Consider the following 72,089-nt stretch of genomic DNA (forward strand, 5'->3'; position numbering starts at 1 on the left):
TTGTTTTGGCTAAATATCGCTCTAACGTAAATTCACTATTTACGTCGCGTTGTGTCGTGCCGGTTCTTTCGCGAAACTTCGATAGGTCATAACTTCTTCGTTATAACTCGGATTTCGGCGTTCTTTATATGTACGGAATCCTTGTAACATATACTATAACTTAGTTAAGATTAATCATTCTAAATAATCTTCCATGAAAAAGTCATTTTTGATGCTTATCGTCTCTAAAATAACTAGCCCGCATCTACGGGGGTTACATTACTAGATTAGGTGTTTAAGCCCATAACTATAATTGGTATGTACTTGATTTGATAGTAGCATGGTCCTTTTACGTTGCCTTCACTCATGCAACTTGACAGGATGACTAATGGAGAGAGAGAGAGAGAGAGTAGAATTTATTATGTGAAATAATAAATTGGTACTCAAAATTGGTTTTATTAATATATTATAATATTAATATATTATTTGGAGATCATATTATTAATTAGTAATTAATCAGAAACTAATTTGGTATTAATTTTGGGATTAAAGGAACTGATTAATAATGGATGGGTTGTTTTGCAAATCATTGATTGTTGCAGAACTGGGCTATTGGACTCCTTAATTAGGAGTGAATGAAATCCTATAGGGAGGCTCTATAGATTTCATCCAAGGCCTCATAAGGAGGAGTCAATAGGCTGCTTAAGCCTTAAGCAGGAATTAGGGTTTCCTCCAGAAACCTTAGCAGCCCACAGCTATATAAAGACCTCCATATGATGGAATTTTCGGCCTATGCATAAGATCCATAACCCTAGCCGAAATTTCCTTGTCTCTCCTCTCATCCTCTTGCATTGGGTGTTTGTGACTTCATTAAAGGTGCAACACTTAGGGCACTAAGCTTTCAAGAGTCAAGGATCTTCAAGGAACTCTTGTTATTACTATATAACAAGTGAGGTACTCTTCTAACCCTATTTTTTTTGTGAATTTCGAAAATGTATGCTAGTTTCTAGGGTTATTGCTTTGGTGTTCTATTTGCTTGTTCAATTAGTGAAAAACTTAGATTCAAAGAAATTAGGGTTGCATGATCACATAGGAATGTAGATATAACCCAACAGTTATCCCATTCTACAACCGATCTCCCACTACCGAAAGCTTGATGTTCGGTAGGCGATTTAGACTTGGGTTTAAACTCCCCCGCTATCTTTGTTGAAAAAATTCTTCACTCCTTTCCCGATGTACAAACATATCGGTGGCTTCTGAAGGTTTCAGGCGACATCTAGCGGTGAGCAGTACAGGCGGATGGTGGTGGCATTCAGGGTGTTACCGAGGGGAGTAAGAGAGAGAGAGAGAGAGAGAAAGAGAGAGAAAGAAAGAAAGAGAGATGTGTGTGTGTGTGTCTGTGCGTAGCAGAGATTGAACGAGAATGGGCTAGGGGTCTGAACAGGAAGGCAAAACGAGTATGGTGGGATTTTTTTTTTTTTGAATAAAAATAGATAATAAAAAATGGAAAACAAATTATAAGGGCATAATGATCTTTTTAAGTAGATAGGGAGCAAATACAATAGAAATATCCAATTTTAGACCAATTGTACACCAACATTTCGTTTTGGACCAAAAACACATAAATTTGTCAACCACAATGACCATTTTTGCAATTTTGTCTAACCATAATGATATTTTGCTCTAGCAAGTTCTTATAACTAGTGGGTGGAGCCCGTGGTGAACCACGGGTCAACATTATGGCTGCTCTTGTACGTTTATTGAACATGTTATTATTAAAATGCGTCTTGTTTTATTCACAAATGGTGATGATGAGAAAATGATGACAAAACGAAACACAAAACAGAAGCATAAATCGGTAGACGGAAAAGGAACAAAAGGAATGATAAAATGGTCAAAGGGGCTGAAAGTGAGAAATATTAAAACACGTGTAGCCAATCTGTAATGAAAATTAAGTAGCAACACGAAAAAAGGGACAAAAGGAAGGCGAAAATGGTCAAAAGGAGTTAAAGTGACAAATATTAAAAGAAATATGACCAATTTCTAATTACAACCGACGTAAAACCAAAATTGTCAAAGTATACACAAAAAATCGTCAAAGTATACACAAAAGGACCAAAATCATCAAAGTATACAAAATATTATGGTAAATTCTTGAAAGATAAAAATTACACTATTCCTATTGACCATTGACCATGTCTATTAATATAATATATAAATGAAAACGTTGGCCACCTTATTTTAACTGGAAGCTAGCAAACCAAATTTAGGATCACGTCGGGTGATAGGTGGATTTATTGTCTTAGTTAATTAGTTTAATAGAATAGTATTAATTAATATACAATATATGTATTTATTTATTAAAGTATTTAAATATGAAATTCTTACAATATTTAATAATATATATATATATATATATATATATATATATATATATATATATATATATATATATATATTAATTTATAAATAATTTTAAAATATATATAAAAAATATTAATAATATTATTATAGAATATTTAAAATATTATATACTATATAATATTATATTATAATATTTAATTAGAACAGAGATTTTTTGTAAAATTGAATTTTTGTGTTTCTTTTCTTTGCTTCAAAATGTATAGCAAACCAAATTTAGGATCAGGTAGGGTGATAGGTGGATTTATTGTCTTAGTTAATTAGTTTAATAGAATAGTATTAATTAATGTACAATATATGTATTTATTTATTAAAGTATTTAAATACGAAATTCTTACAATATTTAATAATATGTATTTTTTAATTTATAAATAATTTTAAAATATATAAAAAATATTAATAATATTATCATAGAATATTAAAAATATTTTATACTATATAATATTATATTATAATATTTAATTAGAACGGAGATTTTGTTTTAAAAAAAAGTTTAAATTGAACCTAATAAAAATTGTTGCAAAATTATTTTTGTAAAATTGAATTTTTGTGTTTCTTTTCTTTGCTTCAAAATGTATGGCAAATAATATGTCGGCATTTCTTCCGAAATATAAAACTATAATAAACATTATTATATTGCAATTTTGGATATTATAGGTTTATCTTAATTATATTATAAAACATATTTAATTTTTGTTAAATTAAAAATATACATGTTTGATAACTTAATGTTCAAATTTGTTATGCACAAATCACTCATCATTTTATGAGCAAAAACTAATTATAATAAAAAATAATCAACGAATATATTTAAAGAATGAAACATCAATTAATTATTTTTAACGTTAAAATGCCCAATGGTTGGGCATAGCATTTTTCTAATATTTTATCCAAAAAAATTATAATCATTGAAACATTCAAATAACATTTTCTAAATAGAAAAGTCATTCATCATTAAAAGAGTAATAATTATCGTCACTTTACACAGATATATATCTAATAATAATTTAAAAATAACATTTTCTAAATAGAAAAGTCATTCATCATTAAAAGAGTAATAATTATCGTCACTTTACACAGATATATATCTAATAATAATTTAAATCAATTGAAATTAACCAACTAAAAAATATCTAATTTGCTCACTTGCTCTAATTTGCTCACTTGCTCATTTCCCACTACCTCATAGTACAATGACAACCTTTTACTTTTCTAGTTTTCCACCTTGAATAACTGATGATTAAAATATTATTATAGCAATCCGAAAAAGTATTATTGACTGAAATGATGTATCCTTTGTGTTCACATGCTCAAAAGTTAAATCTCAAACGCAATGCAGCCCTAACATCCGCCACGTTTCTTAATATTTCGTGATCATTAGAAAGTAAAACTTTATATCGTATTGGTTATGTTGAATAATTCAGAAAATTTTATATTTGTTTGCATTATTTTAGGCTTAATTAATTAATACTAAATTAGTTTTTTATGAAACATTAAAAACTAATATCAAATCCCATTATATATATATATATATATATATATATATATATATATATATATATATATATATATATATATATATATAGCTCGATGTATAATTAAGGGTTAATCGTTCGATGGTAACTCGACCATCGACTGATATTATGGGATTAATCGGTCTTGACAGGGATTAATCGGAGACTATAGATTATTAACAAAAATATTAAATTAATCAAATATTAATATATCTTTAGAAAAAACAAGTATTTCAAAATTTGAAAATAAGAAAATTTGTAATTTGAAAATATGAAAATACGAAAGTATGAACATTTTGGTATAATATTTGAAAGGGAAATCTCCGGAAAAGTCCCAATATTTTACCATAATTTACGAAAAAATCTCAAACTAAAATTTATTTATCAAAAAGTCATAATTACCGGTAAAAATGGCGATTTGACCATATTTTCCCGGTTTACCGGTTTTACTTTAATGTTTCCGGGTAAATAATGAAACCGGTTTACCGGGAAAATTGATTTATGAAAAAGTCCAAATATTTTAATTTGGGACTTTTTTGTAAATTATGTAAAATATTGGGATTTTTCCGGAGATTTCCCTATTTGAAATTTTGAAAATTTAAAAATTCTGGAGTAAAAAAAATTGATTTTTTGAATTTTTTTACCTTTTTTGACTTTTTTTTACTTTTTTCGACTTTTGTTGACCGATTAATCTCGCCAAGACTGATTAATCCCACCAAACCCGGTTAATCCTAAATTTCCGATTAATACCCTAATCATCGACAGTTGGAGAACACCAAACGATTAATCTCGATTTCTGCAACTATGATATATATATATATATATATATATATATATATATATATATATATTTTCAAATGTTTCTCATATCTATTGTGTGCTAGAATGCATCAATAATAATTTACTAAAAATTAAATTATTATTTAATCAAATAAAAATAAATATATGCTTTCCGTAATTATATGTATATTAAATGATATCTGTAATTATAATTATTTTTTTATGAAAACTAATTAAATTCGCATTTAATGTCAGCAATAATATTCTTTCAGAATAAATTTGTATCCAGAGGAAACTACTACTTTTTGATTAATTGCTATATGAAACAAGAGTTACTAGTAAATATGCAATTACTGGGAATTGAATTTAAAATTGAATAAAAGCAAATACTAGGAATTATATTATATATACAACTAGTTGTAAAATCCATTTATTACATGTGTTAATTTAAATAAAAAAGTTAAATATAATGATCTAAATATTTGAAAACTTTATATTTATAAAAAATAAGAAAAATAATAATTATTATAATGAAAATGTTTTTTATCTATTAAATTTAAACATATAATTTAAATAAATAAACGAAAGAAACTAATAACCTTTAATTTTGGGGATTTTGAAATTAAAATTTAAGTTTATTAATGAAATTTATATTTATTTATTACTACATTTATTATAATTATTACATTAAAATATTATATTGAATTTAATAAACTAAAAAAACTCATAAAATGACATATGAAAAAAATTAATTCAAAATGATTATAAAATATCATTTGACAAATTGAATGAGAGTGAGACAAGTGGCAAAAAAAAACCTTAATTTTTAGAGTAGATTAAATCACATAAACCTTATGAATAGTATATTTTTATTCTTTAAAGTTTTGTCGCAGATTTTTATCACCTTGCCGTTTTTTGGTCTATCCTTAACTTTTTCAAAGTTTTGCCTCAAAAGTTTTAAAATTTTGTCATTTATCAACTTTTTACCATATTAGTTTGAGGAGTTGGTGTTTTTGGTCCCTCAGCTTTGATATTCTCTAATACTAGCTACAAAAGTTTAAAGAGTTTGTCACTTTTGGTCCTTGTTATTTACCAAAATGTTACACCTCAAGTTTTTGCCATATTAGTTTGTGGAGTTGGCGCTTTTGGTCCCCCACTTTCGATATTCTACTATACGACCCTACTTTTCTAAAAACATTATACACACACAAAATAAAAACAACAAACGAGAAAAGGAACCAAAGAAACACTAAAATATATAACCATGCAAAAAAAATCGAATCGCCGCGAAGAGGGGAGGACCTTCTAATTAAATCTAAAATTGAATAAAACTTGGTAAATATATGCTTATGAAATCACTTAGTAGTAAGAATGAGTACTCTTTGAAAGGAGTGAGGTGGATTGGTACTGTCGAACTGATGTAGTATATATGACCCCTTAGCCACCATTTCCACTTTTTTGACCCGCACGTCCTTTGAAAATCCCACTAATTCCGACCCTCAACATTTCCTTCTATATATATATTCTATAAAATAAGTAATTTTTTGTCTGTCTATATAATCAACTTATCGCTGCATGATATCAACTCCATCCAATATATAACTTTTAGCCACTACACTTAAAGATTCAATCCGAGAATAACCACATTATATTTCATGGATTCTTCGTTCTTCAGTTACACCTCAGACCAGTTCCTTCCCTTCAACGAAAACGATTCATAAGAGTTGATTCTCTATGGAATGCTGAACGAGTCCTCTTACAGTGACGACTTGTCAAACCAGACAGCGTCTTGTCCAGTTGACAAGATTAGCTACAGAAGGGTACGCCCACGGCGTTGGGGAAAGTATGCAGCAGAAATAAGGGATTCGACAAGGAATTGGGCAAGGGTTTGGTTGGGAACGTTTGATACTGCTGAGGAAGCTGCTTTGGCTTATGATCAAGCTGCATTTGTTGCCAGGGGTTCAATGGCAGTTCTTAACTTTCCGATAGAGACGGTTTATGAGTCCCTTCGAGCAATGGATTACAGATTTGAGGAAGGGAGTTAGCCTGTTTTAGCATTGAAAAGGAGTCATGCCATGAAGAGAAAAGTTGTGATCAGATAGAATAAGAGGAAAGAGACGAAGTTGGAAGATGATAGTAGGAATATGGTGGTATTAGAGGACTTGGGTGCTGATTACTTGGAGGAGATTTTGAGATTGTCGGAGAGCTCTAGTTCTTGGTGAAAATGATCGAATATAAGATACAGTTGAATAACTGAAGTTCACTTGTGCGTTTTTGGTTATAATGTTTTGTCCTTCACTTTTTTGTAAAGTTAAAAGTTAAAATAATGGATGAGTCAATTGTTACATGGGTTCTTTTGTTTTATTTACAACATGTACACTGTTATAGTTGGATAACAACGGTCTTCCAACTACCTTTTCTTTTTATCTTATTCTAATGCAATATTAATTATTTAATCATCTCCTTATCTCACAATACATAAAAGAGATATTCACTTAAATATCATATTTTTAAAAAACGTTCAAAAAATAGTAAAAACGGTAATTATAATTTTCGGTAGCATGGTCATTTTATAGAGAATTGTCTTTAAAAACTTTGTTTTTTTCAATATTTCAATGAAGAAAAAAAAAAAGATATGATAAAAAAGCAAAATACTTGGAAAGAAATGTCACTAGTCAAACGAGGACCGGACACACGGCGAATAAAGAGGGCCTTGTACATTTGGCCCATCCCTGCGTGTATGAGGATTGAGGGGTATTTAGCTGATTCAAGTTTCTACCTTTTAAAAAATTTAGCCCATACTTTTTGCTCATTCACAAAAATTCCCAAAACCTCATAAATAGTTACTAAAATATCAAATCACTTTGCAACATTTTAAGAATAAATTCAATTGAATATCAGCCATTTTTTTTATCAATTTTATAGCCAAGATTTTCGTCGTCGCAGTTCCATGGTCTTATGTGAACCTACTAGTTTCGTTTGCCCGTTAATATGACATTGTTTTGAATAGTTGATGTGACTTTAATAATAAATTGTGTTAAAAAAGTAACCAAATATATACAGGGCCATAGTTGCACACCCAATGAAATCATTAACCCAAAAAGTTACTTCAACGGTCAATACGTTATGTTAACTAGTGGAAGGCCTCGTGGCTACGCCACTTTTGATATAAGACATTATTGTTGGATGTTACTTGAAGTAGGTTATATTTGTGCGAACTTTATATAGAGCATGTAATATGTTAGTTCTTTATTAGAAACTTTGAATTTGAGGTTAAATGATGGACGTTTCACACCGTATGAACTACGGTTCATTTCATGACATTTACAAACGTTATTACTACCATCATTTATAATATTGATTTTGCAAGGAAACATATTTACATAAGCAAAAGTTGATCTACAAAGTTGGTGAGGAAAGTACAAATAAGAAGAAATGGACTTGTTGGTGAGGAAAGTACAAATAAGTAGAAATGGACGGATGAAGTCAAATTTTAGAAATGGACGGAAAATATAAATGAAGGAGAAAAAAAAACGTTAGTGAGGAAAGTACAAATAAGAAGACTCTATGGGCAAAATCATGAAAATCAAACTTTTATAATATTGTTTTTGCAAGGAAAAATATTTACATAAGCAAAAGTTGGTCGTAAGTAATGACGGATAAAGCCAAACTTTTGAAATGGACGGAAAATATAAACGAAGGAAATAGAATCGAAAAAAAAAAAAAAAAAAAAAAAAAAAAACGTTAGCGAGGAAAGTACAAATAAGAAGACTCTAGGGGCAAAATCATGAAAAACAAAAATTCATCCTGGCCACCAACTTTTATATATAGGAGTATTAACAATTTTTACTAATAAAAACAATATAAAACCATAAAAAACCCAAGGTATTCAGACTTCCCATTGGGGGTTTACTATGAGTCTCTCCTTACATTTTTTCTTTTATTATATTCATTTAAAAATTTCATATATTTTTTTCTTTCATCACATTTATTTGAAACTCCCATGACTTTTCAATTTTTTTCTAATAATAATTATTATAAGTTGGTTAATAAGGTTAAATAAATATCAAACCTAAAATATAATCATATATAAACTTAATTTCAATATTAAAATAATATATTTACTTCTACTTATAGAGTTATGTTTTTTTTATCTTTTAAAATATCGTACTTAATTTATTAGTTATAATATAGTATTGGATGTAAACCATTATCATTTTAAAGATATAATTTTGGAACAATTTGTATAAAATACTTAAATTATTAATTTAAATATAACATTACAGGGTCAACTTAAATATAAATTTTAGTTTAACTTAAACAACCCAAAAAATATTTTGTAAATAGTTAAATGTGATAAATTGTAGTGTCTTTCTAATAATGATTATAAGTTGGTTAATAAAGTTAAATAAATACCAAATCTAAAGTGTAATCAATAATAAACTAAATTTCAATTTTAAAATAATATATTTACTTCTACTTATAAAGTTATGTCTTTAACTTTTAATGAAAAAACATCATAAATGGTCCCTGTGGTTTCCCAAAATCTGAAGTTTAGTCCCCATGGTTTAAAAACCTCATAGATGGTCCCTGTGTTTTCAAAACTTTTGATGATTGGTCCTTATTGCTAACTCCGTTAAGTTTTGTCCGTTAACTGAAGGGCATTTTCGTCATTTCACATCACAGGGACCATTTATGATCTTTTCAGTTATTTTTTTTTAAAGAAAAAACTAAATATAATTATTTAACGTATAATCTCTCTCTCTCTCTCTCTCTCTCTCTCTCTCTCTCTCTCTCGGGATGAAGAATCAAAGGGAAAAAACCCCAGATCTGTACTATTTCTCCTTCGGTCAGAGACTCACCTACCGGTGGTGAAGCACCACCATCGCCACTACAATTTTCAGACCACCAATCACCGCCATTGTTGCTGTCTCTCTCACAATTCTACCTGATATAAGCCTCAATAGCATCTGAAGATGTCGTACCCTTGCAAGATCACCATAATTTGACCTAAATTTGTAAGCCCAAATCAAAATCTAAAACTGTAACCTAGATTCAAGCTTTGCCTATAATATTTAACCTAAATCGAAAGTATTATCTCCATTGTCGCATTCCTCTAAAAGCTCTGCATTTGCGAGCTTCAATACAAGCTCACCCATCTAAAACTCATGAAATTGGTTCCGCCTCCATCAATTTCATCAAGAACCAACAACAAATTCTAAGGCTTAATTTATTTCACCAAGTTGGGATCTTCCTCCATCAATAAGAGGTATCTGAAATGAGGAGGCAATCGTCGGTGTTCAAATATTAGCCAAAGCTTAGTGTTTATCGCAACTCATAAAGAGCTAGAAGAGGAATTCATAAATGAAATTGATGAAGCTGGTGATGGTAGAGAGAAACAACTACGTAGAGAGAAATCGATGGAGTAGAGGGAAATCGAGGGGAGAAGGAGTACAGACAAGAGAGAGGCGACATAGGTAGAGGAAATGAAGATCCATGGGTTTTTTAGTGGGTTATGGCCGTGTTTCAGATCAGTGGTGGCTCCGATGATATTGGGTTGAGGTCTAAATTTAGGGCGATGGCTCCGACAGTGGGATCGATTGCACGTATGGTTATGGGAGGCGGTTCATGGCGAAAGTCAGGTCAATAACAAGACATGGATCTTGTTTGACACCGATCTTCTCTTTTTCTTGTTATACATAAGCTTTAGAGTAAAGAAATGGTGGTCCAGATGGTTTAGCTTTTTTCAAATGAGAGAGAGAGAGAGAGAGAGAGAGATTATATATTAAATAATTATATTTAGTTTTTTCTTTTTTTAAAAAAACATGAGAAAACATCATAAATGGTCCCTGTGGTTGTGAAATGACGAAAATACCCTTCAGTTAACGGACAAACTTAACAGAGTTAGCAAAAAGGACCAAACATCAAAAGTTTTGAAAACACAGGGACCATCTATGAGGTTTTTAAACCATGGGGACTAGTTCCATTTATGATGTTTTTTCACTTTTAATATATTATACTTAATTTATTTGATTTAAAATGTTGTTGTATATAAACTATTATCAGTTTAAAGCTACAACTTTTTAATAGTTTGGACAAAATAAATAATTTATTAATTTAAATATAACATTACAATGTCAACTTAAATATAAATTTCAGTTCCACTTAAAAACCAAAGAATATTTTGTAGATAGTTAAAAGTGATAAATTGTAGTGATAAATACAAAAACTAAATTGTAATCTCAATTTAACTAAAGTATTTTCTAAAGGTATTTTTATAATCGTTAAAAGTTTTCAAATAAGTACCTTAAAATAACTTACAATAACAATAGTTAAAAATAACTCTATATAAATGATTATATTGTTACCTTTAAAATAAAATAAAAACAATGTTTGATCTTCTAAAAATTATAATGATAGAAATTAAAACATTAAGCAAATAAATTTTAAAAAACTAATTAACAATAACAACAACTATACATAGCATTAAACCATATATTATATTTAATTTTATTCATGTGTAACTCGCGGGTAGAACTCTTTCAAACGATTGACTAAACTACAATATTAAAATCTCATATTATATTTCTATTTATAAACTTATGACCTTAACTTTTTAACATATTACAGTTAACTTATTATGTTGTCGTATGTGAGCAATTATCATTTTAAAGTCACAACATTTTTATAATTTATGAGTCGATGCAAAATAATTAAATTATTAATTTCAATATAATATTAAAAAATTAACTAAAATCAAAATTTTAGTTAAACTTGAAAAAAATCGAGAGACTGTTTTATAAATAATTAAAGATTATAAATTATAGTGTTAAACCAAAATTGTAATCCTAAATTAACAAAAAAAAACCATGAACCCGTTTTTATAATCATTAACAATATTCAAATAAATAACTTAAAAATTATTTATAATAAGAATAGTTAAAAGTAATATTATATAAAAAACTATAATGTTTTCTTTAAAAACAAAAACAATCTTTTTTGTTTTAAATAACTACAATCATAGAAACTAGGGCTATAAATGAACTAAACGTTCAACGAACTGTTTGTGAACCGTTCAGTGGGAAGTTCGTTTATTTAATAAATGAACGAATATGAACACAAATTTTTGTTCGTTTAGTTATGTAACAACGTAATTGTTCAACCAAATTTTTCATTTTTAACACAATAAAACTTGTATCATAATTCTCAAAACACTTATTTATCAAATGTCAACAAAAGGAAACACAATCCCAGAATCATAAAAACAATCTTCTGCCGGTGTGTACAATCATGCCGGTGTCTAGTCTTGATCCTCGGAACTACCTGAAACACATAACACATAACACGGTAAGCATAAAAGCTTAGTAAGTTCCCCAAAATACCATACACAGCACAATAGCCACTTAATATTATAACTCAGTTAGACTTAGACCCTCTGGTCGATGTGTCTCAGTGGGACCCTCTGGTCCTATAACTCATATGGACCCTCCGATCCCTCAACTCAGCATCACAATATAATACTCATAAAGCATAACACAAGTAAATAGCAGGATATCTCATTACACAGTTCATGCACATAAGACCCTCTGGTCACACATAAGGTTTACCACACAAGGTAAGTATAGTGAGAAGACACACCTCGTAAGCTAATGAATGAAAATCTCGTAATCGGGATCGTGATCTCTACTCCCAAGTCTAGCTCATGCCTAACACATAATAATTATCCCTAATTAATATTAGCCCTCAAGAAGTTGGACTAATCCCTTCCTAATCTCACAGAAGGGGAAAAGACCATTTTACCCCTCCAATGGTCCAAATGTCCAAATGTTGACCAAACCCTAAAAGTCAACGAAAGTCAACTCCAGTCAACGGCCCAACTTTGACCAGACTCGGCGAGTGCACTCGGGTAACTCGGCAAGCCCATGCGTGTCCTTTGAATCCTTCTAAGGCCTCACTCGACTAGTCGAGTTGACCTTTCACTCAACGGGTTACCTCTGATCACAAAACGCGAAGCAACCCGATCCGACTCGTCGAGTCCTTCTATGGACTCGACGAGTTTCCTCCATGGAAATGCTCAAACGACCTTCTAAGGTCAAATCTGTTTCTCTAACTTATAGATCTGACCTTCTAACACCCAAAAGTCACGTAAAGGTCTAAACTTGGCGTTCATGCATGGTGTATTTTGCATAATATACCATAAAAACCCCATAAATGTCTCTTAGCTTCAAACCCAAAGGTTTACTCAACTAAAGCTTCATATTCTCGGCTCTCTGGACCTAGAAGGGTCTAGATCTATAACACAAACGAGCAATAGGGGTTTGAGGCATTCAAAACCCCAAAGAAGAAGTGATTCAAGCCCTAACCCCAAAATAGAATCTACACAATAAGGAAGGAAAGGGGTTCGATTTTGTACCTCAGAATGAAGCTCCTTGCTTGAATGACTCATAACAATAACCTTCCTTGATCCCTCTTGCTGGAACTCTCCTCCTTCCTTGATAAATCACACCAAAAAGTTCAAGATAGCTCTTCCTCTCACTCAACACACTCAAGCTCGCTAGGGTTCTCTCTTTTGGGAAGGTAGCCGCTAATGAAGGCCATAAATGCCTTTAAATAAGGCTCAGTCCCAAAGATTTAGGGTTTCTGCCAATAGCGCGGACTCGTCGAGTCCATTCATTAATCCGAGTCATCAGTCACGATCATACTCGACGAGTTTAGGCGTCAACTCGTCAAGTCCCTCTTCTTAACTCAAAAGAAATACTTAAATTATGATACCTAGAAATTTGGATGTTACAAGTTAAACGAACGAACATGAACAATGGTCTTGTTCGTGAACGTTCATTTATGTTGTTTGTTTATGTTTGTTTATGTTCGTCCATATAAGTTTCTTTTATGTTCATATATGTTTAATTGTATTTAATTACATTACTATATCATATGTTCATTTATGTTTATTTATCTTTGTTCATTTATATTCGTTTAGCATGTTCATGAACATAAATGAACGAACATGAACAATGCAATTTGTTAAACGAACGAATATGAACAAAAAACTCGTTCGTTTATCCGTTTGTGTTCGTTCATTTGTTCGGCTAACTTAAACGAACGAATATGAACAAGCCATGTTTGTGTTCGTTCGGTTCGTTTACAGCTCTAATAGAAACTAACAATATTCATCAAATAAATTTTAAAAACGTTAAATTTCAGAAAACAAATTAAAATAATTAAGAGTTTCGAAATACATTATTTTAAATAACTTACAACAACAATAGTTAAAAGTAAAATTATATACAAAAATTATATTGTAGTCTTTAAAAACTAATACAATGTTTGAAATTTTAAATAATTACGATGATTGAAATTAAAATCTTAAGCAAATAAAATTTTTAAAATTAATTAATCATAACAACAAATATAAATATCATTAAATCATATATTATATTTAATTTTTATTATAAGTAACCAGCAGGTAGACGTCATTAAGACACTTAGAATTATATAATTTTAAAAGATATCTATATTATCATATAATAGCAATAAACAATGTTTATACCAACTTATTATAAAATTTATTATATAAAAGCTAATAACAATGTCGTTGATATATTTAAAAAACATATGTTTGTAAAAATTTGAAATACATTGTTGTATTCTGCACAACGCACGGGTATTCACCTAGTATACTTATAAAGGAAATGTATTTCCTTTCACCACATTCCTTTGAAACTCCCATGCATTTTTTCTTTCACCACATTCATTTGAAACTCCCACGATTTTTCAATTTCTTTCTAACAATGATTATAAGTTGGTTAATAAGATTAAATAAATATCATACCTAAAGTGTAATCATATATAAACGAAATTTCAATATTAAAATAATAGTTTTATTTCTACTTATAAAGTTATGTTTTTTAACTTTTAACATATTATTCTTAATTTATGAGTTTTAATATATTGTTGGATGTAACCATTATCATTTCAAAGCTACAACTTTTGAACAATTTGTATAAAATACTTAAATTATAAATTTAAATATTACATTACACGATCAACTTAAATATAAATTTTAGTTTGATTTAAACAAACCAAATAATACTTTGTAAATAATTAAAAGTGATAAATTGTAGTGTCTTTCTAATAATGATTGTAACGCCCATAGATCCGGGCTAGTCAATTTAGAGATAATAGGGGTCGAAAACGACTTTTCGACAAAAGATTTTTTAGAATAAATAATCTTAACCAAGTTGTATAATATGTCTCAAGGGTTCCATACATATAAAGAACGCTGAAATCTGAGTTATAACGAAGAAGTTATGGCCCGTCGAAGTTTTTCGGCAAAACCGGCACGACACCGGGAGACGTAAAAAGTGGATTTATGATAGAAGACTTTTTAGCCTTAGTGATCTAAACCAAAGGTTTAGAGTATGTTAAACCGAGAAAATCCATAAAAAGAACGTCCAAATCTGACTTCCTATGAGGAAGTTATGATTTTTCGAAGTTTCGGCCTAGCAGTGTACAACCCGAAACTCGAATTTTAGTTTTAGAAGTTTTTGGCTTACATGACTTAAATGAGAGTTGAAGATCTCATTAATAGGAACTCAGCGGTAAAAAGACAGACGAAAACGGAGTCCGTATGAAAGAGTTACGAATTCTCCGCGGTCATTTAGCAGTCTAATCTCCTCATACAGTTAAATTTAAGATTGGTCGAGAATTAGCCGACGGAGTCTACATGAAAGTTGTAGATCTTGTTTTTACGTACGCGTGGAAAAAAAGAACGTCAAAAACGGATCTCGTATGCGAGAGTTATGATTTTTCTAAGTCGGGAGGTTGCTGTGCGAAATCGGGTGACGTGGCGCAATCCTGGCCGTTGCTTCCTCCCCAAGGCTAGCCACCAGATGGTGACACCTGGCCTGGAACTCGATGAGTTTGAGGCCAACTTGATGAGTTTTTGGCTTTTCCAGCCTATAAAAAGGGAGCTGGGGCACCCTCATTTCTCACACCTTTCCCCACTTCTTTCTCTCTCTAACCCCCAAACCCCCCTAAAAGCCTAGGTAAACCCCCTAGCACCCGAAGAAGCCCCGAGGCATCCGGAGTCCCGAGAAAAGGGGTCTTTCGGTTCGGAAACGTTGCTCCGAGTAAAGCCCGGTTTTCTTTAAAATCCGCTGTAAGTGAGCTACGCTTACGCAATTTTTAATAATAGCTTTCAAATAATTATAGTAATGTTATTAGGTCCTTAAAATAATTAATTCGGATATTATTATGAGTTATATTGAGTGTTATTTAACGCTTATATAATACTAATAATAGTCAGACTATTAATTTATCGCGGTTATCGTTAGACTAAACCCTAGTGGTATTGATACTAGGTTTTATCGAAGGAAAATTGTTTTGAGAGTATCGAAGCGTTGTTCGAGTGCTGAGTCACCACCTTGCAAGTGAGTGCATAGTTACTTTCATCTTACACATAGATATGAAGTATTTTATATAAATTACGTGCTATGTGTGCATATTATTTGAGTACTTGCTGTCTATGCTAGATGAACGACTTTATACATGTTTTAAATGATTTAAATTGTATATATATTTTATATCTACGATAATGTTGGGGTAAAACAAGGGTAGATGTAATAGATGGAATATGAGTTGGATGATGAGTTAAGAGGGGTTATAGACCACAAGGTGAGGGTGAGAGGTGGACAATGTGAGAAGCCTTTTCCAAATGATGGCCCCGTCATTCAGCAGAGTATGGATGAAAACCACGGACTATTCTAGACAGTCCAGTGGAACACTAGCAGGCTCGCAACCTGTAGGTGTTGTGAACGATGTGTTCACCCAGTGTACTCTAAACCTTGGCGTCCATGCAGACTTGGTGCCTAAACCTTGGTGATCATGCATACTTGATGCCTAAACCCTGGCGACTATGCAGACTTAGTGCCCGTTGTGTAAACCGTGGCAACGATGGACTTTGTGTCGATTCCTTAGGATGATCCTTAGGAACGAATGATCGAGAAATAGCTGATTATTAGGGTAGATCCTTAAGAATAAAGAAGATAATGGGGATGGGTAATTGGGTTGGTTGCTTGATTGTTTAAACATAATAATTATATTATTGTGGGTTGAAAACCATATGTACTCACCAGGTTTCCCAACCTGACCCACTCAATTTATCTATATCACAGGTGTTGATAAGAAGTCACATTACACTTAGAGATTAAAGAGATGTAGATCACTAGTGTAAATAAATGTAAGTTCCGTTTATGCTTATGTTTCTGTATTGACGATGACATCCCAAACGGTTTAAAATGAATAAAATACGTTTCTTCGAAAATGTTTTGATAACATATTTATCGTGTTTTTCTGGGAACAAATTCCACAACACTTTTATTTAAATTGTTACTCTGATTTTCAAACAAAACCGGTCTTTTCTGGCCGTGAAAATGGGGATGTCACAATGATTATAAGTTGGTTAATAAGGTTAAATAAATATCAAACCTAAAGTGTAATCATAAATAAACTAAATTTCAATATTAGAATAATATATTTACTTATACTTATAAAGTTATATCTTTAACTTTTAACATACTATACTTAATTTATTATATTTAATATGTTGTTATATGTAAACAATTATCAGTTTAAAGCTACAACTTTTGAACAGTTTAGACAAAATACTTAAATTGTTAATTTAAATATAACATTACACAGTCAACTTAAATATAAATTTCAGTTCCACCTAAAAGACCCAATGAATATTTTGTGAATAGTTAAAAGTGATAAATTATAGTGCTAAATACAAAAAATATATTATAATCTCAATTTAACTAAAATATTTCCTAAATATATTTTTATAATCGTTAAAAGTTTTCAAATAAATAGCTTAAAATAGCTTACAAGAACAATAGTTAAAAATAACTTTATATAAATGATTATAGTGTTACCTTTAAAATAAAAAAACAATGTTTGATGTTTTAAATAATTATAATGATATAAATTAAAACGTTAAGCAAATAAATTTTAAAAATTAATTAACAATAACAACTACAAATAAAATCAAACCATATATTATATTTAATTTTATTCATGCATAACTCGAGGGTAGAAGTCAATCAAACGGTTGAGATTATGCAGTTATAATAGATGTATATATTATTTTAGAATTCAAAATAATCAATATATTATATTAATTTAGCATACGAATTATTATATCAAATTTAATATCAGCTTTATTGTTATATTTAAAAAAACATATATTTGAAAAGATTTCAATTTGATATGTGTTTCTGTGCAACACGCAACCATTCGCCTAGTTAAAAAAAATAAGAATCAAACAATCAATGGTCAACTAGCTCGTAATCACGCCCTTAGCTCGCCTCAGATTGTATTGGAAATTATGCCCACCTGTCCAACTTGGTTAGAAGAAACCAATTAGTTTTTATATCAAAAACTAATTTTTGTTTATTAGTAAACTTTATCTTTAATAAAAAGTAAAATAAAATATATCAAAATACTTAATTTATTTTTCTCTTCAAAATAAGACTAATATTAATATAGTTTTATAAATATAAAATAAGTTGGGTTGGATTCAAAATAAGACTAATATTGATATAGTTTTATAAATATAAAATAAGTTGGGTTGGATTGCTAACAAGTGTAAATAATTTGATTGGAATGGGTTGTATATGTGGAAAAAAAATATATTAATTTTTTTATAGAAAAATTGGGTTGGATAGGATTGCTAATTGGGATAATCTCAATATTCTCTTCCAATGATAAAAAAAAAAATTAAAAACATTATGTTATATTTGTTCTTTAAAACCATGACAGGTTTCATTTTTTTAAATTTGTTTTTGGTGACCATTTGATGGCAATTTGCTTTCATCAAATGTCCATTAAAACAAATATAGTAACCTCATAAGAGTTGATTTCAAAATTTATTTAAAGAATCAAAATATAAAGTGATTATGAGGTATTAATATAGGCAAGATCAGAGTATAAAACCATTTTAATAAACAAAAAACATAACTATAATGGTTATAATGAACAAATATATAATATGACCGTCTTTTAAGAATTAAAAGCTATTTTTTTTTTAGAAAAAACATCATAAATGGTCCCTATGGTTACCCAAAATCTGAAGTTTAGTACCTGTGGTTTAAAAACCTTATAGATGGTCCCTGTGTTTTCAAAACTTTTGACGATCGGTCCTTATTGTCACACCTCGAAACCGATGGCGGAAACGTTCCGGGGCGGAGGACGTCATGTATAGCATCACAACCAATGAATAACAGCAATCATAGCAACACAACCATTACAGTGAATATTTGAATAAAACGTTTACATCTGTTTGAAACTCAGTTTGAAATACATCCAATACTTTTGCAAAATAAAAACTTAAAAACTCTAAATGCTTCGATTCCTCGAAAATCCAACAAGTACCTGTCTACTGATTTCCTGAGAATAAAAGCAGTTTGAAAAATATCAGCATAAAGTTGGTGAGTTCATAAGCAGTAATTTGTAATGAAAACTTATTGATAAGCGAGCCGAAATGATTATGTAGTTTCAAGAAAATCCGATATTTTCTTTTATGAAAAACGTAGTGTGATCGATTTCGTATACAACCATGAATGTTCGTTTCCGAAAATCGTATAGATATGCAAAATACTACTTCATGTGACTAGCTAAAGCTAATCATGAAGTATACGTATTTAAATGTAAAACCGTAGCATAAATGATTCGGTTTTTGAAAACCCTGGCTTGGCCAGTATGCATAGTGTGTTTAGTTCTATTTGGTATAAATAAAACTACTGAAGCAAACTAGGTTGGTAAACTATCGGTGATTTATACATAATGTGAGTCGTATAACCATGCTTGATTTGACTAGAGACCTTTCCAACGTTCTTCAGGCGTTGACGTTAAATGACATTTGTACATCTTAGGCGTGCCCGCCAAACTGTAGCTAACAGTCCAGATGTGGGATTGTCAGTCCCGAACACATCTATTCACAAACCTCACGCTCTCCCTCCAGGATGCTCTGGTTATACAGTGGTAGGATTTATCCCTGTACACCTAAGGGTACAGTAATGAAGTAGCGCCTCACAGTATCATACAATCTAGTTTACAAGTAAAGCAATAACGTTCTACCGTAATGGAAATCCGAGTGTATACCACGTATAATGATAAATTACAGTTATGAAAAATCATGATAAAACAATGATATAAACTGTAAATAGTTTCTGTTCCAGTGCATATGTTTAGTAAAGAAAGTTTTCATGCTTGATAAGTTCTTAGAGAAATTCTTGTAACGCCCGTAGATCTTGGCTAGTCAATTTAGAGACGATAGGCGTCAAAAATGGATTTTTTATGAAAGATTATTTAGAATGAATAATCTCAACTAAGTTATAGTATATGTTACAGGGTTTCCGTGCATATAAAGAACGTTGAAATCCGAGTTATAACGAAGAAGTTATGACCTGTCGAAGTTTTGCAACAGAACCGGCATGACGCAGTGCGACGTAAATAGTGAATTTACGTTAGAGCGATATTTAGCCATAGTGATCTAAATGAAAGTCGTAGAGTTCGTTAAACCGTGAGCGTGCATAAAAAGATCGTCCAAATCTGACTTCGTGTGAGGAAGTTATGATTTTTCTAAGTTTCAGCTAAGCAGTATGCAGCCCGAATACTCGATTTGAGATCGAGCGGTTTTTAGCCGAAACAATCTAAACGAGAATCGAAGATCTCGTCAATTGTAGTGAAACGATAAAAAGATAGGCGAAAACAGACGTCGAATGAAGAAGTTATGAATTTATAACGAAGTTTTTCTGTCACGGCCTACTAAATATAAATAATAAAAATAAAAGTCAAAATTAGCCAACGGACTAAATGAAAGTTGTAGAGTATGGTCTGACCTACGCGTGGATATAAAAAACGTCAAAAACGGAGCTCGTATGCGAAAGTTACGCAATTTAGAAGTTTGACGAGTCAAATTACGCCGGGCGTAATTTGAGTACGCCCAGCGTACTCGGAAGGGTGCAAGTTGCCTGACCTATACTCGAGTGCCACCAAATGACGCATGCAGTGACGTCGAAGTACGCCCAGCGTAACCAAGTTACGCCCAGCGTACTGAGTACACCCAACGTAATCCCAGACCCAGCAGCCTATAAATAGAAACCGAGATCAACCAGTTTCTCTTGTTCAAACTCTTTCTTCTCTCTAGTTTTTGCCTCGATTTGCGTGCCAATCATATCCCGAAGCCCCGATATCATTCTCGAGCCCCGAAGCAAGATCCGAAGCCCCGAGGATCCCGAAGAGCGTTATTCCCGAGCCGAAGCTCTGCCCGTGAGGAGCCCGGTTTTTGTGAAGATCTTCCAGATCTACTGAAGAATACTACTTCTACAAGTCGTAGTGCTGTCCGATCATCTTCTAATCAAGTGAGTGTGTGGTCACTTTCTTCTAACACATAAATATTAAGTATTTGCTATGAAATACGTGCTATGTGTATAATATATTGTTGTTTATTTGAGATGATTGTGGAATGGATGAATTATATAAGTTTTAATGAGTTAAACTATATATATATATATATATATATATATATATATATATATATATATATATATATGTATTTTGTATCTAAAAATATGTTGGGTAGAACATGAGTAGATGGGGTTGTTGGTAGGTGACAAAAGATGGGTTGGACCATGAGATAAAAGGATAAAGAGATAAACTTGTTTTAGATCCGAGAGTATGGATCAGAGCAGAAGGTTAGTTTTAGATCCAAGGGTATGGATCAGATCAAGAGGTTAGTTTTAGATCCGGGAATATGGATCTGGTAATGAGGCAAATTTAAGATCCGGGAGTACGGATTATGTATTTTAGAACTGCGTATTCATTCGATAAGGTATCATGTGTATAGTCTCTTTTAGGAACGTGATATTAAATACGAGTATTGATTATAATATGAAATATACATATGTATGTGAAGTATTTTTCATTGTCCGAAATACGTGTTAGATATATTTGATAATATACAACGTGCGAATCAGATATGGTTCAATATGTGTTAAGATGTGTATATATGATAATATTACTTAAAACCTTGTGTTAAGTATACACTGGTTAGCGTTTCCTAAACGGAGATAATATCAAAAAAAATTGATTATAAACATTGTAGGTTTGCCTAGTGATGGGTTAAGACTTAAATGGGATGTTTAGTTCAATTAAGATTGGAATTTGGGTAGTCTCTTATTAAGAGTACGGGTGGGGTGAGATTGATGATCGGTGGAGTACGTCCTACGTATAGAACTACATTTTATGTACGAAGTCTTTTTCAAAGCTTTGTGTCTTGGGTGCTGCTTGTGCCAGGGTACTAATATGTTCTCGGGTACGATTCTTTCGCATACCAGAGTACTATAATGTGCCAGAACTACTATCATGTACAAAGTCTTTTTGACAATCTTATGTGTCGGCTACGGGAGCGTACGGGAGTACTCTAGTAGTATTTCCCCATACTTTTATTTTCAGATAGCTTTGGAGTCAGCGTTTCTTTTATGAAGTGATCGACCGAGCTTCATATGTCAGTGTTTTCTTTCACGAAGTAATTAAGGGAACTTCGTACACTGCCTAATAAAGTGTGTCGGTTATAGACCACTGATAGGTATGTTTGGTGTTATATTGTTGGATAGGGTGCGTCTGGGGGTGAAATACCTCATGTATTCAGGCCACTGCTAGGCAAAGTTCGATGCTAGGATAGATAAAGTCTGGGGGTATAATACCTCATGATAGTCAGACCACGCCTAGGCATTGTTATCTAGATAACTACCCCTGACTTAACTGTCTTGTGGTTCTTTCTTTTACAAATGAAGGTTCGTGGTGAAACTTATTCCATTCCCCTCATTTGATGTCTTTATTGATCCTCGTTTGCTGCCACGGAATTTCCGAAGCAGCTTCGTCAGTTTGTGGTTCATATCGATTCCTTAGGCTAGATCTCATAAGATCATTGTATAGGGTCAGTATGTGGGGATTGATGCGATGGGATATATTGTTTTAGAAATATATTTTATATGTGTTTATAACATTAGTGGTTTAGCAGGATCGAGATATACTTTATTATCACGTTGTTTGAACTAAGAGCTTTCATTCTCTGTGTTCCTTATGTGATTGGGTTCACCAGGGATATTCAAACTAAGTGTTCGTTAGATATTTGAACTTAGTGTTCATCGGAATATTTGAACTAAGTGTTCATTAAGTGTTTGTGAACTAGGTGTTCATTGGGTAATATTGGAACTAAGTGTTCATTAGGTGTTCTTGAACTAGGTGTTCATTAATTATTGTGAATTGCGTGTTCACCAGACGTAATCTAAGAACCTTGGCAGCACTAGACTTTGTGCCAGTTCCTTAGGGCAATTCTTAGGAATGAATGGGAGAAGGGTAATCGGTTCTTAGGATAAATCTTTAAGAAATAAATGGAGATAATGGGGGTGGGTAATTGGATTGATTGTTTGATAATTAAATATAATAATTATATTATTGTGGGTTGAAAACCCTATATGCTCACCAGGCTCCCAAGCCTGACCCACTCAGTTTTCTTTGCATTACAGGTAATGACACAAGAGTATAAGTTGGAGGACTTGACGAGAGATTTTGGATTATAAGCCAGTAGTTATGAATAACTGTTGTAAGGTCTATTTTGCTCTATTTATGCTTTTGGTCTGTATTGAACATGACATCCCGAGATTTTGTTATATAAATGAAAATACATTTCTTTAAAGAAATGCATTGATAATTTTAATCATATTTTGTTTTAGGAACAAATTCTGCAACTATTTTCTTTAAATGATTACTCTGATTTTATAAAACAAAGCATAAACAAATCGGTCTTTTCTGGCCGTCAAAATGGGGATGTCACAATTCCCAACTATACCAATTATAGTTTGTACGAATAATGAAGCGAATATCGAATCCATAAAAACTATGCAATTTCCGTGAAAACGTCCCTTATGCTTGACATAGTACAAAAGAGAAATAAAGTATGAAATTTTGCATAAGTTTTATGTATATTCCTAAAAACATTTATGTTTAGCTTGTATTCCCCCCTGAAAACCTTAAAAATACGGAAAAATGTAGGGGTATGAACTCACAGTTGTTGCGTGGAGTTGTTGACTGAAAAGAAGGTTCCCGAGTTGTTGCACGTGACACTTAACGAAATCCTATTATCAAATAAATACGTATATGTATCTAAATTAGCGATTTCGATATATAAAGTGTCATAAGAACACTTGAATTCGACTGAGGAATGTTACCGAGACTTGCTTGAATCGAAGAAATGGGTTCTCAGCCAAATGTACCACCAAAAAGGTGTTTACGGTCTCTGAAGGTTGGCGAGTTTACGACATCTGAAGATTGGCGAGTTTACGGTTTCTGAAGATTGTCGAGTTTAAGACCGTAAACTAAAGAACTGAGTTTACGGTCTTTGAAGGTTGGACCATAAACTCGGAAGAATGATGTTTGGATGCTGATTTCGACGAGCTGAGTGTTTCCAGACGTTCCAAACGGCTCCAAATGTGGTTTTCTCGATGTTTTCTGGAGTTTAAATGCGATTTTGTGAGTTTACGGTTGATGAATCTTAGAGAGAGGAGGAGAGAATGCGGCTAGAAATGTCCCAATGAAGTCGGAGGCATCGTATTTATAGGGGTGAGGTGAGGGGTCCACTCGTCACTGACCGTAAACAGAGTTTACGGTCGTAAACCCACTTCGACCAGAAATGTTTGATTTTTTTTCCAGATTTTCGGGTTTCCGCGCGATTTTTGGTTCCAATTCATAAATAATTTAATTAAATATAACTATATTATTTTAATAAACCAAAGAGTTTGACGAAAAAGTTAACAAATTTGAATTTTTATTAACGGGATCGCATAACGGAAACGGGATAAGTTTCGGGTTGTCACACTTATTGTTAACTCCGTTAAGTTTTGTCTGTTAAGTATAGGTTATTTTCGTCATTTCACTACCACAGGGACCATTTATGATGCATTCTCTTATTTTTTTATTAAAAAGAAAAAATTAAATATAAAAAGTCTCTCTCTCTCTCTCTCTCTCTCTCTCTCTCTAAAAACACATATAGAAACGGAAAACAAAATGCTGGAAAAATCAAACCAACAACTCCATTGAGCCCCACCATCTTTTCACCATTCTTGTTCATCCAAAAGTTGATTCACCCACCTGCTATCCCTCTGTGCTTCTCCATTCCTCTGATTTCGTTGGGGGAATTGATTTATTGGTTGTTCTTGATTTTGGTTTGGAGTTGATTACAAGTTTTAATTTTTATTTAGGGACCATCTACGAGGTTGTAACATATCACGCAAACGATTGGCAGCTGAAAGGGAACTGGGCCGACCATGCAATCCAGTTTCAGTGAGTTTTCTGGGTTTTTGATGTACTTCAATACAAAGATTGTCTTTTATTATCCCTTTATTTAAAGTAGACTCGTTAGAGGGAAGTGTAACTGGATTGACATTCAAGATTTGTTCATCGAAGGTTTCTTCATCGGAATAAGTTAAGTCCATGTCATCTGAAGCAGATCCGACACTCTCATCATCATGTTCATGCTCGTGTTCATCATCATCATCACAATAATCATCATCATCATCGTCTTCTTCATAATCGTTGGTTTCAAGATTATGAGATCCAAGTATGCTAGAATGGAATTTAAGGGGTGGGAGTATATTTGAGGATTTGTAAGTTGTGGAATTAAACGATAGTGAGGATTTAGGAATGATTGGGTATTCGTGATCTATTGAAGTCTCTCTTAAAGTTGAACGTGTCTCTTGCTCTTTCTGTAAACCCTGGTAATACAATATGATTGTTATGAACACAACATTCCATGAAATTCAATTTTTCAATTTAATCGAAGAGGCAAAGCAGCGATTATAAACCAACACAAACTTGATGAAAATCATTTTCTTGATTTCAAAATCGAGAGTTGAAGTGCGTACCTGTTTAACCCAGTTCAGTGCCCTTTCGTCTAATCCCTCTGTGAACATGTTTATGGAGAGAGAGAGAGAGAGAGAGAGAATAAATAATTATATTTATTTTTTTTAAATAAGAAAAAACATCATAAATGGTCCCTGTGGTAGTGAAATGACGAAAATACCATTCACTTAACAGACAAAACTTAACGGAGTTAGCAATAAGGACCAATCGTTAAAAGATTTGAAAACACAGGGACCATCTATGAGGTTTTTAAACCACGGGGACTAAACTTCAAATAATGGGTAACCACAGGGACCATTTATGATGTTTTTTTTTATCTAAGGTTTTCCCCACAAACAAATAAAAAAGATCCTATTTGATATACTTTAATGTAATGGTTGTCACTCGATTTTGGGCGTGTTTGACAAAAGTAGTTGTTAACTGGAAACGGTTAGTGGGTAGCTGGTAGCGGAATTTATTTGTTATATGAGTGTTTGGTAAAAGTAGTTGGAAGCTTTTGAAATATATAAAATTACATAAAAGGACAATTGATTAAAAATAAACAAATATATAAATATATTTTTAAGGGTAATTATGGAACTTGATTTAAAAAGCTCAGTAGCGTTTTGTTAAACGCTACATGAAGTAGCTTTTAGATTTGGAGCGTTTTGTTTAAACTAAAAGTTAAATGTTTATACTGTCAAACGAAGTTTTTTGTTTAAACTAAAGTGTTTTGTCAAAAGCTAAAAGCTAGAAGCTCTCAAACGCTTTCAAAAGCTCCGTGCCAAACACGCTCTTTGAGTGTTTGGGACGCAAAAGCTAAGGAAGATTTTTGACAAAAATGTTTTTTGCCTTTTTTTTTGGTTAATAGGAAGTCTAGTTAATTGTGTTGGTTGGTTTAAAAAAATCAAAAATTAACTATTTTCTCTTTATAATTGTTTGCTTCTCTAATTTCTTACCATTTTAACATTTTGTCTTTTAAAAGATACTTTCGTTTATAATGGGCTGATAGCAATTTTTTTTATGTATATAAAGGTCGTTATATTTAGTAATATTGATAAAAAAAAAGTTATATCTGTTTTATTTGTTTATTTATGTATTATTATTATTATTATTATTATTATTATTAGTTTAACCATTGGAACCTAAAAATGAGCATTTAGTATCAAATCCTAATCATGTATCAGTATCGTACCGAACCGTACCGAATTTGAAAATATGATATGGAACTCGGTACTTCAAAGTCACGAAATTCGGGATTCAGTATCGTTAGTACTGGTAATATTACCAAAAACCAGAACGATTCCCAGTACTGGTAACGTTAATTCGGTACAATACTTTGGGATTGACTTTTGATCAAATTTGGTATTCGGGAAATAAGGAACCGTACTAGTTCCGTTCCACACTCATCCCTATTGGAACCGACTATTATTTGAAATTTTGCTCAATTTTCAGGTAACTACATACAATGCTAGACATCAATGATTAAATTTTAAATATATATATATATATATATATATATATATATATATATATATATATATATATATATATATATATATATATATATATATATATATATATATATATCAATGGTGGTTTTTTTGTCAATGGGGCAAAATATAGGTACTTTTTTCAATGCATGATAATTTTTAACATCAAGTCTTATTCATTGTACAATTAAGAGGGTGTTTTTTTTAACCTCAAAATGACTTTTTAGACAAAAAGACTTATTAAGTTATGGTCATAAGAAAATGAAAATTTTAAAATATGTTTGATTAACTTTTGTGTTAGGAAAGTCAATAAATCAATAATTTGTCTTTTAAAACGTGTTTGTCTTAACTTATACATGTTTTAAAAATATTGAATTTTACAAACCAAAACATTATAAGAAGTTTTGAAAAATTAGAAATTTTAACTTATTGAAATCTTCTTTTTGAGGAGTTAATGAGAAAGTATTTTAAAAATCATTTTTATATTAACCAACATTTTTTTAACTTATTTTAAACGAAATCCCAAACACCCTTTAAATTATAATCTGTTTTGCTAAAACAACCATTACAATTTGTTTGATTTTTAATACTTCGTATATGATAATAAATAAATACATGAAACGTTCATTACTTCTTTTTACAGTTTATTTTAGCATATTTCACTTCAATTTTAGTTAATCATCATGCACATTTTACTTTTTTTTTGTATATATCATAAACTTTTTTGTTTTAAAGTTTCTACACTTGATTGCAAATATTTAGAAAACTAGAGCAAATCGGGGGAGATTTGGAAGACGAACGAAACGCGAGCAGATGGCCGAGATTGTTGGGGCCTATCTAAGGGAGTTGAATTGAAGACTAACATCGTTGGAGCTTACTATGAAGATTATTTGGAATAAATTTGGACTTGGTGGATTAGAAGATGAAGATATATAGACTATGGATTAGAAGATGAAGATATATAGAATATGGATTATTTTATATTTACATATATGGGCTAAGAAATTAATAGGTCTTTGGATGATATTTGGGACATGAAGTCTTTGAGCTTATATTCATCTATTATGGGCTAAGTGATGTGGCAAATGGGGTTTTATAATTAGTCAACAATAGTTAAATCTAGAAGACAAAGAAGACCAAAGAGGAAGGGAGACAAGTTGCAGCCATTCTCGATCAATACATGTCAAAAGGTCGCGTGAGAATTTACACTACAGCTCATGCAACCATGTAGCACATGTAAGGGGCAATTTCAAGAGTTCATGTTTAGTGGCTATTTGAGGGTAGTTTGGTGAGCACTTTTCAACACTTTTGATACCAGATTTTGGTGCACTCTCTCGAGAATTGGGAGCTATGAAGGGCATATGAAGAACACTTGAAGATTGGGATTTTCACTTCTTTTCAACTTGTTAATGTTGGGTATCTCTAAACTACTTTACTTTTCCTTAATCTCGGTCATATTAGGCTAAGTTTATCTTGGTTGATTTTGGTATAATCCATGGTTATTTTGTTGTTTTAAGATCATTATGAACTTGTAATGATGTTTATGAAAGTATTTTTCATTCAACATATTTTATATCCCTATGTCTTTATTCATGAGTTTAGATGTATGTTTAGTGATTAGTTGGCTAATTTCTTGATTAATTAATGGATTTTTAAATTAACAAGAAACAAATGGTTTTTGTGCTTGTTTTCATTTTAGACAATCATGAAAGTATTCTCTCCAACATGGTAGTGAAATCATTTTGACTCCTCCTGAATTTGATGACTTTTAAATCTTAATGCTAGTTAACTTTCATTAATTAAATGCTTCATGGGAATTGTGATTTTAACTAAAGAAATATGTTATGAGCTTCTCTAGCTATTTTACTAACTAAGAAAAGTCTGTATGATTTAAGCTTTTAAATCATTATTGCCAAATTAAATTAAGTCATAAGTCTTGCACCATAATATCTTATGATAACTAGCTAGGTATCCATGTGATGAAAGCAAAAGTCAATCATATTTCTCTTATTGATTTAAATCAAACTTTTTTCTTGTTAAATTGTAATTTCCAAGTTTTAGTACTATAACTTAAAACAATCAAAAGACTAAAACCCCTCATTTTTAATCGTATTGTTGCTTTTCGAGTATTTTTGTAAAGAGATTTTATAGAGTTCCAAATTGTACAAATCTCCGTTGATTCGATCCCTTTGTCATTATACACCATCTAGCATTCAATTTCTAGGGTTATTTATTTGTTGGTCTCGACAACTACCAATACAATTTTTTTAATTTTACTTCTATTTAATAAAATATAAAAAACGATTAAAATGTATAAATATATTGTTATAAAATGTATCTGTCATTTTTTTATGATAAAACTAAATCAAAATTTGATACGAAATTACGAAATATATATTCCCATGCAAAGTACTTGTTTGAAAACAATGCATGTAATTCATTCATAAATCGATAGAGAAGATGTAAAACAATCTTTTGTGCATGATACACAAACTCTATTTTTGTGATAACTTAGCAGTAAGTATTATTAATTTATATAAAATATTGATTACAATATACTACGTTAATACACATCAACCCACAATATACTACGTTAATACACATCAACCCACGTGAAGATTTATCAACTAAGTACCTGCTATGCGGATGTATTTCATATCAAATTCTGATTTAGTTCAATCATCTAAAAGTGACGATACATTTCATATATATTTTTACATTTTAAACGGTTTTTATATTTTATTAAATAGAAATATAATTAAAAAATTATATGTATACGTCATCTGGTGTATAAATATATATATGTTTGTATGATATTTTTACTACCCATGTTTCTAACAGTTATATGCATTCTTAATTTCAAAGATATATACAATTCTAGAACAATGGTGTTTGTATGCGATGAATCTACTATCGTTCAAAACAAAATGCGATGAATCTATTTTTTGATAACAAATTGAATCTAGTGTCATGCTTTCATGTCTCAGTTAGACCCCAAAGCTTTCCAGTCTTTTGTTTTGATTCACACGTGCATTGACTCCTTTAAAAATCCCACTAACTCATTTTCAAACTTCTTTTGATCTTCGTAAAATAAGCACCTTTATCGACGTATATATAAGCCCTCCTCCACTCAGACTTAGACCAACTACTGTTACCAAGCATTAAGCATTAGCTAATTAACCCACACCAACAAGATGTAATCCAAGAAAATATCATTTTCTTTTGGATACTTCATTAAACCCCAATATCTATTGTCTAACTTTCAATGAAAACGATTCCCAAAGAAAATATAATTTTCAATGAAAACGATTCCCAAGTCATGGCTTTCTAATATATAAAAATAAAATATGGAGTTTTTGACCAAATGGGTGTTTAAAAAAAATATTTACCAATTAGGTGTAATTTCAAATATATTTACCAAAACAGTATAATAGTCAAAATATTTACTAAAACAGTATTTTTTTTAATTTTTTTAATAACTTAAGCTATTGTTTTAATTTTTAGTGTTTTTTAATATAATTTTTGACTTTTTTTTAACTCTTTAATATTAACTTATATAACAAAAATTACAAATATATTATATCTCATTTAATCATCATAACAAATTAATGAAATCTCAATAAATGTCCTTAATTGTAAATAAGATTAATTGATAAACAATAATGTTAGACATCGTAGATTAAAGCCAACATCAAACGTACGGTATATTTTTTGGTACAAATCCAATAACGACTTCTTACAAAAACGGAATGAAAAAATAAATATTTTTATCGATTGAAACGATTAGCTTTAATGTCTCTGCATTCACCTTGGCTTAGAGGGACATTTTTTCCGATTATGACCACTTTGCCTACAAATCCCACAAAGGTACCTATTTTTCCCTTCTTTAATGTCCATTCTATTTCGTAGTCTTGTTGCGCGAGGACGACCTTTTTTATTCCGTAAAAACTCTAAATTTGGAAGCAATTGTCTAGATGAAGATTGTGGCCAATACGCTTCATGAGGAAGTGGGAAAAACTCGGATGTCCAAGTAGAACAATATTCTGCAATGGAGTAACATTTATGAACATATTGTCAACTATTCAAGGATAGTTTGACACATACACTCAAAACATGAGAACAAGGATATTTAAATATCTCCCACTTACCACATGTGCAAGTTTTTTTTGTCTAAATTAACTACTTGCATATTTTTTCCTCTTTGAGTTATCAACTCAAATATATCTTTCTCTCGATTAAAAGATCTCAATGAGTGTGCACTTGCTTTTGACATCAAAACCACTTGTTTTACAACAACTTGAGGAGTATATGCATCTCCTTTAGCTTGGGCACTAGATCCTAAAGGATGCCTCACTTCAAAATAATTTACCAATCTATAGAAAGTAAGTTGGACACAAGCTATGATTGGTAAAAAAACGAGCACCTTTAAGTACACTATTAAAAAACTCTAACAAATATGTTGTGAGAAGCCCATATCTCCTCCCACCATCATGTGCAAGTGTCAATCTATCAAGTGGATGCCTCTCTAGCCACTGTCGAGCTTGTTGATTTAGCTTCCCAATTTCTTCCATGATCGAGTTGAATTTTCGAACTTGATTCTGACTCCCGACACGATAAGCTAAAGCTTTCAATTCTGAATTACGAAACTTGTCATTAAAGTTGTTGATAAAATGTCGTAAACAATACCTATAAGAGTAAAAATAAATAATAATGTTACTTATAAACAATAACTATGAAAAAAGTTATACAAAAAATATTAATAATACCTATGAAAACCACGTGGCTCTAACCATGGAGATCCATGCTCATTGACTACCTTTAGGATTCCCAAATGACGATCAAATATTAAACAAATGCCTTCACGCTCTTTCACCACATGACTCTTGATATAAGAAAGAAACCAATTCCAACTAGCATATGATTCATTTTCTACTAGCATATGATTCATTTTCTTCATCATATTCTTCTCCAATGTCATCTTCTTCATCAATTTCATTGTCACTAATTATTCCATTACTCACAACAGCAGCTTGAGAAATTGTGTAGAAATCTTCATTCTGAATCATATCCAGTGGCGGACGCAGAACATTTTAGTAGGGGTGGCACTGAAAAAAAAATCCAAATAAATTTATATTAGTAGTGTCACTTGTGTTTTAAGCCGGTGCACCCAATAGAAAAAACATTAAATTTTTTTTACACTACGTGCCGGCGTCGAGCAGTGGCCCGGGACCCCTGAGGCACCCCTAAGGTCCGCCACTGATCATATCTGATATGACATTAGCATGGTTCGTGTTAGGTAATAGTAATTCATTGTTCCTTTGCTCTTCTAGCACAACTGGTTCATGATTTCTGCTACAAATATTACAAAATAAGTTATTACATTCAAAATAAGTAGAAACTTGTAAATCATGTAAACCACAAAAGTTTATACCTAGATTCCATCTCTATGTGTTGAATTTGGTCAATGTCTTCAACCTCTAAATAGATCAATGTTACTTACTTCTTGATAGACACGAAACACATCAAACATGATGCCAACATCATCATTATCTTTGATGGGAAGAAGAATGTATTTTACAACATTTCCAATACCAACCGATGGATATCTACAGATTAAGTTGATGCGGTGATGTTGTTTATCAAAAGATGTAGCAAGATATATACGGTCGACCAATTCATCAAATTGTATTCTACGGTTAACATTGATTGCTCTTCTTGGAGCTTTGCTATAATTTATACCATCTTGTCCATCAGAGGTTGTCCCACCCCAATAACAAAGTATTGTAACAACCTCCATCTAATAAATGAGAACAAAACATATTTTCAATCATAAAATTGCTCCAAAATATGAATGTTGAAGCAAATAACAACTGTAAATCAAAGTAGAAATTAAATGTAGAATAACAATTGCAAATAAGCAAATTACAATTGTAAATCAAAATAGGAATCAAGTGGAATAATAGTTTGCAAATAAACAAATAATAGTTGAATGTAGTAGCAATAATAATAGGAATCAATCCAAAGGTAACTAGTTGAAATTGAAAATCAAAAGAGGAGTCGGACTTATGAGAAATCAAGCTACAACCGAGGTCGTCTATGGCCAGAAACGAAGAAATCAACCAAGAAATCAGGTCAATCAGCCAAGAAATTGGGTGGCCGTCGTGTTTTCTGCAGTGGAGTACTCGTCGGAATCTTCTGTGATGGAGGCGGATTGCCGGAATTGGAGCCGCCGGCGTCGACTACGGCCGAAATCGAAGACGAGATGATAGACGCGATCGATTGAAGATGTCGATTTTGGGGATTGGGTATCGGAACGTCGACTGGTATTGGAGTCACGTTCTTACGTTTTTTCTTTTTTTTTCTTTTTTTTTTTTTTTTTAATTTTGACCTTATATAACCCTAAAGGGTAAATATGTTTCAAACTACACTTGTTTTGTAATTAAGTTTTTATAAAACACCAGTCTTGTAAAAAAAAAACTCATAAAATATGTAATTAATTATTTTTTTATTGTCTGAAGTGTTTTATATTATGAAATTTATAGAATAACTAGCATCTTAAAATTTTAAATATTATATTTATATTGGACTCGTTTAACGTTCTCTATCAAAATTTTATTTTAATAAAGTTTGTTAAAAATACTTTAATCTTTATGTTGAATATGTTACAATTTATGTATAAAAAGGATTAATGTATTTGATGTTAAATGAATAATAAATCAAATAATTTCTTAATATTTTACTATTCATCAATGATAAAAGTTCAGTACAGTTTAAACGAACTTAACATTAATTCACAAAAAAAAAATGCTTAAAGCAACTTCAATTCATGATCTTAGAGCCTCTGGTAGCACAGTCGAGATAGTGATGGGTTCTCTACCCCTGCACAAATAGAGCGACAGAAGTTTTGAGAATTCAAAAGAATGTCACGGCTAGACAAGTTGTTTATCATTACAATAGGTGTCAAGTGGAAGTGTAGTGATATATGCAGTTGAGGCATCCTAACAGACTGGTAGACTTGAACCTTGTTCCTACATGACCCGATCAATTCGGTCGGGCACTCACCTTCTATTTTCATTGTTCAACTTTTTAATGACACGAAAAAAAAAACCCTTTATAACGAGACTAAAGGTGGTTCGAAAAACAACACTTTTGCCGAACTTCGTCAAAATTGATTTTAGTTTCAAAATATACTGCAATTCGTATGGTTGATCCAAAATTGGCCATTTGAATCGTTTAGGAGGTCAACCGGTCAAAACATTGTTTTTCGGACTATTAACTTCAAAAAAATCATGCATTGGCCTCCACACATATAACAACAATTTGAAATTGAATATGTGATATCAAAACGGCATTCTTCTACTATATTCAAGAAACCAATTTCATCGAACTTGTGCTAAACCAGTTTCAAGTTATATATTCTGAAACTTATAGATTCCCGAATCGGTACAACCCGGTAGAATCAGACCAAACCAATCCGGTTTTGGCAAACCTATACATAAACTAGTTTCGGCTCCATTAATTGTGTTTTTCAAATGTGCACCTCTAAGAGGCCCGTTAGTAAAAATTGAAATTGGGTGAGACCCAACTATAATTGAATAAAGCTAAACTGCTAAAGGTACACAAAAAGAAGTCAAATTTTTTTCATTCCTTCATTCGCACTTTATGTCGCTAACTCATGAGGAGCTTTGTTTGAGAGGAAATACTAGTTCTTATCGAAATTTACCTTTTGGCAATTACAATAAGCTTCTTACTTGTTTCCAGAAAGATCTGAAAGATTATCCAATCCAGATTTTTTACAATCCAATCCTAAAATAGTAAAATATCTTAATAAATATATTAGATCCGGAGGATATGAACATGTTATGCAAAAATTTGGGCATTGGATATTTACCACATATTTTTATCCGGGTTTTGAAAATTGGATCCAAAATCCGATAAATTTCAACCCATCATCCATGATAAATTTGGTTCCGATTAAACCGAAGCGCCAACCCTAATTTCAAAAGATAAATATACTGTTTCTCACCTATCATTTTCTTGTTAACAAGGGTATATACAAAAGGTATGTCAAGAACTCAAAGGACTGGTATTACGCCATTGATCTATTGAAATATGTTACCTTTTCATAGTTTTCTCAAATATTCTTACCATAAACTTTCAAAACAAAATGCAGGTGTTTTATTAAAGATAAAAGGGTGAATCAACACATAATAAAAACCATCGACATCTTAACAGTAAGCAAAGATTAAACAATAATTGAGATATGAATGTGGAGAGAGAAAGAGATACCAGTAGATGGTTTTACCATGGAATTTTTGTCTCGTTGTTCGTCAAAGCATCTTGAAAATGAATTGTGTACGATAACAGATAACTAATATAAAGATGTCACAAGTTGTATGTCGACAGTCGACTCCTTGTCTTATAACATTATTCAAAAGATATTTTTTTATTTTTTATAACATAAACTGTTTAGTATTCATATACATATATGTGTATATGAAATAATTTTTGCTACTTGCAGCACTAAAATATGATCAATATGCATGTTATATTTATCGATTAATACACAAAAGAAACATGTGATCTTTAGAAGAAGAAAAAATAAATAAATAAATAAGAGACAAAGCTTTATAGACTTGTTATAAAACTACCTTTTAATATTTTTCATCTAAATTCATCCAACTCATTTAAAAAAAAGTTTAATAACACAATATAGATAGAATACCTGATAAATAATAAAATTTTCATACTACTTATAATTTTATATAAAGAAAAAGCTAGCTAAATTTCTAAAAAAAGAAATATATACTTGAATTTTTTTTTTCTTATTGTAATAATTCAAATAAAATATTAAGAATATTTGACGTTTCATTCAAAATAAGTCGTCGCCTACAATCCTACAGTCTATTTACGGCAGCCAGGAACTCTCTGCTCGCCGGAAATATTCGCCCATCGTTATTCTTGATTTTTGACTTGCTTAATTTTCCCCCGAAGTCTACTTTTGAGGTATATATCTTCTACTTCATCGTGGAATATGTCAGTTTGACAGTTTCTATCAATGATTTTTTTTTCACACATACATAAAGGGGCGAATTAACACATGAGCTACAATGGAGCAACCTGATGTTGATGATATAATCCATAGGCTGCTTGAAGTTAGAGGGAAACCTACAAAGCAGTTTCAGCTCACTGAATCCGAAATCAAGCAACTCTGCGTCGTTTCTAGAGAAATATTCTTGCAACAACCTAATCTGTTGGAACTTCAAGCACCCATTAAAATCTGTGGTATTAATTCTTATGTATTGATTGTTTTTCATGTTTTTCTTTCGAATCTTGATTACTTGTTTACTTTCCCCATTAATATGCCTTGTGAAGAAGATCCATTTAGAAAACACAAAATTGGGGAAAGTTGTGGATTATAAAAGCGCAAAACTCGATTTATCAATTAAAAAAGATGAAACCTTTTTGACGAATAATTCACGGATGCTTGTCAGGTGATATTCATGGTCAATACGCCGATCTTCTTCGTCTTTTTGAGCACGATGGATTACCACCTGAAGTCGACTACTTATTTCTTGGTGATTATGTTGACAGAGGCAAACAAAGCCTTGAAACGATATGCCTTCTTCTCGCCTACAAAATTAAATACCCAAATAACATCTTCCTTTTGCGTGGAAACCATGAGTGTGCTTCGATAAACCGTATATACGGATTCTATGATGAATGTAAAAGAAGATTTAATGTGAAGTTATGGAAGATCTTTGCAGATTGCTTCAATTGCTTACCTGTCGCTGCTCTCATTAGTGAAAAGATTCTGTGTATGCATGGAGGTCTATCACCCGACCTCAATAACTTTGATCAAATCAGAGAGTTGACTCGTCCTGCTGACATACCTGATTCTGGTCTGCTTTGTGATCTTCTATGGTCAGATCCACATAAAGATGTCAAAGGGTGGGCCATGAATGATCGAGGGATTTCATACACTTTTGGTGCTGATGTTGTGACAGAGTTTCTACTGAAACATGATCTTGATCTTGTTTGTCGCGCTCACCAGGTTTTCAATCTCTCACCAAATTTTGAAATGATGATATGAAAGATGAAAGATGTTAATGTCTGTTTGTTGTTGCAGGTTGTAGAAGATGGGTATGAGTTCTTTGCATACAGACAACTTGTAACGGTGTTTTCTGCACCAAATTATTGTGGGGAATTTGACAATGCTGGTGCTTTTATCAGTGTTGATGAGACTCTAGAGTGTTCTTTTCGAATACTAAAACCCGCAGAAAAGAAAAGATCCAAATCTATGATGAATCTTTTTGGGAGCTCCACCAGCGGCTAATCCGCTCATTTTTACCCATGAACAGTCGGTGATGCTTGTTTCTGATTCACTCTTAGAAATGTAATGTTTCTGGGGTTTTGTGAATATGATTGACACCATGAAGTTGGTTTGTAAGCGATTTTTTAGATCAAAATAGGTCCATAAAGAAAAGAGGGAGTTCTTCATCCATTGCGATGGGCCTTGGTGTTCTTCATTGCTTACTTATCCATCGCTTGTTATGGCATGAAGCCTTTGAAGTGATTCTGTTTTAATTTTTTACTGATTTGGTTTTCTTTATAATTAACTAAGTATCATTAAAAAAATATTAAAATTAGAAAAGAAAAAGTTGAATAAAATAATCCACATTAATGTTATGTTAGTGCCAACATGAAATATCTGTTTTTTTTAAGAGATAGAGTGTGGAGTTTGCAAACCATATCTATAGAAAAAGATGTGACGATAGAGGTGGCAGAATGAATGGAGGGTGTGGTGGTGGCAGCATAGGTTAGGTGGTGTTCATTGAAGTGGAGAAAAATGGTTTTTTTAATGTTAAAAGGTTTGCGAGATTTAGAAATTTGTTTTTTCATATCTTTTACAAGAAGATGTGAAGAACTTTTAGGCTTTGTGGTATGGATTGGGTTTGGCTACGCGTAGTGCCTACGTGGCAAGGCCACCTATGCGTGAACACCGTCCCAGGTGTGCGTAGGTGCCTTGTGGCGTGGGTGGGGCTACGAACAAAGACGATCGACTTGATTGGTGCAATATTTTTTACCGTTCCTTTTTTCTTTCTTTGACAGTTATCAACATGAAAAAAAAAATCAAAATCAAAATCAAACAAAACTTAACACACATATATAAATACATACACAACATATAAACAAACACATTTTCCCCCACATCACAAACATATTTCTATTCTCTCTTTCAAACATAGATATGAATAATTTTGAGGATTCGATTTACTCTTCTTCTTCTGATGATAGCTCTGATGAAGATGACATGGTGTTGCACACGTTATTGTCTGCGACACGCAATAGGGTGCAACAAAGAGGCGAAAGTTCAAATACGGAGAAGAGACATAGAATTTCGATAGTTCGGGATCGTATGGCGGCACACGAGCTTTTGGTACGTGATTACTTTGCCCCTGATAGTTTGTATGACCTATCAAAATTTGAAGACCGATTTCGTATTAGTAGAAATGTATTTTTACGTATTGCTAGAGATTTGGAAAACAATTATGAGTTTTTCCAATTGAGATGGGATGTAAGAGGTAAACGTGATTTTAGTACATTACAAAAATGCACAAAAGCCCTTAGACAATTGGCATACGGCATAGTAGCAGATGCGTCAGATGAGTATCTGAAAATGTCTGAGAAGACTGGGCGAGAATGTGCTTATCTTTTTTGTGAGTATATCATAGAGCTTTATGGTGACATATATTTGCGACATCCAACTAGAAATGATATCGAACAGTTATATGTCGCACATGAAGTTAAACATGGCTTACCAGGAATGCTTGTCAGCATTGATTATACACATTGGGGGTGGGCAGATTGTCCCAATGCATGACGAGGTCAATTCACACGAGGTGATCATGGCGTGCCGACTATTATACTAGAGGTCGTTGTTTCACATGACCTATGGTTTTGGCATGCATTCTTTGGTATGGCGGGGTCAAACAACGACCTGAATGTGCTTGGAACCTCTCCGATGTTTAATGATATTTTGCAGAGTAAAGCACCAAACATGTTGTTCGTTGTGAATGAACATCAATATAATTATGGTATTACCTTAGTGATGGGATATATCTGGAGTACGCTACGTTTGTCAAGTAACTCATTTCCGACCGATGAAAAACGAAAATTGTTCAAGTTAGCACAAGAATCGGTAAGGAAGGATGTGACACGGGCGTTTAGGGTTCTCAAACAAAAGTGGCACATTATCAAACATCCGACACGGTTATAGGATAGAGCGAAATTGACGAAGGTGTTGACTACTTGTGTTATTTTACATAACATGATAATAAAAGAAGATGGTAGGACTGTTTGTATGTATAATCCAGAAGATATTCTTAACCCACCTCCAGTAATACAAGTTGGCAGCCCTGCATACTTCACACAACTTTTGAAAATACAAAACAGTGAAATACATCACAATTTACGTTATGATTTGACCGAGCATATATGGCAAAGACAATTCCAGCAATATGGTGGCAATGATGAAGACGGGGATGATGACGAGGAGGACGATGAGTAATATTTTCTATGTTTTTTAGTAATTTAGTTTTTAAATGATAATATTTTTTAAGTAATGTAGATTTTAAATTTAAGTTGTTTAAATTAATGTAAAATGTTTTTAGTTAATATTTATGTTTTTATTTTTGTTTAATAATTATTTTTTAAATTATTATAATGTTAAAAAAATAAAAAAAAAAAAAAGAAAAAGAAAAAAATGTTGTGGGGTGCTGACCATTTCCAAAAGTCAGAGGGTTGGTAGTGGAGGTGACATCTAGGTTGGATGTAACCATACCCCTTAGCCTTAAGGCATGCGATCTTCTAAAGTCTTAGAGTTTGTTTTTTTTTTTTTTTTTATCCGTCGATACAAAGGCCATGTAAGGCACAAAACAGGTTTTACATACCTAAACCCAATAAAACAAAAAATCATTATTTAGTGAAATTGATATTATCGCCTTCAGAACTTTGATAACTTAAAGTCTTAAAATGTAATATTGAAAATAGTCCGGTCTTATTGTAATACATTTAATGATTTAGCGCTGATAACTAATGTAACAAATCTTAAAAAAGTATTGTTTCTTACACCTTGAGTAATATTGAGATGGTTGTTTTTAAAGGGCGTCTTATATATATGATTACAAAATTATAAAACATGCGACTTTTTCATGGTCGACTGGATTAGTATAAATAAATTGTAAAACATGAGTAGCAAGTAGCAATGTACATTAAAATAGAACGGTTTTAAACTTTTATTTATATTGCCCCAATAAGCTCTTGATTTATGGAGACTTTCTTTTCGATCTTATTGCTGAATTCAGACTTAGGTGCTGTTTGTTTTTCTATAAAAACATCTTCAAACCACTTATTGCTGCGCGGCGCAGCACACGCGCAGCACTTTCCCTCTCGCAGCAGTTTGTTTTTTGGAAGACTTCAGACTACAAAACCTCTGCGTGTGTGCTGCATGGCGCAGCACTTGACTTGCCTCTTCTAACCTCTTCAGCTTTCATTTTTTCTAAGTGTTTTTTTAAGAATTTTTGTATAACTTTTTTTTTCTTTTTTTAAAACTTTGATTTTCTTAAATTTTTTTTTACGGATGTGATACAATTTATTTTTATAATTTCCATGATTTTTTCTAACTTGATTTTTTTAATTTTTTTACTGTTTTATTAATAATATTTTCAATTTCAGTTGCATTTTTTTAACGTATGTAATTTTTTACCAACTTTGTAGACAACGTTTGCAATACTTTCTTAATTTTTTTTTATTATTTTTCTTTTTAATGTTTTTTAAAATTAATTTTTTTTTCTAGAATAAAACTATTAGCGTCTTTTATATTTTTTTAAGTTTTTTTTTTTTAAAAAAAGTTTAATATTTTTGTTTTTTTACATGCTCTTTTTATTATTATTTCAATGTTTTAAGACTAGAATTATTAAATTTCGGTGTTGATAACTATTTTCAGTTTATAAAATTAGTTTATTTAAATTTCAATACTGCAGATGTTAAAAAACAAACATGCTTCTTATTATAGGCTGCAGCCGTTTGTTCCACCTCTTCTGCTACAGAGGATTGCAGAGGTGATCCGCAAACTTCATGAATTTTCGCTTCGAAAAAACAAACAGCACCTTATTAATGGCTACTAATCCATGAGATGACCAGAAAGAAAGACATAGGACACGGCTCCAGAAGTTGGTAGGGGCGAAACCTTTAAGGGGCCAGAGGGGGCCATGGCCCCCCAAGTTTTCAGACTTAGAATTAGAACAACGGTTCCTATTTTTCTATAACCAAAAATGAGTTTTCTGGAAGAAAATATAAGAGGATAACCAACACTACTCCAGAGGAAACCAATCTTTTGATGAAAATTCTATTGTTTTAAACTTAGAAAGTAAATCAAAAAAGATAATACTTCAAATCTTTAAATCGAAAGCTATCTCTATTGTAATATGAAAAACATGTAAATTCTTTTTATCCAAAAAAACCAACAGATACTAGCCATTTCAAAATCTACTAAACTTCTTTAAAAGCCTACTAAAAATTAAGAAAACAAATCTAAAAAAAACTAAAAATAAACTAACAAACCCTAAGACGACGTCTCCATTCAACGCGTAGAGGTCATGCCGTTCACTGTAGTCATCCATGCTCTCGAGTCTCGTCTTGACGAGCCCAACTCTCGTTCTGTTGTTTCGCCGTCTACAACTCTCCTTGTATAAACTCACAAGTTAGCCAAACTCTCTCACTCTCTTCTCATAATGTAAATTTACATATATGTTTGAACTTCGATTGAGTTCTCTCGTTTGTTTAAAGTGTGAGCTTTGTTATTTGTGATTTGGATACCTTCTATGCTTATACAAGAAATACAATAGCTTTTTGGAAATATAAAAAGCTTATGTCAGAGTGAACACAAAAAAGTTATGTCCAAATACCTAGGAAATACAAAAGGGGGGTTTGAGATCTTATCTCCTTAGATATAATCATAGAAAACTTTGTTTATTTATTTATATACATTTTATTAATTTATTGATTGCTGATAACAAACTGATAACAAACGTTACTATTATTTATCTTATTAATTTTTAGTTGGATGATAACTTTTTTAAATTAAATAAGAAAAGTTGTGATAAAAAATATATTTTAATACTTAATACAAACACAAATATTAATAGATTGTAGCATTTTTATAGAACTTTCTCTCTAAATTAGTTACTTTTATATTTTATTAAAAGAATATTTTTCTAGTAACATATTCAATCATAAATATAAGTATAAATGTACTATGATTTAAAGACTCTCATTTAAATGCATGTATTATAAATGAGTAACAATCATAATAAGTATTTGTTTTGAAGTTCTAATTTCGGTCCCCTCGCTTGAAATGTTTGTGTTCCGCCCCTGGAAGTTGGTGTTGGTCTCGAGACGAAGGATTCGATAAGGCAGAATAGGAAAAATCGATTGATGCTAGTTCCAGAAGGCAGATTCGAGATGTGGAGATTACTACTATAGAGATTTTGAAAGGGGTTCCAGTTGGCCAATACTCATAATACCCCTATATTGTGGGCTTAGTTAGCCTGTTTGTTATAATAAGTTCAATTTTCTCCATATCAAATTATCAATTACATTTGTAAACTCTACCACTGTTAATTATTTAATTTGATAAATTAATAAAAATAATTTAGTTCGTATATAGACGTATAGCATGTTTATATGAACCATTTTAACTTTTGTGTGATTTTTATCTTCTTTCACCCATTATTATTTGTGTTTGTGTCATTCTAAATTATATCCATGGTCATTGAGGTCTGGTATAAAAAGTTTTTTTTGGTCCTTAACTTATTTTTTTTTACTCGGACATAGTTCTTATGATATGTTTTTGTTATATTTTTGGTCATTGCTATACGTAAAATAAATATTTTGTACTTAATATTTTTTTAATTCATTTGTTTTTTGTTTACTCTTTATTAATTTAGAAAATAAACTTAGATAATTTATAAATGAATGGGTCCCACATCCCACATCCTCATCACTCACCAGATTTCGACACCACCTCCACCCGCCATTCTTTCCACCACCGTATTCCTTCCATCCCAATTATTTTCATCTTATAAATTAAACCTAGATGCCAACAATGAAAATCAGACATGTACAAACCTAATGTAAATCAGTTGACATCTACAACCATCTTTTTTGCTCGAATCCATCTAATGATATTTTTTAAACATGGGTTGAGTTCAAATGTTAGGGCTGAAAATGATTTTCTAGGAGTCATAGTGGGAGAAAAATCAGAGAAGCTCCAAATGAAACCCAAATTTGAAAACCAAAACCTGAAATGAATATTTTTCCTTTTTTCTCCATCCATCTACCTTGTCCCTCGATTGTCTAGCCTATAGTGTGGTTGCAATCCTTTTGTCGATCATCTCAATCATTTACTCATTGAGCCTTGTAACCTATGTCGGTACCACTCTTCCCCTTCCTAGCCATCACTATACTACAGGTATAACTGGAAAGAAATTAAAATGAACTCATAGTGTTACCCATACTATTTCTCAACTACTAGCTCCTCATAATCCTTGTGACTCTCCGTGATTCAAATATAGATCGTGTGCATACTACCATCCATACTTATACGTACCTGCCCCAAGAATTATCCCAAAGTTCTCAAGCTGCTTCTCTATGACCAGCACCGGGTTTCCTATCATACATGCATATGCTTATCCATATACACTAAACTACTTCTTAAGAGTCTCTAGGATTTACCCTCTACTCACGTTGGAAAGGTCTCTGCTAATGTCGACAAGTCCTTCTATGAATGCAAGTTATACATAATTGAAGATAAGACAAACATTCGAATCGATGTCTCTACCATAAGACCTTTCTCAGACAAGAACATGCAATAAGGATAAATCAAGACTTCTAATGTTATCTAGTCATAAATCATAATCATGTACCGTTGGAAATAATGTTCAAGATTATTAACTATTGATAATATTTCTAAGTAATAACGTTTAGGTTGCCTTCATGACACAAATAAGAAATCAAAAGAAACAAAAATTAAGGAGAAAATGAGTTTATTAATTTATTATGTTTAATAAATTAATCAAAAACTATTTTGGAATTAATTAATTCAAATGGTTGAATATTAATTAGTTCAAATATTGACTAATTGGAATATTCAATAACCCTTGATGGAATAAGGGAAAAGTGAAATCTCTATCCCACATGGGATGGGAGAGGATTTTGAAATTATCTCCATCCTACATGGGATGGGAGATGAAACATGACAAGGGCTTTAATGCTATAAATATAGTACTAAGGGCTTTATTACGCCTTGCATCGTAGCTTCAAAATTTTAACAAATTCTTCCCTTTCTCTCTACGGGATGAATTTCTTAACCCTTCCTAGGGTTTGTAAAAATGTAACCCTCTCCTAGTTTTCTTTTGGTTTCCTCTTAGGACTCTTGGGTGTGATTCCATTAAAAGGGTTCTCCATTGGGTCCTCTCATCCAAGCAACATGGTTAGATAAAAAAAAAGGTTCAAGAAGATCAATTACGAGCTTCAAAGGAGGTTAGTAATTCTATCTTTCTTAGTAGATTTATAGTTTTATAAGTAGATTGCTATAATTAGTAAAACCTAGATCCTATGGTGTATGTACACATATGGATTGTTTTGTTATTCTGATGTATATATCTTGTGTGTGGTGATATATAGAAAATCCAACAGTAGTAATCAGAGACTATAGGTTTTAGTTAAAAGCATTGTTGTAAAAATCGAAATTGAAATTCTAGAATCTGGGCATTACACGACGCGTAATTTAGTTTTTCAAATGTTCAAATTTGTGGTATTTTTTTCAAATTATGTGGATAAACCTCTTGATTTAAATATTATTTAAATTATTTAAATCTAAATATTCAATCTAATATTAGTTCTAAGTATTTAAATAAAAAAATTAAATATGATATTTACTATTTTTGAATATTATTTCAATTATAATTTAAATACGAATATTTAATTTTAAATATTATTTAATTAGAGAATTTAAATTTGAATATATAAATGTTAATGAAAATTTATAAATATTGTTTAATAAAGATTTAAACTAGAATACTTTAAAGGATTTAATTAAAACATTAAATATTATTTAAGTTAGAGAATTAAATTGGAATATTAAAAAGGATAAATATCAAATTTAAAATATTTAAATTTACATGATTATTATAATAGGATTATTATATGTATAAGAAATTATTACAAACATATGTCATCACATGTTTAGTAGATAAAGCTATCATCAAACCATGACTAGGCTCACCTAATCTAATGTTATAAATGGTGGGATTTATGCGTAAGAACAATCATATATGCTCATACAAACCATAATGCTTTGATCTAGGCTTCTTTATTGTACATACAATAAATCCAAGACTTGCAAACCCTAATCTAGCATACATAATTCGACATTAACACTATAAGAACAGATCTAAGTGATTACCTCTTCCAATTGGCTTAAAATCCTTTGAATCTTCGTGTTCTTGAGCTTAGAGTCACAAGTGTAACTCCTCTAATGGCTTACAAACACCACAAGCAAGAAGGCAACTTTGAGAGAGGAGGGAGGATGCTTAATTTCGGCCTAAGGTTTCTCTTGGGAAGCAAGTGGCCAAAAATTAAAGGCTAGGGGTCTTATTTATACTGTAGGCTGCTAAGCTTTTCAGTCTAAACCCTAATGGACAGCTTAGTCACCAAGCAGCCCAAGGAACCTTCTGGAATAAGGCCTTGGACGAAAATATGATGATCCTTCATCATAATTTCGTCCCCCCTTGGTCCATTAGGTTTCCCAGCCCAAAACACAACTATCACACATTTGACACTTTATGCCTCTTTACTTAATTAATCTCTTTTAGTCCCCAAATTAATTCCTAATTAATTTATGACTAATACTAACTAAATAAATATGATTTCTCCTTTAATATATTATTCTTATAATATATTAATAAATCATATTATCCTCTCTCTCATCAAATTACCTTGTCAAGTTGCTTTGGTGAAGGCAACCCTAAAGGACCATACACAACCGGGTCAAGTACATACCAAATATAGTTATGGGCTTAGACATTAATCCAACAGTCTCCCACTTGGATAAGTCTAGTAACTATATCTCACATATGACTTCAGAATCTGGTTTAGCAATCGTAGCTCTTATACGATGTTATCAACTCTGATCAAAATTTTGTCCTTTAGATAAGGGATCATTTAATCCTCTGTTTTAGATATCATGCTGAAAATCACATGGAACATAGTCATACTTATTGTTCAGCATATTGTTTCTCGATCTCTGATTTGTTTGACATAGAACTTAGTTGAACATATCAACTTTGTCCTGACCGGGCCGGGAACATAAGTCAAACCAAATCATCAAGTGACCAGACATCGCTTTTATCCTCTTAGAATAAAAGGAACAGATAAACTTCGACTTATATGCTTTTATTATTCACTGGCTAAATCATACACAACAATGTGTTTTATAACATCAAGTTACTAATGCGTTTACGCATTGTCAATGCACAACTAACCAATAAACAATAACCATATCTCTAGGTTTAAAGATTATATGATATTATCGTCTTGCGATCACCCGTGACAAATTCCATGAAGTGATACAAGCAAGTGCGGGTTTATTCCAATGCTCAAATCACAATTCATAAGCACTCATGAACTTTGCAGCAAACCTTTTCCATGTCTAAAACCTTTTAGACAATCTACAAACAAATTCATGACAGTCTTCTTTCATATCTACTTTCAACATATGAGCAACTGTGGACTGTTTGAATAATCTTATTATTCAGGAGATCAAAACATGCAAAATTGAAACAACAGATAAATAATCAACACAAGATAGTATCTTTACTTATAAATAACACACCTTTATTCATTCATCAAATGTCAAGTACAAATTTATCCATTACACGTTTCCTATCTAATCTAAACTTATATCGTCCTTCAGCCCAATGCTCCTAGCGTGCTGCAAGTGCTTAATCCTGCTCAGTCCCTTCGTAAGGGGATCTGCTAGGATATCTTTTAACGATACCCTCTTCACCATGAGGAGTCTCTCTTCTACCCGATGTCTAATGAAATGGTATTTTCTGTCGATATGTCTGGATCTGCCGTGATCCCTTGGTTCCTTGGTTAAGGCAACCGCTCCTTCATTATCACAGAAAATCTCCATGGGCTCCTTTATGGATGGCACAACTCCAAGGTCTCCAATGAATTTCTTCAACCATATTGCCTCTTTCGACGCTTCACTTGCTGCAATGTACTCTGATTCACACGTTGAATAAGCCACAGTCTCCGGCTTGGAACTTTTCCAAGTTATTGCTCCTCCTTTAAGGGTACAGACCCAGCCTGACTGTGAACGGTAATGTAATGCCCGTGTTTCTAGGCTAGGCATTAATATTGACATTATAGTCTAGGTTAACCTTTGTAACTCATTTTGAAGAAATGAAAAGGAATTATGTGAATATTATGTGAATTATGTGTTTTATGCTTAATTATTAGGGTTTAATTAATTAAGAATAAAAATAAGCGTCAAAATTAAAGTGTGAGATAAGCCCGATATCTTTACATGAAGTTGTAGTGGTCGAAACAAGGATTTTGCGGATATAAAGAATACCAAAATCCGAGTTATAACAAAGAAGTTATGACCTGTCGAAGTTTCGCGACAAAACCGGTACGGTGCTGAATGTCGTAAAAAGTGAGTTTTTGATAAACTACTTTTTAGCCTTATTGATCTAAACTAAAGTCGTAGTATTCGTTAAACCGAGAAGTTCGATAAAAAGAACGCCCAAATCTGACTTCGTATGAGGAAGTTATGATTTTTCGAAGTTTCAGCTTAGCAGTAAACAGCTAAAAACTCGAATGATAGTCGGAGGGCGACGATAGATTTTTTGGATTATAGGCCAGTAGTTGTAAATAACTGTTGAAAGGCTTATAATGTCTTGTTTATGCTTTTGATCTGTATCGGAACATGACATCCTGAGGTTTTGATATGAAAGGAAACTATACATTTCTTAAAGAAGGTTTTGATAAACTTTTATCATGTTTTGTTTTAGGAACAAATTCCGCAACATCTTTTAAAAAGATTTCTCTGATTTTATTTTAAAAAGCATAAATTAAATCGGTCTCTTATGGCCGAGAAATTAGGGGATGTCACAGTTGGTATCAGAGCATTAGTTTAAGCGAACTAAGAAATTGTAGGATTTCTAGACTTAAACTTAGAATGCTAAGTGATGATTGTGAGATGAGTGTCTACCATATTTTAGACACGAGCACTAGTTTATTTTAGGAAAGATGCCTAAAATGCCCTTATGTGCTAAGTGTTATATGTTTGCCATATATGCCATTATTTGTTCGGATCTATGGTCTGTTGCCAACCGGATCTGGAAACCTTATATATGTAGGATTTTAACCGTACGATTACGAGATTAGAACTAACATGTAAACGTTTCAGAGGGATAAGGGAATTTAAATACCTATCGAGGGTAAAGACCTAAATTCGCCTTATTTGGTATATAGATTGTAATGGCAAGAACTCGTAGTGGAGTTGCAAATGCAAACAAAAACAGGGATCAACAGCCTCAACCTCAAGAAATTGAGCAAGTACCTGTTGTAGGAGCTGCACCTGAGCCAATGACGATGGTTGGGGTACAAGCAATGATGCAGATGATTTTAGATCGCCAGATGGAGGAGACAAGGCGATTACTACAATAGCATAGGGAAGAGACTACGATGTCTGTTGAACAACCAGTATTGAATGAAGGGCAATCAGTAGGAGGGAACTACAGTGTGACTCTTGGTCAAGCCAACCCACCGATAGTTAGACAAGACAACCAGGATGGAGAAGTTGATGGACGCGGGTGCAAATGCAAAGATTTCATTGAATCTAAACTGTCGTGTCTATCTGGAAGTCCGACACCGGTGGAAGTCATGAATTGGATCTCCGAAATAGAGATGATGTTTGATAGTTGCGAATGCAGCAACAAACAAAAGACTGCACTTGCAATTCCTCTGTTAAAGTTTGGTGTGTTGAACTGGTGGAAGTTACTAGCTAATTCGATGCCCAAGGGAGAAGCTAGTAAGATGTCTTGGGAAGACTTTGTACTACAACTAAAACTGCAATACTGCTCTGAGCAGGATCTTCTGGAAATCAACAATGAGTTCCAGAATTTAAAGAAGGGACAGATGAGCGTTACTAAATACACTGCTAGTTTTACGGAAAATATGAAGCTTGTTCCTCGTCTAGTTCCAACTGAACTCTCTAAGTTCAACAAGTTTGCCCTCGGATTACCAGCGGACTTTGGTCTGATGGTTAAGCAAGCAACCACTTTGAAAACCGCCATCTGGGCTGCTAAGAATGTTGAGGTTCAGATCAGAGAGAAGGGTCTGGAGAGGGCAGAAGTTGGTGAAAAGAGAAAATTTGAACGAACTTCAGGTTCTAAATTTAAGAAGTTTGGAGGAGGAGGAGGTGAAGTGAAGTGGTGTGAGAAGTGCAAGAAAAAGCACTCAGGGAATTGTAGTGAGGAGGTGACTTGCTTCAAATGTGGAAAGACTGGACATTATGCCAACGTGTGTCCATCCGACAAAAGGGTATGTTTTGAGTTCCATTAAGAAGGGCATGTTTTTAAAGACTGTCCGAAGAGGAAGGATACTGCAAAGCCAATCTACCACCAAAGCCGAAGGCGAGAGCCTTTCAGATGACACTTGAGGCTGCAAAAGAAGAAGATCAAGTTATAAAGTAGTAATGTGAATAGTAACAAGTGGTTTAGCCTATTAGAGGCATAGTATAGGGTAAACTTGAACCTTTGTGTAATCGTTTCAAGGAAATAATATAAACCCTGGTTTTGTCATATGATGAATTGAATGACTATGTGAAATTCTTGTATGGCGATTTGGAGAACTGCGAGACAATACTTGGGCCGAGTATGAGTAGGTGTGAATGGTAGTAGAGGCCTATACTACCGGAAGCACATGACTCGTACTTGGATCGGGGAAAGTCACAAGGTTACCAAGGAGCTATTATTTGATTCCGTCCTGTTCTAGTCTGTCGTTACCATTGTTTCGGTAATGACTAAGAAGATGATTGTTATTCCGACCTTAAAGGTCATATTGAATCGAGTCCGACTAAGATGAGTATGTTACGTGGTTCAGAGAACCAAGTTCGATGTAGCATTTGACCTAAGCCAGAAGATTGAAGTAAAAGATGATTAAAGCGATCAACAGAAGTATCGCACTCGTTGTTAAAGAAGTTGATATTTAGGAATGATACATGTTGAACTGTGATTGTATCACATTAGAACATGAAGGAAGGTGTAGTTTGTTCCGAAAATTGTCTCAAGGAGATCTGAGTCTAATTAGTGCAGTATACAATGAGAGATCATTAGAACATGACCCACCGGTCTGTTACAATAAATGAAGGAAAGTACTTATTCAAAGAAAAAGAAGGAGTCCTCAATAAGGATTTATTTTGTAACTCGAAGGTTACGATTGAAAGTCCTATGAAGATCTGAAGCATTTTAGGATTAGCTGGATATTATCACTGAATTATCCAAGGCTTTTCTTCGATCGCGACTCCATTGACAGCTTTGACCCACAAAGGAGCTGTCTATACTTGGAATGAGAAGCATAGGAAGCTTTGAGAAGTTAAAGAAAAAGTTGTGTGAAACACCGATTCTTTCGTTACCTGAAGGAGTTGATGACTTCACGGTTTATAGTGAGGCCTCTGGAGTTGGGTTAGGATGTGTTCTGACCCAAAGGGATAAGGTGATAGCGTATACATCGAGGCAATTGAAAGAGCATGAAAAGAACTACCCCACTCATAATCTGGAATTGGCAGCGGTAGTATTCCCCTTAAAGATATGGATGCACTATCTTTATGGTACTAAATGCAAACTTTTCACTAATCATAAGAGTCTTCAATATCTCTTTAATAAGAAGGAATTGAACATGAGGCAACGACGCTGGCTAGAGTTACTCAAGGACTACGACTGTGAGATACTTTACCACCCTGGTAAAGTAAATGTTGATGCTGATGCTCTCAGTCGGAAGGTGAACCTTGAAAAGAAAAGGCCAAGAGCGTTGAGAATTGAAGTTATCTCTACAATTGTGGAAAGTATAAAGAAAGCTCAAGAGGAAGCTTTAGAGAAAAATGACCGGAAGGAGGAACGTTTGAGTAAAACGTTGGTGTTTGATATAAACGGTCAGGGATTGAAGGTATTCAAAGATAGGATTTGGGTACCTAAGACGGGATGAGTAAGAGATCTTCTAATGGAAGAAGCTCACAAGACCATATACTCGATTCATCCCGATAGTACGAAAATGTATAGGGACCTAAAACCCTATTACTAGTGGCCAACGATGAAGCTCGATGTTGCTAAGTATGTGGCCGAGTGTGTAACTTGTGCTAGGGTTAAGGCACAACATCAGAAACCGTATGGGAGTTTACAACCTTTACCTGTACTCATGGGTAAATGGGAAGATATCATTATGGATTTTGTGACTAAACTGCCCAGAACAAGGAACGGTCATGACATGATTTGGGTGGTCGTTGATCGCTTCACTAAGAGTGCGCATTTCATAGCCGCTAACGAGAAATGGTCTATGGATAAACTTGAGAAATTCTTATGTGAAGGAAATTATGAGGCTACACGGTCTTCCGTTAACGATTGTATCTGATCGTGACAATCGTTTTACCTCAAGGTGTTGGAGGAGTCTGTAAGAGGAATTGGGTACCAAGTTGTGTTTGGATACAGCTTACCATCCGCAAACCGATGGTCAGGGCGAATAAACGATTCAAACATTGAAGGATATGCTGAGAGCATGTACCCTGGAATTCCAAGGTAACTGGGATGAACATTTACCTTTAGTAGAATTTTTCTAGGGTAATAGTTTCCACTCAAGCATCAAGATGGCACCTTATCACGCTTTGTATGGGGAAAAGCGTTGAAGGCCGTCATGTTGGCTGGAAGCTGAGGAAAAACAGTTTATGGGACTTGAAATAGTCCATTAGACTGCTGAAAAGTTGTAAGTGATTAGGGAAAGGATGTTAGCTGCTCAAAAGAGCTATGCTGACAAGAAAAGACAACCGATATCATTCGAAGGTGGAGATTCGGTTTTACTCGAAGTCTCGTCGTGGATGGGACTTATAAGGTTTGGTAGAAGGGGAAAGTTGAGTCCAAGGTTTATTGGACCAATTAAAAGTTCTTTAGAGGATCGGAAATCAAGCTTACAAGCTAGAATTACCGGAAGAACTAGAGGGTATTAACAATATCTTTCATGTGTGCTATTTGAGGTAGTTTACGGGAGGTGTGCCCGACATAATTCCCATTTCTGAATTAAGGTTGGATGAGAGCAAGAGGTTAATTGGAGAACCTGAGGCAATCGTTAACCGTAAGACTAAGAAGTTGCAACGTAAGATAGTCGATTTAGTGCTTGTGCATTGGAACGTTATAAATGGGCCAAATCCCACCTGGGAAACGAAGAGTGACATGGTGAGTCGCTACCCGTAATTGTTTGTCGTTGTGTGATTCCGGGGACGGAATCATCCTAAGGGGGAGAGAATTGTAATGCTCGTGTTTCTAGGCTAGGCATTAATATTGACATTATACTCTAGGTTAACCTTTGTAACTCATTTTGAAGAAATGAAAAGGAATTATGTGAATTATGTGTTTTATGCTTAATTATTAGGGTTTAATTAATTAAGAATAAAAATAAGCGTCAAAATTAAAGTGTGAGATAAGTCCAATATATTTACATAAATTTGTAGTGGTCTAAACAAGGATTTCATGGATATAAAGAATACAAAAATCCGAGTTATAACGAAGAAGTTATGACCTGTCGAAGTTTCGCCACAAAACCGGCACGGTGCTGAATGTCGTAAAAAGTGAGTTTTTGATAAACTACTTTTTAGCCTTAGTGATCTAAACGAAATTCGTAGTATTCGTTAAACCAAGAAGTTCGATAAAAAGAACGCTCAAATCTGACTTCGTTTGAGAAAGTTATGATTTTTCGAAGTTTCAGCTTAGCAGCAGACAACTAAAAACTCGAATTTTAGATCGAGCGATTTTTAGCCGACACAACCTAAACGAGAATTGAAGGTCTCGTCATTAGTAGCACAATGGTAAAAAGTCCGACGAAAACGGACGTCGGATGAAAAAGTTATGAATTTTTAACGGATTTCCTGTCCCGGTCTGTTAAAAATAATAATAATAATATTAAAGTCAAAATTAGCCGACGAAGTCTAAACGGATATTGTAGAGCGTAATTTTAGCTACGCGTGCATATATAAAACGTCAAAAAACGGAGCTCGTATGCGAAAGTTATGGATTTTAGAAGTTTTGGCGCGAAAATCGAGAAATTCGCATAGTCACGAGTTGCCACGTCACCCTCGCTGAAAAAGTGCCACATGTCCGAAATTTGGATGAGTCATCCGAGCTGCTGAGTCATCCGAAGGGGTCCAGTGAGGATCCGACGCGTGTAGCCTTCCCTCGCGTGAATAGTAGCTGCGTGGCGGATTCTGATTCGACCGAAGGGAAGCCCAATCTGAAGCTCGCAGCTGGACCGAGCCTCGCACCGCCTAGCCTCCAAACCTCACATGTGGACCATTAGACCGTGGTCCAATCAGAGGCCGACACCGAGGCCTTCGCACGTGCAGCCACCTGCGGACCTCACCGCCGGAGCCGACTTCGGACCCCTATAAATACAAGGGGTATGCGAGCCTTCTCGGTTACTTTTGGAGTTTTGCCATATTTAGCCCCTTTCTTCATATTTTATTAATTTTCACATCCCCCGAAGCCCCGATACTTATTCCAAAGCCCGGAATACTCCACGAAGTGCCCGAGAAGCCCGGAAAAGTTATCTTTTCGGTTTCGAAGCCCGACCTTTGTCGAGCCCGGTTTCTCAATAAAACTCCCAGTTTTATTAGAAACGATCGTTTTAAGCAATGAATTGATGCCCGATTATCATCAAATCATGTGAGTGTATAGTCACCTTCATCTTACACCTATATATGAAGTATTTTATATGAAATACGTGCTACGTGTAATTATATTAATTGTTTAACTGAGGTGACTGTTAGATTGACGTTTTATACAAGTTTTAAACTGTATATGTATTTTTATCTACAAATATGTTGGGTAAAACATGGGTAGATAGTGATGTGTGAAAAAATAAAAGTGATGAGAGGCCTCGATGTGTTTTGAGATCAAGTCATCTAGCGGAGTTTGGATGACGACCACAGACTTTCTAGTCAGTCCAGTAGGAAACATTAGCAGGTCCGCAACATGTAGGTGTTAATGAACTAAGAGTGTTCATTCGTTGTACTCCATCCCCCCTCATGGTTGCCATTAGGACATGTATGGATGAGGATATCCCTTAGCAGTAGTGTCCATCCCGATTATATTCTTTAGGTTAGGTCCCTTGTGAAAAGTGTTTAGGGACGTAAAGTGAGGATAACGGGAACGGGTAATCAGGGTTATTGTTGATTGGTGAACTTAATAAGTTTATTATTACTGTGGGTTGAAAGCCCTATATGCTAACCAGGATCCCAAGCCTGGCCCACTCAGCTTTTTATGTTACAGGTAGTGGACCCCGAGCATATTCGGAGGACAACGAGAGATTTTTGGATTATAGGCCAGTAGTTGTAAATAACTATTGAAAGACTTATAATGTCTTGTTTATGCTTTTGATCTGTATCGGAACATGGCATCCCGAAGTTTTGATATGAAATGAAACTATACATTTCTTAAAGAAGGTTTTGATAAACTTTTATCATGTTTTGTTTTGGGAACAAATTCCGCAACATCTTTTAAAAAGATTTCTCTGATTTTATTTTAAAAAGCATAAATTAAATCGGTCTTTTCTGGCCGAGAAATTAGGGGATGTCACAGGTAATTATCCTGATCCGTCTAAAAACTCGCGTCATTGTACCCTCATACCCTCAAGTCATCACTCACACCGAGGACTAGAAACCATTCATTGGTCCTCCGAAGGTACTTAAGAATATTTTTGACAACAATCCAATGTGCTCTACCAAGGTTCCCATGATATCTGCTGACCATTTTCAAAGAGAAGGCCACATCAGGGCGAGTATAAGTCATAGCGTACATGATAGAGCCAACTGCGGAAGCGTAAGGTACTCTGCTCATATCAACTATTTCTTCCTCTGTACTCGGGCATTGAGTCTTACTCAACTTGGTATTGCTTTGGATTGGCAACTCCCCTTTCTTGGAATTTTCCATACTAAAACGCTTTAGTACCTTATCCAAGTATGTATCCTGACTGAGTCCTATCATTCTTTTACATCTGTTTCTTACTATCCTTATTCCCAGAATATACGCAGCCTCTCCGAGGTCCTTCATAGCGAAACATTTCCCAAGCCAGGACTTGACCTCCTGCAAGGTTGGGATGTCATTTCCTATGAGCAGTATGTCATCGACATACAATACGAGGAAGCTTACTATACTCCCACTGGCCTTGACATACACACATGACTCATCTTCGCTTCGCAGAAAGCCAAAATCTTTGACCTTCTCGTCAAAACAAAGATTCCATCTGCGAGACACTTGATTTAATCCATAAATGGATTTCTCAACTTTCCATTAAGAAAAGTGGTTTTGACGTCCATCTGCCATATTTCATAATCATGAAACGCAACTATTGCAATCATCACCCCAATAGACTTTATCTTAGAAACTGGTGACAAGGTCTCATCATAGTCAACTACAGGAGTTGGAGTAAAGCCCTTCACAACCAATCGCGCTTTATAAGTGTGCATATTCCCATCCATGTTTGTCTTCTTCCTGAAGGTCCACTTGCACCCAACTGTCTTACGACCCGACACATTATCAACCAAATTCCAAATTTGGTTGTCGTACATGGACGGAATCTCGTTGTCTATTGCCTCTTTCCACTTAGCAGACTCCGGGCCTGCCATGGCTTCCTAGTAGCTGCTAGGTTCGTCCAAATTTACTAGTGTACTATCACTAATAAATGTATCCCCTTCAGTAGTAATATGGAATCCATACAACTAGGGTGGAACACTAGCCTTATGGAACGTCTAAGAGGTAAGGACTCGTCAATAGGTTCAACATGATTTTCCTCCTCAGGTTGAGTGCCAGTGTTAGAAGTTCCTTAATCGCTTTGCTCTTGAATCTTTTCAAGATCAAGTTGCCTCCCACTGTCCTCTTGACTTATGAGTTCCCTTTCTCGGAAAACCCATCTCTTCGCAACGAAGACAACATTGTCACTCGGTCTGTAGAAGAGATAGCCAAAGGACTCCTGTGGATAGCCGATGAAATAACACTTCTCACTAAGAGGTTCAAGCTTGTCATGAGTCTCTCATCTTACAAAAGCCTCGCAACCCCAAACCTTGATATGTACCAACGAGGGAGCTTTCCCTGACCACATTTTGTGAGGTATTTTGGCAACCTTCTTGGTGGGAACTAAATTAAGGATATGGGCGGCCTTCTCTAAGGCGTACCCACAGAAAGCTATTGGTAACAAAGTCCAACTCATCATAGAACGAACCATGTCCAACAAGGTTCGATTACGTCTCTCATCCACACCATTCAATTGTGGCGTTCTCGGAGGCGTCAATTGCGAAACGATTCCACATTCCTTTAGATAGTCGTGAAACTCAAGACTTAGGTACTCTCCTCCTCGGTCTGACCGAAGCATATTGATTTTCCTGCCCAGCTGATTCTCCACCTCATTCTTAAACTCTTTGAACTTTTCAAAGGTTTCTGACTTTTGCTTGATTAAATAGATATATCCATATCTGGTATAATCATTTTTAAAAGTCATGAAGAAGCGACAAGCATCCCTTGTGGTGGATCTGAAGGGCCCACACACATCGGAGTGTAAGAGATCCAATAGACCCTCACCCCTATCACAAGTGCCAGTAAAGGGTGACTTGGTCATCTTCCCAAGCAAACAAGATTCACACACATCATCGTCCCTAAGGTCAAATGACTCCAACACTCCATCCTTTTGGAGTTGGGCTATGCGTTTCTTGTTCACATGGCCAAGGCGACAATGCCACAAGCATGCTTTGTCTAAACTATTAGACAAATCAACATTCAACACATCATTTCCTAAATTGTCTACAACCAACACAGATTCATATATTCCATTACAAGAAAATGCATTGAAATAAAAAACACCGTTCAAATAAACATTAATAGAACCATTACTATTATCAAATGAGTATCTGAAACCTTGTCTATATAATCCATGAAATGAAATGATGTTTCTTGCCATATCTAGCGAATAACAACAGTTATTTAAATTTAATCCTAACTCATTACTCAACACTAAAGAATAAACTCCGACTTTGGTCATAGGCGACGATCTTCTGTTTCCCATAATCAAGTTTATCTTCCCATGTTCCACTTCCCTACTTCTTCTTAGGCCCTACAAATCAGAACAAATGTGGAAACCACATCCTGTATCAAAAACCCATGAAGTAGCAAGTGATGAGTTGTTAGATTTAATAGAATACATACCTACATAGGTGGGATTTATCTTCCCATCTCTAATGTCCTGCAGATATTTGGGGCAGCTTCGTTTCCAGTAGCCCTTCTCGTAGCAATAAAAACACTCTTCTTGCTTGGGGTCAGAGGAGGGTTTAGCAGGACTTGCTTTGGTTCCACTAGAAGAGGAACCATCTTGGGACTTTCCCTTTTGGTGGCTCTTAGATGGAGCCTTCCTCTTCTTACCTCTTCATTTCCCTATTGCCAATGTGTCACACCCCAAAACCGTGAACGGAGGAAACGTTCCGGGGTGGAGGACGTCATGTGAAGTATCATAATAGTGTAAAGTAGTAAACAAGCAACAACATCATCCATTGCATTAAAAGTAAAGTTTTTATACATGTGTGTTCTTTCATTGTAATAAGACATCAAAATATGTAATCAAAATAAAAGACGAGTCTTGTCTGTGCTCCGTCTTCTCAAAACCTGGCCATCATACCTGTCTAACTGGTGACCTGAGAATACAAGTTATTTTGAAAGAGAGTATCAGCGTAAAGCTGGTGAATTCATAAGTATTAATGTGTCTTTGATTTGTAAAACTGTAAAGTAATGACTTGGAAACCTTTGGAAAAAGACTGTATAAGTGTGAATTGTTTGAAAGCAGTTGAAAACGTTTGAATACTCTAGCAAATCCCTATGATTTCTATTAGTATAACGAGTAGCCTTCTACCAAGACCTAAATGTTTTGAAGGTAGTCTTCTACCAAGACTCGTGTGTTTTGTAAGTAGTCTTCTACCAAGACTCGTGTGTTTTGCTATAACAAAGATGGTTTTCCTTCTTTTTGACTATTACTAACAGTACTTAGTCTAACTCATCGTTTATGTGAATGTATCACAAAATAAGGTAATAGGAAAAATATAACCATGTAAGTGTTATCCTTTTGTATTAGGATTAACACGACATCGCGAATAGCGACATGTATAACCTTTGAACATCCGTAGATTGTTCAATTTTCCTCTGTAGCTACAGCAGGTTTAAGGAAGGGTTAGTCTCGTAAAGGTACTCCTAGTATAAGTATTAACCGTAGGCATCCGTAGATGGTCATTTACCTCTGTAGCGAACAGTAGGCCAAAGGAATGGTTAGTCCCGTAAAGGTACCCCTAATATAAGTAATAACCATAGGCATCCGTAGATGTTCATCTACCACTGTTGCTAACAGGTGGGTTTCGAAATGGTTAGTCCCGTCTAGATATCCCGTTGAACTGGGATAGGCAGGACAATTTACACATAATGTACTAGTAAATCATCCTAGTGAATCTAGGTACAAGTATCCATGTAAGTGTAAACAGGTAAATGTATCTATGTAAAGGTATTCATGTAAGGTATTCATGTAAGCGTATCTATGTAGACGTATTCATGTAACATGTAATGTATAGTATAGACTCATGAATGAACTGACTCTGGTGTAATTCCTTGTAATAGGAATATTGTTTTGTATCTCCTAACTGTCCCTATAATAGTTAACAGGAAGTTAAATGATTGTCCAAGCAGGTTTATACACCCTTGCTACACAAGAGTGTGGGAAAACTGAATGAAGGATGAAAACTATAATATCAATACATATATAAGAACATAAGTATATAGATATAGTTTGGTTCAAGCAGGTAAAAGAAATGGTTTTGTATGACATCTAAGAGTTTTGAACAATAAATAACAATGACTTGATGTCATTTTAATAAACATTTCAAACGTAATACTTTTGATAACATGGTATTTTAAGATAGAAAACCATTTCATACATCACATTTTGAAGCATGTGAAATCAGATGGATGAAAACACAGTTATAAATACCTAAGAATGCATTTAATAAAATATTGCTTTATACTTGTATTCCCCCCCCCCCCCATTAAAGCATTTAAAATCATTTAAAACATTGATTAAGGGGTATGAACTCACCTGTTGCAAGTGGATCAGAAGGAAGTGTCGGATAAGTGCTTGGTGTCAAGTGAAGACTTAGACACGCACAAAGATCCTAATAACATATAAAGACATATGTATATAAACAAATAGTCTTTAAACAACCAATAAAAAAGTCAAGACACTCTAGGACATAACAAACACTTGGTATAAGTGTTATAAGTGTTAAGGAGTGCATCTAAGTGTTGTAGGGAAAGGCTAGTGTGTTTGGGGTACAAGGAACACTCCAAAAATGAGTTTACTCCCTAAAGACCAACACCCCTTGAGTTTACGGTCGTAAACCCTTGAGTTTACGGTCGTAAACTCCTAACCTTTTGACCGTTTGTTGTTTTGAAGTCTTTTAAGCTATTCCAAGCATTCCTACTTCATGTTTAAGCCTTAGGAAGTGTTGTGTGGCAACAAAACACTCCTAAATGGAGTTTACAGTTTAAGGACCATTTCTCCATGAGTTTACTACCTTAAACTCATGAGTTTACTACCTTAAACTCATGAGTTTACTACCTTAAACCCATAAGTTTGGTATTTGGGGGTTTTCAAGTCCTTAGCTCAATTGTGGCAATAGTCTAGGTTAGATTTAGACATAAGGAATAACCATGGGACTTTTATGAGACTTTTATACACCTTTTGGGGTGTTTACGGTTTTAGGAGATCCCCAAACCGTAAACACATAAAAATGTAAGGTTTAGGTGCTTTTTGTGTGATAAACTCATCAATGATGAATCTAGACAAGTCCTTAAGGCATGGTGAAGCGTCTAGGCACCCTAATGCACCACTTTGCACTTAATCTTGGTGTTTACGGTTTTGGGACCTCCCAAAACCGAGAACACCTTATCTTGGTGTTCTTGGGACTTTTCTTTGATGCTAACATGTAATACAAGCTTAATAAGACTCAAGGATGGAAGTACTTACTATAAGGAAGCTCGTATTGAGCTAAAAGTCCAAGAACACTTAGTGTGTGTTCTTGGTGTTTTTGGAAAACTAATCAAAACACAAAAATGGATGGATTAAAGGATGTACAATCACTAGATTAAGTGATATACTAACTTGAAAGGGCTAGGAACACTTACTAGATTGAAGATATTGAACAAAACTTGGATGATACTTGAGATGGTTTTTGAGTTTACTCTTTTAGGGTGAAAAAATGAAAAGTGGCTAATTTGAGGAGTAAACTCATGCTTAAGCATGAGTTCACGGTTTTTGGATGATTTTTCGACCCAAACATAAAAGTTTGGTCGTGAACTTCTAAGACACGAGGTGTTTGCGGTTTTTAAATTTCAAAACCCGAGACGACACTTTTCTTTCACCCGTTCGTTTAAAGAATAATATTAAAATAATCAAACGAACTTTAAATTTGCTAAAAATAAGTAATAATGTAATTGACCTATAAATCGAAGTGATTGACTTTTAGGTTTTTACCGAATGAAAATTTCGAGTTGTCACACAATGCAGGGGTCGAATTAGTAGGAGTTGATGCAATAGATTTATCCTTTAGGTTGCACTCAACAGTTCTAAACAACCCTTGAAGCTTGCTCAAGGTGACCTCCTCTTTGTTCATGTGGTAGGTCATTCTGAACTGGTTGTAGCATGGGGGCAAGGAGTGGAGAATGATGTCGATATCCAAGTCCTCATCAAAGTTAACATTCAACTTTAGAAGACGATCAACATACCTCTGCATCTTCTGCAGATGCGAGGTTAGGGATTCTCCGCTTCCCATCTTAGTGGTGATCATGTTAGTGATGATCTCATAGCGCTTTTGCCTCGCGCTTTGGTGGTACCTATCCATTAAATCTTGATGCATCTCGAATGGATACATGTCCTCATAGGACTTCTGGAGTTTTGCGTTCATAGTCGCGAGCATGATGCAATGAACCTTCGTTGCATCACGTTCATGAGCCTCAAAGGCATCGATTTCATCAGCAATGGCAGTTTCTGTATTGATCTTTTCAAGCTTCTCGTCGAGGACATACTCTTTGTCCTCGTATCGAGTTATCATTCGAATGTTTCAGATCCACTCGTTGAAGTTGTTGCCATTAAAGATCACTTTCCCACACAAATTCATGAGTGAGAATCCACCAGTAGCTGCAGGAGTGTTGTTGTTTGCGTTCGGCATCTGAAAATAGAAAAGGACAAGTTTGATTAGAAAGAATCCCCAATTAAACACCCAAATGAAAAAAATAGGGCTAGGATCCAATAACATTATTTACAACTTAGAAAAGGGATGTCGTAATCTAAATGCAAATAATATTGAAGGTAAGTGAATGACGATTCACTAATTTCCACCATGAAAAACGAAAGGAAATTAAGTTTTAAATGTATTTGAAAACTCATAGATCTTTGAGATTCATTGAACTTTTCAATGGCATGTTTAAATCTCGATATGCACTTCAAATTTGCAACTGGGATACCGAGGATCGCAAACAAGTCGTGAATAACCATGCGAATCAACATGATGCACCCAATGTCTCTATCACCTAATCAATGTGCCAGTAAACCACACACACTCCATTGATCTATCACAAACATCGAGCCACCCTTCGCCACAAATGTCAATCCTAAATTAGTGTGCCGGTTAACCACGCACGCTCCACTAACGATTGACAAGGGTGCAAAGTGTAATTCCATGGAATAACATCATTTTCACATTTTACCCTAAAGTAACTAAGATTGGGAATTTGTAAAACATTATAGTTACTTTGTAAATTCATTATACTTATAATGAGGAATTAATTGCCCTATCCTATCCGTTCGGCTAACGACCCTCTACCAGTCAAGCAAGCGGTGAGTGTGAGTGTACACCCATTAAGCGCCATTTTATAGGCAGCAACCTTATACACACCTTATAGACTGACTTCGTGAATGAGGCCTACTAGCGATAAGACTAGCTTATTCTTATACATATATATTAATTAATCTTGTAATAATATAATAGTATAGGGTTGAATTTTAAACTTGTAAAATTCTAAGGGTTTTAAATTTAAATCATTCAAAAATAAACTTTTAATCATAAAATTTAAATCTCAAAACTTGAGGACAAGTTTTGAACTTTTCAAAACACAAGGGATCAAATAACAAATAATATAAACTAAAAAAATTAATTTTATGATAATCTATATTTGACATAATCCAATTTTAGTCACAAGATAATTATCAAATAATTCAAATAATCGATATTTATCATATAAAGAAACTATTATTCAAAAGATTTGAAATTATCTTTTGTTTTGGTATGGATGATCATTTGCATACAATAAATTTCAGATTTTATTATTAAAAAACGATTTTGACATTTATCCTATAGCAAAACAGCAAGAAAATCCTGAAACATACTCTGTCTGACTCCCGAACTCGCCGAGTCAGTCCTGGACTCGCCGAGTCCAGATACTGAATCGCCGAGTTGAGTCGGGCAGAGGCTAAAAATCGATTTTCAATAGAAATACGACAATTACATAACATACAACATAAACCAATCAAGTCTCTAATACCACTGATGAGATTTATGCATAAGAACAATCCTATGTGCTCATACAAACCCTAATGCTTGGATCTAAGCTTCTCTATTGTACATGCAATAAATCCAAGACTTGAAAACCCTAATCTCGCATACATAATTCAAAATTAACACTATAAGAACAAATCTAAGTGATTACCTCTTCCAATTGGCTTGAAATCCTTTGAATCTTCTTGTTCTTGAGCTTAGAGTCACAAGTGTAACTCCTTAATAGATTACAAACACCACAAGCAAGAAGGCGACTTTGAGAGAGGAGGGAGGGTGCTTAATTTTGGCCTGGGGTTTCTCTTGTGAAGCAAGTGGCCAAAAATTGAAGGCTAAGGGTCTTATTTATATTGTAGGTTGCTAGGGTTTCAGTTTAAACCCTAATGGACAGCTTAATCACCAAGCAACCCAAGGAACCTTCTGGAATAAGGCCTTGGAAGAAAATATGATGATCCTTCATCATAATTTCGTTCCCCTTTAGTCCATTAGGTTTCCCAACCCAAAACACAATTATCACACATTTGACAGTTTATGCCCCTTTACTTAATTAATCTCTCCTAGTCCCCAAATTAATTCCTAATTAATTTATGAATAATACTAACTAAATAAATATGATTTCTCCTTTAATATATTATTCTTATAATATATTAATAAATCATATTATCCTCTCGCTCTTATCAAATTACCTTGTCAAGTTGCTTTGGTGAAGGCAACCCAAAAGGATCATGCACAATCGGGTCAAGTACATACCAAATATAGTTACGGGCTTAGACACTAATCCAAAAATAAAAGAGGTTTAAAGAGGCATCTTCGATTCCAAATGAGGCCAGTTTTGAAAGACATTAGGCTTACCACCCTCACCACCTCTTTACATTTTGAGATTAGAGTTACTAAAAGGGTTTGATAGGATACGTGTGTAACACCTATTTCAGGTAAATAGTTTAGCTATGATTTTGGTTCAATTAAAGATGTAAAATCATGGATTTTACGATGATCACAACGTGAAGAATGAGGCCTCATGACATGACCATCGATGCAGAAACGTGCATTCATCCTTGTGGGCCACGACATAACGAGTAAGTGGTCACGACGTGACGACTACATGGGGGTTAACCTTAATTTTGAGTTTTTCACCTTATATAATGGAAGTGAGGAGCTAGGGTTTGCACACCCTAACCTCCATCACCTCCCTTCACCCTCAAGGAAACCCTAGTCCTCCTTTGTTGATTGTGAGTTTCTTTTGGTGATTTCAAGCTTAGAATTATAATAGAAATGATATTTGGTGTATCATCTCATATAGTAAGTGTCTTCCGTATCATCTTGAGTTGCTTTAAGACCCTTGTAAGTCCTCAAGTTCAAGCCTTTTTAGCTCAAGTAATGCATATATAGATTTTTGTGCACTTTTGTCAATGTTTAAGGAAGTTTGAGTGTTAGGAACTCCTAAAGTTGTCACCTTTATGATTTCTAGAGGCTCATTTATGACCCTTTGTCTCAGATCTGGAAGATTAGTGAGATATTTATTCCATGCATGAGATTTTGTCTCATTTTCCCTTCATTTTGACCTAGTTTGTATTCAAGACATACATGTCTAAAAAGCAATGATTTTTATGGTCCTTTGGGTCGTAGAAAGCCTTTTGGGAAATTTTGAAGGCTTGGCTTGAAGGATTAAGAGCTTAACGCATTAAGATTTCCAGATCGGTTCTCACGACATGACAGGTTATCGTCATAACGTGACGATGAGCGTTTCCGCGACTGTTTTGTTCTAAATCTGTCACGATGTGACCAATGGGTGGACATGACGTGACAATCAGTTGGGATTGACTTTGACCATTGACATTTTACCGTGGTTAACTTTGGTCAAATTAGGGTATTAGGGTGCAGACTGAGAGGGTACTTTTTTATTGTTGTTAGGTGTCGTTGTATATGTATACCCTCTGTGTGAGTTGTTATGTTTTTAGATGCTATCCAAAAGGTGAATTTTCTCACTATATATATATATATATATATATATATATATATATATATATATACACACACACACATACATATATATGGTAGTGTATGTGTATTGACCAGCTGGGTCCTAATCGTGATTGTTGTTATATGACCAATTGAGTTGTTGATAACTTCTAGATAATTGTGAGTCCATGGGACTACTGATAGTTACTTAGGTTGTTGATAAGCCCTGATACATGTTGTTAATCCACAGAGCTTGATGTTAGCCCATTGGGATTGTTGATAGTCCCCCGAGTTGCTGATAACCAATTGTTGTTTATTATCTATGTTGTATGTGATATTTTGTGAAACTCACTAAGCTTCATGCTTACAGTTGTGGATTAAATGTGTTTTTGGTACTTCTGATGATAACGGGAAGGCGAAGGCTTAATTATATATTCCGACTTGCAGATTTTTATGATCTGTGCATTTCGATACTCTGATTTGGGATGATTGTATTTATTATACCCGAGATTTTAATGACTTGGTTTTTATAATACTTGAGATTTTTCTATATTATAAATGAAAATTTTTATGGTAAAAAAATATGATGTTACAAGTTGGTATCAGAGCCATAGTTGGAGAGATTTGGATGAACATTCGATGAATTTCAAATAAAAGAAAGGAGGAAGCAATGTGTACGGTCAGCTGGAGCTTGAGGAAGTGATCTCCCAAAATATCCATATTTGAGTTATTTGTCATGTTATAGTTGTTGTTATTTGAGCTGATAGAAATCCATTCTAGATGATAGGCTAAGGATCCTTTTGGAATTGCAGGATAGGGTTTCCTGACTTTGTGATGGCTTATATCCTAGTAGATTACTTGTGAATGTTGTGATATGGTTGAAACTAAAATTGCTAATTGCTTTGTGTATACTATATGGTTGTATAAAATTATGATTTTATAGCTTTAGAATGCTTGATTTAACCTTACTTCATGTTCCTTATCTGGTTGTGGATTTAGAGTGGAATATTTTATTCGAATGTCTATCGAGTTTGGGTAATGTACAATTGGTATACGTTGAGTGATTGGCAAGATTAGCAGAGACTTCTTGCAGAACGGAGTTGTGGATGAGGAGGGACCTAGGATGAGTACGTAGGAGTTTAGATGTGGATCCTATGAGTACATAAGTGTATGTGTGTCGCTGCAATGAGAGGAAAGTAATTTTGGTGACTTAGGACCTCGAGAGGAATTCTAAGTCAACTACGGATAGGTATGGAAGGTAGTATGGGCCCGTATTATTGAAATCACAGGATCCATATACGATTTAGAAGAAATCTCGAGGGTACTGAGGAATTATTTGGGGTATGCATAGTGTTTTTTTTACACTTAGCCTGTTTTTACCTTTTCTTTGTTTGTTTTAGTATGGTGGTTACTTGAGGTTCAGGCCCTAGTGATCCAGAGAGGCAAAGTACCAATGATGATGAGATTCGTAGGATCATTCCCGTAGAGGTGGCCACGACATTCTGGGAGGCTATCCCAGGGGTATATGGGTCTGTCAAGACCGCAATAATAGATATGTTTGATGAGCTCTACGTTGTTGTCGTCGTCGAGGTTACTGCTGTCATAGCCACCCCAACTATTATTGTTGCAAGGTCGTACGGGGGTGATACCATGCAGTATCGGGAGTTCAACAACACAAAGCCCCCGTAGTTTGATGGGGTCAAGGACTCGATTACATTTATGAGGTGCATCTATGATGTTGAGGGATGCTTTTACATCTGTCTGTGTCCAAATGATCTAAAGGTTCGCTTTACGTTGAACTTACTTCGCTTGGGAGTGAAGGACTAGTGGAATTTTGTGACTATTGGTTATTCACATACAGAGCGGGCTGTAGTGACATGGAAGTGATTTGATGAGATGTTTTGTGATGAGTGTGTTCCTGTAGTGGAGAGGGAGCGGATGACCCTGGAGTACCTGTCGCTTAGACAAATGATGGAGATTGTAACTGAGATCACCAAGATGATCCACGAGCGAGCCCTGTTCTGCCTTGAGTTCGCATCCTCTGAGCAGGAACGGATGACCTAGTATTTGAGCATGCTCAAGAGGGATATCCGAGAGTTTGTGACAAACTCCCAGTATCGGAAATTGGCTGACCTACAGTCCAATTCTAGTTAGAGGGAGATCGAGTTGGAGTTGTAGGTGAGAAACAGAGGTGGATACACAAAGGAGAGATAGGAGACCAGTCCAGTCGCAGCCGGCGGCTAAGTGGGTCAAACCAACTAACTTGAGATCAGGAGGTCTAAGGAGTCGCACACTCGCACTTGCAGCAAGTGCAATAAAGGTCATGAGGGTCCCTGTCGGACGGGGACAGTATACTACTTGTGTGGCAAGGAGGGGCACTTTTCGAAGGATTGCCGGAAGGGTTTACGAGTTTGTTTCAGCTGCAACCAGGCAGGCCATGTAAATGCCAAGTGTCTACTACTTGCATTAAGGCTAGTTCAGACTCATGCTCCTACGACCCTGCGCATCACAAATATTCGACAGTGGAAGGTTGAGGCCCCGAAGGCCGATGACAAGCTTTTCAGTTGACTGCAGAGGAGGCCAGAGTAGCACCAAATGTCATTGTTGGTATATGTTTATTTACATTTATGTTGAGTTGTTTTATGTATACGCTTATTTTGTGCTCCTGTTAGGTACTTTCCTTGCGAATTATGTACCTGCTTTAGTGCTTTTTGATTCAAGTGTGAGTCGGTCTTTTGTGTCGACATCCTTTTGTAAAGATTTCAGTACTGCTCGTGTGGCCTTGGATTGACCCTTGAGGGTCGCTATAGCTGATGATCACATAATTTCGGCTTCCAATATATATCGGGATTGTGTATTGGAGATTTGTGTTGGATTCCCGATTGATATTATCCCTATTGTGATGGGGGATATCTACGTGATTACGGATATAAATTGTTTAAGTCGGTTCGGAGCATTGATTGACTATGAAAAGCAGATAGTGACGGTTCGGAGCATTTGTAACGAATAAAATTGATTAATTTGTTTTATAACGACAAGTCGACATATATAAAATATTTTTCGTCGACTGTTTTATACTTTTATATAAGTTTGGTTATCTAGTCATTATATTTAGAAGATGGGCTTATGCGATCCTTTATATTTTAGTTGGGCTTTTACAAATCATTCTAGTCAATATGGTCTTCTAAAAACCATATCATCATTTTGGTAATTGTTTTATTTTTCATATTGTAAAATAATATTATATTTATTTTTTTATCTAATTATAATATTAGAAGTAACACTTCTTTGTTTTGTTTTTTTATATTAACATAATTATTGTTATAGAATTCAATATCGTTTTTTTTTACGAAACCCACCGTGAATGTATTAAACTTAGGCTATGTTTGACATGTTAATTGAAAAGCTAGTTGATAATTGAAAAACTAGCTGATAAAACTAGTTGAAAAATATAAAATGACTTTAAAAAGACACTTAAAAGAATATATTTCTATAATTAATTAATAGGTATATTTGAAAATTTAAAAAAAAACTTCTAAAAAGTTAATTTAAATAGCTTTTAAAAAAAATAGTTTATAAACTATTTTTTAGTTTGACAAACATGACAACTTAAAAAACTTGAAAACTAAACTAGTTTATCAGTTTTTTTTTGGGAACAGCGATAACAAATATATATATATATATATATATATATATATATATATATATATATATATATATATATATATATATATTAAAATACTCCTATATTATTTATGTATGTCCACAGTGGAACATGAACCCTCGACCTCAAAAAGGAAAGACAACACCAGATACCGTTGTGTTAGAAGTCCTTTAGTAACTAATTTATTAGTTAGTTGTGGCACGACAAATAAGACATTAGACTAGAGTACTAGACGAGGTCATAAAAGGAGTTAGTTTTCTAAATTTAAGAAAAAACAAGAAAAATGTTCATGTTGCAAAGCATACACGATTTGCGGAGTTACCCATGATTATTTTGTTTATTTAATTTTAAATGTTTTTCTTTACGTTTCCTTGTACTATTTGTTGTTGTTTTCGTTAATCTTCATTATTGCTATTAATTATTATATTAATGTTTCTACTTTTGTGAAATAATTATTAATAAAGTATTAAATGGTTTGATTTTTCTACATCATGTTTATTATAAAGTTTCAAGGTTAAGCAAAGCGGCGAAGGGCTGGTCCATGCATTTTTGCTGCCACGGCCCACGAGAGAGAGAGAGAGAGAGAGAGAGAGAGAGAGAGAGAGAGAGAGAGAGAGAGAGAGAGAGAGAGAGAGAGAGAGAGAGAGAGAGAGAGAGAGAGAGAGAGAGAGAGAGAGAGAGAGAGAGAACAAAACACGTGACAAAAGTGTCAGTATCTGGTACATGACTGATTAGATAAGCAATTGCGCTTCTTCAACCATATTCCTTATTTATCCTATGCACCCCATAGTTTTCGTTAATTGCAAAATACTCCCTCATCAGTTATCACTCACACACACGTAACCCTTCGAATCATTATAAAAACCATTTTTTATAGGTGAACAAAGATGACTACGTGTTTGTACGTACGGTTGCCTCGTTTAATCGACAGAAAGGTTTATATTGTTTTCGTTTGTGACAACTGAAACCTATTATTAAAATTATTTTTCATATACTAATTAAACTGTTGTTTTTTTTAACAGCACTAATTGAGCTATTGTTGATTGAATTTTGGCTTTTTTTATGGTAACTAAAAGAAGTTTGAATGATTTAAACTTGTTAGGTTTGATTAACGTATAAAACTTACAAATATAATTAGGTAGCCTCATTATATTTTCAATATCAACTAATGAATCTACTCGTTTCTAAATAACTGGAAAAAAAAATTATATAAACGTAACGGGTAAACTAGCAACAAGTTTTGCTGCAATCCCTTTTTGGATGACAGCTTGTTGCATTATTTATTTATTTATGTATCTTATTTATTTACATATTAAATAGTATTATTTATTTTAATTTCTCATATCTATATTATATTTTTTATTTTCAAATAAAATAAAAGAAGTGAACAACTTGGGTTTGAAAGAACATGTGGGTTCCCATGTGAATTGTATTGGAGGCATTGGATTCGAAGTTTGAAAATGATACGCTATTTGACTAATCGTACTCGTTCTCCAACTATGTCGTATTAGTATACAGCGGTTTTTATGTTACATGCTGTCCACATTCGTTCTAGAAGAATCGCCATTTACATGTTCTTTTCTTTATTTTTAAAATAAAAATGATTTTTACATAATTAATTAAATAACAATATTATAACATATCAAATAGGTAGGAGTATGGAATTAATGAATTTAAAAATGAAAGTAACACCTTGGTTATACGCTTACTGAACTTGTATAGTTATTAATTGATTATACTAATTATATAACCTGATTGTGTGTATGTGCATTAATCATATAAATATAATGTGCATTAATCATATAAATGTAAGCCTAACAAGCATAAATAACTTTAAAGATGTTTAATGTAGCAGCCCAAGCTTTAATATAGTAACTAATAAAAAACCCCTTGTGCCAGGTCGAATAAATGGTCTACACGGCAAATGTATTTTTCTTGATTTTTCTGTATTCATCTTCAAAAAGGATTGGACAACATAAAATTTTACTGAAATTAAAATGGTAGCATTTATGAGATTGCATGTTGTGTGCTTTAATCTACTAATGAGTTGATCAGCAATGAAGGTGACATTTCAGGATTGGTTCCAAACTAAATCAGGTTATTATTATTATTATAAATAAAGATTTCATTAAAAAAACTTAATTTAGAATTTGACTACAATATAGACGGAAAATCATTTTTTTTTAAATAAAAGTCAAAGTAAATCCGCTAGAGACCAAACCTGTCTTATATAACAATTCCAAAACCCTCTTCGCCTTATTGCTTTTTGGTGCATTTTTACATGCCACCTGCAAACTATAAACTACACTCTTGAAAAATCTCATGCCAATACGACTTCAAACAAATGAAATATACATGTTTTAAAACTATCATATAAAAAAACTGAAATACATAAAATTTACAGGTTTGATATCCCGATTTTGAGAGACTGTAAGTCAATAAATATATAAACCCAAAAATGATGAAATTATAGTCTAAAATCATTTACAAACTATAAATTACACTCTGAAAAAATTTAATGTCAATCCGACTTCAAACAAATGAGATATCTATGTTTTAAACTTTTCATAGAAACCGGTTCCCTTTCGTAACACGGTTCCGGTTCTTAAACTCGGTTTACCCGGACCCGAAGGACCCGAAACCCGGATAGAGCCACTTTAAACCTGGAACCCGAACCGATTTTACATATTCCGGTTCTAACGGTTCCGGTTCCAGTCTGATTTTCCGGTTTTTAAATTTCATCCCTACTTACGATCAACACTTGAAGATGTAATTCTAGATCGACGCAATAGTTTTTATAAGGAAGCAAGAATATTGATTATCTTCGACCTTCGTGACAGTGAAAAAAAGTAAAATTCAATAAGGTGAAATAATAAACGATAATGGAGGAAAGAAACCAATAATGATAAAACGATAATGGAGGAAATAAATATTATCGAGGATGGTATATCTAACAAGTGAAAACCAAATCAGGTATATTTACTAAGTTAAAATGACATGTTTGAGAGGTTTAATACCTAACTTAGGTGGGACTGTAGTGTGTGTGTGTGTGTGTGTATATATATATATATATATATATATATATATATATATATATATATATATATATATTAGCAAAACATGTTTTTTGACTTTTTTTTATTATAAAAACTTGAATTTAAAAGTGGTTAAACGTCAAAAAAAAAGTTGTTAAAACCACATTTAAATTTATATTACCATAACACTCTCTCATGTAAACTTGTTATCTTGCTAATAAATTTAATTTGTAAAACACATGTGTTTGATTA

At 33.5% G+C, this 72,089-nt stretch overlaps 3 protein-coding genes, 1 long non-coding RNA gene and 1 pseudogene across 7 annotated transcripts; 3 read left to right on the forward strand and 2 right to left on the reverse strand.

The window, feature by feature from the left end:
- Positions 1-6,280: 6,280 nt before the first annotated feature.
- LOC145090729 (ethylene-responsive transcription factor 1B pseudogene) lies at positions 6,281-7,023 on the forward strand (annotated as a pseudogene).
- Positions 7,024-30,785: 23,762 nt separating this feature from the next.
- LOC145088160 (uncharacterized) lies at positions 30,786-33,497 on the reverse strand. Of its 3 annotated transcripts, XM_079026384.1 has the most exons (6): positions 33,215-33,497; positions 32,583-32,948; positions 32,349-32,500; positions 31,918-32,256; positions 31,575-31,837; positions 30,786-31,194 (listed from the first exon to the last, which is right to left on the reverse strand). In XM_079026384.1, exons 4-6 carry the CDS (start codon positions 32,145-32,147, stop codon positions 30,956-30,958), a joined length of 732 nt encoding a protein of 243 aa, XP_078882510.1. In that variant the 5' UTR covers positions 32,148-32,256; positions 32,349-32,500; positions 32,583-32,948; positions 33,215-33,497; the 3' UTR covers positions 30,786-30,955. The 3 variants fall into 3 exon arrangements, 2 of the variants coding, with proteins under 2 accessions (XP_078882510.1, XP_078882511.1); XR_013700995.1 differs by having other exon boundaries at positions 31,300-31,837; positions 32,583-33,497; XM_079026385.1 differs by having other exon boundaries at positions 32,349-32,503; positions 32,583-33,497.
- Positions 33,498-33,863: 366 nt separating this feature from the next.
- LOC145090730 (uncharacterized) lies at positions 33,864-35,769 on the reverse strand. The gene is made up of 2 exons (XR_013701735.1): positions 35,457-35,769; positions 33,864-34,030 (listed from the first exon to the last, which is right to left on the reverse strand). It is a non-coding gene; the product is annotated as an uncharacterized LOC145090730 (long non-coding RNA).
- Positions 35,770-36,010: 241 nt separating this feature from the next.
- LOC145088162 (serine/threonine-protein phosphatase PP1-like) lies at positions 36,011-37,745 on the forward strand. 2 transcript variants are annotated; one of them, XM_079026386.1, is made up of 4 exons: positions 36,011-36,157; positions 36,238-36,436; positions 36,646-37,205; positions 37,281-37,745. In XM_079026386.1, the coding sequence occupies exons 2-4, from the start codon at positions 36,262-36,264 to the stop codon at positions 37,485-37,487; spliced, it is 942 nt and encodes a 313-aa protein (XP_078882512.1). In that variant the 5' UTR covers positions 36,011-36,157; positions 36,238-36,261; the 3' UTR covers positions 37,488-37,745. The 2 variants fall into 2 exon arrangements, with proteins under 2 accessions (XP_078882512.1, XP_078882513.1); XM_079026387.1 differs by having other exon boundaries at positions 36,047-36,436.
- Positions 37,746-38,402: 657 nt separating this feature from the next.
- On the forward strand, positions 38,403-39,035 carry LOC145089965 (uncharacterized). The gene has a single exon (XM_079028337.1). It carries the CDS (start codon positions 38,403-38,405, stop codon positions 39,033-39,035), a length of 633 nt encoding a protein of 210 aa, XP_078884463.1.
- Positions 39,036-72,089: the final 33,054 nt, after the last annotated feature.

The sequence above is a fragment of the Lactuca serriola genome, chromosome 2 (genome assembly GCF_051521515.1).
Source record: "Lactuca serriola cultivar US96UC23 chromosome 2, Lser_US96UC23_V15, whole genome shotgun sequence".
Taxonomy (NCBI): Eukaryota; Viridiplantae; Streptophyta; class Magnoliopsida; order Asterales; family Asteraceae; genus Lactuca; species Lactuca serriola.

Excerpts from the sequence above, each read along its gene's own strand:
- LOC145088162 (XM_079026386.1), top strand. The coding sequence starts at position 36,262 with ATGGAGCAACCTGATGTTGATGATATAATCCATAGGCTGCTTGAAGTT. Across the intron at positions 36,437-36,645 it reads AGCACCCATTAAAATCTGTG|GTGATATTCATGGTCAATAC; the intron begins GTATTAATTCTT and ends GATGCTTGTCAG. Across the intron at positions 37,206-37,280 it reads TTGTTTGTCGCGCTCACCAG|GTTGTAGAAGATGGGTATGA; the intron begins GTTTTCAATCTC and ends TTGTTGTTGCAG.
- LOC145089965 (XM_079028337.1), top strand. The coding sequence starts at position 38,403 with ATGAATAATTTTGAGGATTCGATTTACTCTTCTTCTTCTGATGATAGC.
- LOC145088160 (XM_079026384.1), bottom strand. The coding sequence starts at position 32,147 with ATGAAATTGATGAAGAAGATGACATTGGAGAAGAATATGATGAAGAAA. Across the intron at positions 31,838-31,917 it reads GAGCCACGTGGTTTTCATAG|GTATTGTTTACGACATTTTA; the intron begins GTATTATTAATA and ends TTACTCTTATAG. Across the intron at positions 31,195-31,574 it reads TTTTAATAGTGTACTTAAAG|AATATTGTTCTACTTGGACA; the intron begins GTGCTCGTTTTT and ends ACTCCATTGCAG.